At 37.3% G+C, this 72029-nt stretch overlaps 1 long non-coding RNA gene and 1 pseudogene across 2 annotated transcripts in view; both read right to left on the reverse strand.

Annotated features, from left to right (window-relative positions):
* Positions 1–649, reverse strand: part of LOC309609450 (OTU domain-containing protein 1 pseudogene) — a 1456-nt pseudogene extending 807 nt beyond the window's left edge. Inside the window, exon 1 of the transcript in view lies at positions 1–649. This exon is cut by the window's left edge and continues 807 nt beyond it. The product of the transcript in view is annotated as an OTU domain-containing protein 1 pseudogene (transcript).
* Positions 650–11140: 10491 nt separating this feature from the next.
* On the reverse strand, positions 11141–38149 carry LOC309616028. The gene is made up of 2 exons (XR_014237214.1): positions 15149–38149; positions 11141–14825 (listed from the first exon to the last, which is right to left on the reverse strand). It is a non-coding gene; the product is annotated as an uncharacterized lncRNA (long non-coding RNA).
* Positions 38150–72029: the final 33880 nt, after the last annotated feature.

Below are 72029 nucleotides of genomic sequence, written 5' to 3' on the forward strand. Positions count from 1 at the left end.
CCGCTCGGTAGAGGCAGTTGCCGTCGGGAGTGATGTGAAATTGGTACTTGTTCCTCTGCCGCAGGTACTTGTCCTGCCTCTCCACCTCGGCCAGGTACAGGGCCAGCTTCTCGTCCTTGGGATCCGACCTGGAGACGATCGCCGCCTCGGCCGCGCCGCCCGGAACCGCCTCGCCGCTCCGCGCCGGAGGCCCCTCGGCCTCCGGGTCGGGCTGCCGCGGCTCGTCGGCGCTGGGAGGAGGGTCGCTGCGGTCACCGGCCCTGTCCCAGCCCCGGAGGCTCCTCTCCGCCGGGCGCTCCTCAGCCCACGGGCCAGGGCCGGCTTCCGGGCTCCCCAGGGGCGGCGCGGGGCCGCAGTGCTTGGCGGCGGCCAGGGCCTGGCGGTGTTCGCTTAGTCGGAAGTTTCTGTCGGGCCCCTCGCGGGCCGCGTCCAGGCCGGCGGGCTCGGGGCCGTCGGGCCTCAGCAGCTCCTCCAGGAGCCAGGCCGAGGAGCCCCGCCGCGGCGGGACCGGCGCGCCGGGCGGCGGGGCCAGCAGGAGGCAGCGGCCGCGGCCGCGTGGGGCGGCGGGTGCCGCGGCGCCGGGCTCCGGGCCGCCCCGTTTTTCTTTCTCAAGATTGTGTTGGCTATTTGGGGTCTTTTGTGTTTCCATACAAATTGTGAAATTTTTGTTCTAGTTCTGTGAAAAATGCCAGTGGTAGTTTGATAGGGATAGCATTGAACCTGTACATTGCTTTGGGTAGTAGAGTCATTTTCACAATGTTGATTCTTCCAATCCAAGAACATGGTGTATCTCTCCATCTATTTGTATCATCTTTAATTTCTTTCATCAGTGTCTTATAATTTTCTGCATACAGGTCTTTTGTCTCCTTAGGTAGGTTTATTCCTAGATATTTTATTCTTTTTGTTGCAATGGTAAATGGGAGTGTTTTCTTAATTTCACTTTTAGATTTTTCATCATTAGTGTATAGGAATGCAAGAGATTTCTGTGCATTAATTTTGTATCCTGCTACTTTACCAAATTCATTGGTTAGCTCTAGTAGTTTTCTGGTAGCATCTTTAGGATTCTCTATGTATAGTATCATGTCATCTGCAAACAGTGACCGCTTTACTTCTTTTCCGATTTGGATATCTTTTATTTCTTTTTCTTCTCTGATTGCTGTGGCTAAAACTTCCAAAACTATGTAGAAAAATCGTGGTGCGAGTGGGCAACCTTGTCTTGTTCCTGATCTTAGTGGAAATAGTTTCAGTTTTTCACCATTGAGGAAGAACTGTTTGCTGTGGGTTAGTCATATATGGCCTTTATTATGTTGAGGTAAGTTCCTTCTATGCCTACTTTCTGGAGGATTTTAATTATAAATCGGTGTTGGATTTTGTCGAAAGCTTTCTCTGCATCTATTGAGATGATCATATGGTTTTTCTCCTTCAGTTTGTTAATATGGTGTATCATAATGATTGATTTGCGTATATTGAAGAATGCTTGCATTCCTGAGATAAACCCCACCTGAGCATGGTCTATTATCCTTTTAATATGCTGTTGGATTCTGTTTGCTAGTATTTTGTTGAGGATTTTTGCATCTATATTCATCAGTGACATTGGCCTGTAGTTTTCTTTCTTTGTGACATCTTTGTCTGCTTTTGGTATCAGGGTGATGGTGGCCTCGTAGAATGAGTTTGAGAGTGTTCCTCCCTCTGCTATATTTTGGAAGAGTTTGAGAGGGATAAGTGTTAGCTCTTCTCTAAATGTTTGATAGAATTCGCCTGTGAAGCCACCTCGTCCTGGGCTTTTGTTTGTTGGAAGATTTTTAATCACAGTTTCAATTTCAGTGCTTGTGATTGGTCTGTTCATATTTTCTATTTCTTCCTGGTTCAGTCTCGGTAGGTTGTGCATTTCTAAGAATCTGTCCATTTCTTCCAAGTTGTCCATTTTAGTGGCATATAGTTGCTTGTAGTAATCTCTCATGATCCTTTGTATATCTGCAGTGTCAGTTGTTATTTCTCCTTTTACATTTTTAATTCTATTGATTTGAGTCTTCTGGCTTTTTTTCTTGATGAGTCTGGCTAATGCTTTATCAATTTTGTTTATCTTCTCAAAGAACCAACTTTTAGTTTTATTAATCTTTGCTATTGTTTCCTTCATTTCTTTTTCATTTATTTCTGATCTAATTGTTATGATTTCTTTCCTTTTGCTAACTTTGGGGGTTTTTTTGTTCTTCTTTCTCTAATTGCTTTGGGTGTAAGGTTAGGTTGTTTATTTGAGATGTTTCTTGTTTCTTAAGGTAGGATTGTATTGCTATAAACTTCCCTCTTAGAACTGCTTTTGCTGCATCCCATAGGTTTTGGGTTGTCTTGTTTTCATTGTCATTTGTTTGTATATATTTTTTTGATTTCCTCTTTGATTTCTTCAGTCATCTCTTGGTTACTTAGTAGTGTATTGTTTAGCCTCCATGTGTTTGTATTTTTTACAGATTTTTTCCTTTATTTGATATCTAGTCTCATAACGTTGTGGTTGGAAAAGATACTTGATATGATTTCAATTTTCTTAAATTTACCAAGGCTTGATTTGTGTCCCAAGATATGATCAATCCTGGAGAAATTCCATGAGCACTTGAGAAGAATGTGTATTCTTTTGTTTATGGATGGGATGTCCTATAAATATCAATTAAGTCCATCTTGTTTAATGTATCATTTAAAGCTTGTGTTTCCTTATTTATTTTCATTTTGGATGATCTGTCCATTGGTGAATGTTGGGTGTTAAAGTCCCCTACGATGATTGTGTTACTGTTGATTTCTCCTTTTATGGCTGTTAGTATTTGCCTTATGTATGGAGGTGCTCCTATGTTAGGTGCATAAATATTTACAATTTTTATCTCTTCTTCTTGGATTGATTCCTTGATCATTATGTAGTGTCCTCCTTCATCTCTTGTAATAGTCTTTGTTTTAAAGTCTATTTTGTCTGACATGAGAATTGCTGCTCCAGCTTTCTTTTGATTTCCATTTGCATGGAATATCTTTTTCCATCCCCTCACTTTCAGCCTGTATGTGTCCCTAGGTCTGAAGTGGGTCTCTTGTAGACAGCATATATGTGGGTCTTGTTTTTGTATCCATTCAAGCAGTCTATGTCTTTTGGTTGGAGCCTTTAATCCATTTACATTTAAGGTAATTATCGATATGTATGTTCCTATTACCATTTTCTTAATTGTTTTCCATTTGTTATTGTAGGTCTTTTCCCTCTCTTGTGTTTCCTGTTAAAGAAGTTTCTTTAGCATTTGTTGTAGAGCTGATTTGGTGGTGCTGAATTCTCTTAGCTTTTGCTTGTCTGTAAAGGTTTTAATTTCTCCGTAAAATCTGAATGAGATCCTTGCTGGGTAGAGTAATCTTGTTTGTAGGTTTTTTTTCTTTATCACTTTAAATATATCCTGCCACTCTCTTCTGGCTTGCAGAGTTTCTGCTGAAAGATCAGCTGTTAACCTTATGGGGATTCCCTTGTGTGTCATTCGTTGTTTTTCCCTTGCTGCTTTTAATATTTTTTCTTTGTATTTAATTTTTGATCATTTGATTAGTATGTGTCTTGGCGTGTTTCTCCTTAGATTTATATTGTATGGGACTCTCTGTGCTTCCTGGATTTGATTAACTATTTCCTTTCCCATATTAGTGAAGTTTTCATGTATAATCTCTTCAAATATTTCCTCAGTCCCTTTCTTTTTCTCTTCTTCTTCTGGGACCCCTATAATTCGAATCTTGGTGCATTTAATATTGTCCCAGAGGTCTCTGAGACTGTCCTCAATTCTTTTCATTCTTTTTTCTTTATTCTGCTCTGCAGTAGTTATTTCCACTATTTTATCTTCCAGGTCACTTATCCGTTCTTCTGCCTCAGTTCTTCTGCTATTGATCCCTTCTAGAGAAGTTTTAATTTCATTTATTGTGTTGTTCATCACATTTTTTTGCTCTTTAGTTCTTCTAGGTCCTTTTTTAACGTTTCTTATATTTTCTCCATTCTATTTCCAAGATTTTGGATCATCTTTACTATCATTATTCTGAATTCTTTTTCAGGTAGACTGCCTATTTCCTCTTCATGTGTTAGGTCTGGTGGGTTTTTGCCTTGCTCCTTCATCTGCTCTGTGTTTCTCTGTCTTCTCATTTTGCTTAACTTACTGTGGGGTCTCCTTTTTGCAGGCTGCAGGTTCATAGTTCCCGTTGTTTTTGGTGTCTGTCCCCAGTGGCTAAGGTTGCTTCAGTGGGTTGTGTAGGCTTCCTGGTGGAGGGGACTAGTGCCTGTGTTCTGGTGGATGAGGCTGGATCTTGTCTTTCTGGTGGGCAGGTCCACGTCTGGTGGTGCGTTTTGGGGTGTCTGTGGCATTATTATGATTTTAGGTAGCCTCTCTGCTAATGGATGGGATTGTGTTCCTGTCTTGCTAGTTGTTTGGCATAGGGTGTCCAGCATTGTAGATTGCTGGTCGTTGAGTGGAGCTGGGACTTGGTGTTGAGATGGGGATCTCTGTGAGATTTTCGCCATTTGATATTATGTGGAGCTGGGAGGTCTCTTGTGGACCAGTGTCCTGAACTTGGCTTTCCCACCTTAGAGGCACAGCCCTGATGCCTGGCTGGAGCACCAAGAGCCTGTCATCCCCACAGCTCAGAATAAAAGGGAGGAAAAAAAAGAAAGAAAGAAGAAGATAAAATAAAATAATATAAATAAAATAAAATATGTTTTAAATAAAAAATAATTATTAAAAGAAATTATTTTAAGTAATAAAAAAAAAGAAAAAAAAAAGAGGAGAGCAACCAAACCAAAAAACAAATCCACCAATGGTAACAAGTACTAAGAACTATACTTAAAAAAAAAAAGAAAAACGGACAGACAGAACCCTAGGACAAATGGTAAAAGCAAATCTATACAGACAAAATCACCAACAGAAGCATACACATACACACTCACAAAAAGAGAAAAAGTGAAAAAATATATATATTTCGTTGCTCCCCAAGTCAACCTCCTCAATTTGGGATGATTCATTGTATATTCAGGTATTCCACAGATACAGGGTACATCAAATTGATTGTGGAGATTTAATTCACTGCTCCTGAGGGTGCTGGGAGAAATTTCCCTTTCTCTTCTTTGTTCTCATGGCTCCTGGTGTTCAGCTTTGTATTTGGACCCACTTCTGCCTGTAGGTCGCCTAAGGGCGTCTGTTCTTCACTCAGACAGGACGGGGTTAAAGGAGCAGCTGATTCGGGGGCTCTGGCTCACTCAGGCTGGAGGGAAAGAGGGGTACGGGGTGCAGGGTGAGCCTGTGGCAGCAGAGGCCAGCATGACGTTGCACCAGCCTGAGGTGCGCCGCGTGTTCTCCCAGGGAAGTTGTCCCTGGATGACGGGACCCTGGCAGTGACGGGCTGCACAGGCTCCCAGGAGGGGAGGTGTGGATAGTGACCTGTGCTTGCACACGGGATTCTTGGTGGCTGCAGCAGCAGGCTTAGCGTCTCATGCCTGTCTCTGGGGTCCGTGCTGATAGCCTCGGCTCGCACCCATCTCTGGAGCTCCTTGAAGTGGCGCTCTTAATCCCCTCTCCTTGCGCACCAGGAAACAAAGAGACAAGAAAAAGTCTCTTGCCTCTTCAGCAGCTCTAGACTTTTTCCCGGACTCCCTCCTGGCTAACTGTGGCACACTAGCCCCTTCAGGCTGTGTTCATGCAGCCAACCCCAGTCCTCTCCCTGCGATCCGACTGAAACCCGAGCCTCAGCTCCCAACCCCCACCCATCCCGGCGGGTGAGCAGAGAAGCCTCTCGGACTGGTGAGTGCTGGTCGGCACCGATCCTCTGTGCGGGAATCTCTCCAATTTGCCCTCTGCACCCCTGTTGCTGCTGCTCTCCTCCATGCCTCTTAAGCTTCCCCCCTCTGCCACAGTCTTCGCCCACGAAGGGGCTTCCTAGTGTGTGGAAACCTTTCCTCCTTCACAGCTCCCTCCCACTGGTGCAGGTCCTGTCCCTATTCTTCTGTCTCTGTTTTTTCTTTTGCCCTACCCAGGTACGTGGGGAGTTTCTTGCCCTTTGAGAGGTCTGAGGTCTTCTTCCAGCATTCAGTAGGTGTTCTGTAGGAGTTGTTGCACATGTAGATGTATTTCTGATGTATTTGTGGGGAGGAAGGTGATCTCCACGTCTTATTCTTCCACCATCTTGAAGCTCCTCCTCACCATGAGGTCTTTTTCAGGGACAGTTTCTGTTTGTTTATTTTTTTCCTTTGAATGGGCCATATTTTCCTGCTTCTTTGTATGACTTGTGATTTTTTTGTCGAAAAGCACACATTTGAATCTAATAATATGGTAACTCTAGAAATCAAATTTTCCCCTTTCCCCATGGTTTTTTGGCTTTTGTTTTGCTTTGTTTTTGTTTTTATTGTTGTATTCTGTCTCTGTGCTGAGGATCAGACTGAGTTGCAAAGTTAAGGTCTTTTCTGAGCCTGTGCCTTCCCTTGGACATGCGTGGTGAATTTCTAATTTCGTCCATATATGTGCTTGATTTTAAATGTCCTAGTTTTCAATGTCTTGCTCCAAAATGGGGGGGGGGGGCGGGGGAAGAAAGGGATAGGAATGTGCCAACCTTTAATTCCCCTTTAGTTCAATTCAGCCAGAGGAGGAGGGATTTGCAACAATGGGGGGAGTTGCAACAACAATGACTACCAACTTTTTCTTCACACTTCTGTGATCAGAAACAGCAATCTGTGATCAGAGCACAGACCCCCAGTGTTTAGAGGACAGGGTTCTTTTTGCTCACCTTGGCTCCTGCAAGCTTTGTGCAAGTTCCTCCAGGAACACTTTCACAGCTGTCTGTCACAGGCTGCTAGTTGAATGATGGGTAACTTCGACTGTGTTAAAGATGAAATTAACCATCCATGCAATTTACCATCCAAGACTTCTCTTGGAAATTGAGTCTTCAGTAGACTTCAGAGTACCAAAATAGTTAAATCGGACAGATTCTGCCAAGCGATTGTTGTCTAGGTGGAGACACAGATATATGGTTCTTTCTACTCTGCCATCTTCCTGGAAGCCTCTGAATTTCCTTCATGTCGAAGGATAATTTTTCTGGATACAGTATTCCAGGTCGATGGGGTTTTCCTCTCATACTTTAAATATTTTACTCCAATCTCTTCTTGCTTGTAAGGTTTCTGAGGAAAAGTAGATTGTAGTTTTTTTCTGTGGTTTCTTTAGAGATTTTTTTTCTTTATCCTTTTTTCTGCAGTTTGAACATGATATGCCTAGGTGTAGGGGTTTTTGGTTTTATTTTGGCATCAATTCTGTTTTGTATTTTCTAATCTTACTGGACCTATGATATGCTGTCTAGCATTAATTTAGGGAAATTCTCAGTCATTACTCCTTCAAATATTTCTTCTGTTCCCTTCTCTCTTTCTTTTCCTTTTGGTAATCTTATTATGTGTACCTTTCAGTTTTTGTGGTTTCCCCAATGTTCTTGGACATTCTGTTATTTTTCCCAATCTTTTCTTTTGCTTTTTTTAGTTTTTGGAAGTTTCTGTTGATATATTCTAAATATCAGATAGTCTTACTTCAGCCATGTCTCATCTACTAATGAACCTATCAAAGGCATTTTTAATTTCTGTTACAGTGGTCTTGATTTCAAGCATTTCTTATTGGTCATTTCTTTGTATGTTGATCTGTATGCTTACATTACCCATTTGTTCTTGCATATTGTATATTTTTCTACTAGAGTCCCTAGCATCATTGTTTCTTTAAATTATTGGTCTGATTATTCCAATATCTCTGCCATAGCTAAGTCTGCTTTGATGCTCTGTTGCTCCACCTGTATTTTCTTTCTTTAAGTATGCTTTGTAATTTTTTGTCAAAAAACAGACATAATGTACTAGGTAAAAGAAACCCAAAACAGGCCTTTAGTAATGTGGTGGTAAGATGTGGTGAGAGGGGAAGCGTTCTGTAGTACTATGATTTGGTCTCAGTACTTTAGTGAGCCTGTGCCAACTTTAAAAGTGCCTTTGTAAAGCTGTTAACTTTACAAATGCCTCTTAGTTCTTCCCCCACTTAAGTGGAACAGGACGGTTATAGCAGGCTGGAGTTGGGTATTTCTCTTCCGCCATACTGGTTTGTGTATTAACCAGGGTTCTTCAGATAAACAGAACCAATAGGAGATACACACACACATATATATATAGTGAATTATTTTCAGGAATTGGCTCATATGATATGATTATGGAGGCTGAGAAGTCCCACAATCTTCCAGCTGCATGCTGTATATTCGGGATCCAGTAGTGTGTTTCTGGTCCTAGTTCAAAGACCTGAGAACTAAGAACACTAATGGTGTAAGTGCTAGTCCTAAGGCAGGAAGAATCTGATATCCCAGCTCTTTCAGTCAGGCTGAGATAGAGCAAATTCTTCCTTCCTCCATATTTTTTTTTCCTTTTCACCCCTCAAAGAATTGGGTGAAGCCCACTTACATTAGGGATGGAAATCTGCTTTACTCTGTCTACTGATTCAAATGCTATTCTCAACCAGAAACACCCTCACAGAAAATTCCAGAAAAAAAATATTTATGGAAATTTCTGGGCATCCTGGGATGTAGTCAAGTTTACACATAAAAGTAACCATTACAGTTAGGCTCTGAAAAAAACCTGGTAGGTTAGGTTCTGGTAGGATTGTTTCTCTTGAGGACAGACCTTGTTAAGAAGAACAGAATTCTCTAACATATTTCAAAATGTTACTTTTCCCCAACTCATCCTGGAAACACAAGGGGATTCTTTCTCTACTACTCACCATGTGAACCTCAGAGAGCTCCTGGAGGTAAGACTGTCAAAAGTGTGGGAGACAACCTTATGACTGCCCCGACCCAGCCCAGGATTTTTAGCTCTCAGACTTGTCCACACTAAGTATCTAGCAATTTGTCAAAGTTTAGGTTTTTCTATTCCTGTGCTGGTTCCCACAGAGATTCCTACTCATGGGTTTCTGCTCTAGTAAGTTGTGATGCTCTGTATCTGTGTGTCTATCTCTCCAATTTTGGAGGTGGTGGTTTGCCCTGTGAACCCACTTCTCTGATCGATCTAAGAAGAGTTGTTTAATTTTTAGTTTCAGCTTTTTACTTATCAAAATGTAGTAAAGCCTTCCAATCACCTTACATACCAAACTGAAATTTAACTGACTTTTAAATTCTAGCTATCCTTCTGAATGTGAAGTGGTATCTCATTATTTTTTTCATTGTAGTTTAGATTTGCATTTCCCTTGTGACTAATAGTGTCGGGTATTGCTTCATGTGCTTATTGGCCATAAGTATATCTTTCTTTCTTTTTTACAAATTTATTTATTTATTTATTTATTTTTGGCTGCGTTGGGTCTTCATTGCTGTGTGCGGGCTTTCTCTAGTTACAGCCCACGGGGGCTGCTCTTCTTTGTGGTGCGTGGGCTTCTCATTGTGGTGGCTTCTCTTGTTGCAGAGCACGGGCTCTAGGTGCTCAGGCTTCAGTAGTTGTGACACGTGGGCTCAGTAGTTATAGCTCATGGGCTTAGTTGCTCCATAGCATGTGGGATCTTCCCAGACCAGGGATCAAACCCATGTGCCCTGCATTGGCAGGCAGATTCTTAACCACTGAGCCAGCAGGGAAGTCCCAAGTATATCTTTCTTATGAGAGTTGTCTATTCAAATTATTTTTCCATTAAAAAAACTAGGTTGTCATTCTATTACTGAGTTGGAAGAGTACTTTATATGCTCTAAATATAAATTTATCCTGAGATAAATGATATGTAAATATTTTCTCCATTTTATAAGTTGTCTTTTTTACATCCTTGATGGTATTCTTTTATGTACAAAGTTTTTAATTTTAATGAAGCCCAGTTTATCTACTTTTTTATTGTTGCTTGTGCTTTTGGTGTCGTATATAAGAATCCTTTGCCAAATCCAAGGTAACAAAGGTTTTCTCCTATGTTTTCCTCTAAGAATTTTATAGCTTTTACTCGTACACTTAGGTCTTTACCCATTTTGAGTTAATTTTTGTGTATGATATGAGGAAATAATCCAACTTTATTCCTTTGCATGTGACTGTCCTGTTGCCCAGTACAACTTATTTTAAAAGCATTATTTCCCCCATAAATGGTCTTGGTACCCTCATTAAAAATCTGTTGACTATAGATGTATGGGGTTATTTCAGGACTCTCACTTCTATTGCATTTTAATCTAGGTATATCCTTGTGCTACTGCTACACTTTTGATTACTATTGCTTTGTAGTAAGTTCTGAAATTAGCAAGGGTAAATTCTCCTATTTTATTCTTCTTTTTCAGGATTGTTTCAACTATTCTTGGTCTCCTGAAATTCCTTATGAATTTTACAATTGGCTTATCAGTTAGCAAAAAAAGTCAGCTGGAATTCTATAGGAATTATGTTAAATCTGCCCATCTGTTTGAGGGCTATTTCCATCTTCACAATATCAAGTTTTTCAGTCCATGAATTTGGGAATGTTTTTTCATTGATTTAGATTGTCTTTAATTTCTTTCTACAATGTTTTGAAGTTTTCAGAGTCTAAGTTTTATAATTCTTTTGTTAAATGTCTTCCTACATATTTATTCATCTTGATGCTATTATGAATTGAAATGTTTTCTTAATTTCATTTTCAGATTGATAATTACAAGTGTATAAAAATCCAATTGAAGAGAAGTCAAAACCAAGATGACAGAGTAGAAGGACCTTGGACTCAACCTCCTCTCATGAGCACACCACAAACACAACTAAATGCTGAACAACCATCGATAAAAAAGACTAGACCCTGCCTGAAAAGATATTCTACATCCAAGAACATAAAGAAGAAGCCACAACAAGAGGGTAAGAGGGGCACATTCATGATGTAATCAAATCCCATAACCCGTGGTTGGGCAATCCACAAACTGGAGAATAATTATATTGCAGAAGTTCTCCCACAGGAGTGAGAGTTTTAAGCCCCACATCAGGCTCCTCAGCCCAGGGATCTGGCATCAGAAGAAGAAGCCCCCAAGCATTTGGCTTTGAAGGCCAACAAGGCTCCTCCTATTCAGCAGCTCCATAGGACTGGGGGGAAATGAAAACTTCACTCTTGGAGGGAACACACAAGGTCTCATGCATACTGGGACACAGAGCAAAGTGACTGACTTCTTAGGAACCTGGGCCAAACCTACCTGCTGGTCTCAGAGATTCTCCTGGGGAAGCATGGTATGACTGTCGCTCTCCCTGGGGACGTGGACACTGATGGTGGAGATTTCAGGGAGTGTTCAGCTAGTTGAACTCTCGAGAAGGCAAACAACTTGCTTGGATCATCAACACCAAGACCTGGTCCTACCCAACAGCCTGTAGGCTCCAGTATTGGGATGCCTCATGCCAAAAAACCAACAGAGCAGGAACACAACCCCACCCATCAGGAGACAGGCTTCTTGAAGACTTCCTGAGCTCACAGCCACCTCTAGACACACCTCTTGACAAGGCCTTGCCCACCAGAGGGCCAAGACCGAGCTCCACCAACCAGCAAGCAGGCACCAGCTCTTCCCAACAGGAGACCTGCACAAGCCTCTAGACCAGCATTATTCACAAGGTGGCAGGCACCCGAAGCAGAAAAACTACAATCTGGCAGCCTGCAGAACCAAGTCCACAAACACAGAAATTAGACAAACTGAGATGGCAGAGGAATATGTTCCAGATGAAGGAACAAAATAAAAACCCCAGAAGAACAACTAAGTGAAGTGGAGATAGGCAATCTACCAGAGAATGAGTTCAGAGTAATGATCGTAAAGATGATCCAAGATCTCAGAGAAAGGATGGATTCACAGTGCAAGAAGTTACGAGAAATTTTAACAAAGAATTGGAAAATATAAAGAATAACCAGAGTTGAAGAATACAATGAAAAAATTACACTAGAAGGAATCGATAGCAGAATAAATGTGGCTGAAAAACGGATAAGTGACCTGGAAGCCAGAATGGGGGAAATTACTGCCATGGAACAGAAGAAAGACAAAAGAATGAAAAGAAATGAGGACAGTTTAAGAGACCTCTGGAACAACATTAAACATACCAACATTCCCATTATAGAGGTCCCAGAAGGAGAAGAGAGAGAGAAAGGGCCTGAGAAAATTTTGAAGAGATAAGAGCTGAAAACTTCCCTAACATGGGAAACGAAGCAGTCACCCAAGTACAGGAAGAACAGAGAGTCTCAAGCAGGATTAAGCCAAGGAGGAACATGTAGAGACACATATTAATCAAATTGACAAAAATTAAAGACAGAGAAAATATTAAAAGCAACAAGAGAAAAGCAACAAATAACATAAAAGGGAATCCCTGTAAGATTATCAGCTGATTTTTTCAGCAGAAACTATGCAGGCCAGAAGGGAATAGCATGATATATTTAAAGTGATGAAAGGAAAACACCTAAAACCAAGAATACTCTACCCAGCAAGGCTCTCATTCATATTTGACAGAGAAATCAAAAGTTTTACAGACAAGCAAAACCTAAAAGAGTTCAGCACCACCAAACCAGTTTTACAACAAATGGTAAAGGAACTTCTCTAGGTGGAAAAGAAAAGGCCACAACTAGAAACAAGAAAATTATGAAATGGCAAAGCTCCCTGGTAAAGGGAAACATACAGTAAAGGGAGGAAATCATCCACACACAAATATGATATCAAAACCAGTAAGTGTGAGAGGTGGAGAGTAGAAATGCAGGATATTTGAAATAAATTTGAAATTAAGAGATCATCAGGACTTCCCTGATGGTCCAGTGGTTAAGAATCTGCCTTCCAATGCAAGGGATGTGGGTTTGATCTCTGATTGGGGAACTAAGATCCCACATGCTGCAGGGCAACTAAGGCCATGCACTCTATAGCCTGTATGCCACAACTAGAGAGCCCGCATGCTGCAACTACTACTGAGCCCGGGTGCCACAAATAAAGAGAAGCCCACGTGCCACAATGAAAGATCCCACAGTGAAGACCTGATGCAGCCAAATAAATAAATAAATATTAAAAAAAAAGAAACTAAGAGACTGTCACCTTAAAACAATCTTGTATTTGTATAGACTGCTATGTCAAAACCTTATGGTAACTGCAAACCCAAAATCCATAATAGATATACACACAAAAAAGAAAAAGGAATCCAAACACAACACTGAAAATAGTTATCAAATCACAAGAGAAGAGAAGAAAAGAGGAAAGGAAGAAAAAAAGACCTACAAAAACAAATCCAAAACAATTAACAAAATGGCGATAAGGACATACATATTGATAATTTCTTAAATGTAAATGGATTAAATGTTCCAACCAAAAGACATAGACTACTGAATAGATACAAAAACAAGACCTGTATATTAGCTGTTTGCAAGAGACCCACTTCAGATCTAGAGGCACATATAGACTGAAAGTGAGGAGGTGGAAAAAGGTATCCTACGCAAATGAAAATCAAAAGAAAACTGAAGTAGAAATACTCATATCAGACAAAATAGACTTTAAAATAAAAACTGTTACAAGAAAGGGACTTCCCTGGTGGTGCAGTGGTTCAGACTCCATGCTCCCAATGCTGGGGGCCTGGGTTCAATCCCTGGTCAAGGAACTAGATCCCACATGCATGCTGCAACTAAGAGTTCGCATGCCACAACTAAGGAGCCCTCCTGCCACAACTAAGACCTGGCACAACTTAATTAATTAATTAATTAATTAAAAAGACTGTTACAAGAGAGAAAGAACACTAAATAACACTAAATAATGATCCAGGGATCAATCCAAGAAGAAGATATAACAATTGTAAATATATATGCACCCAACACAGGAGCATATAAGGCAAATGCTAACAAATATAAAAGGAGGAATTGACAGTAACACAATATTAGTGTGGGACTTTAACACCCTATTTACATCAATGGACAGATCATCCAGAGAGAAAATCAATAAGGAAACACAAGTCTTAAATATCACATTAGACCAGATGAACTTAATTGATCTCTATAGAGAGTTTAATCTGAAAGCCACAGAATACACATTCTTCTCAAGTGCAAATGGAACATTCTTCAGAAAAAATCACATGCTGGGCCACAATGTGAGCCTTGGTAAATTTAAGAAAATTGAAGTCATATCAAGCATCTTTTCTGACCACAATGCTATGAGATTAGAAGTCAACTACAAGAAAAAAGAAAAACCTGCAAAAAACACAAATACGTGGAGGCTAAAAAATATGCTACTATACAACCAATGGATCACTGAAGAAATCAAAGAGGAAATCAAAAAATACCTAGAGACAAATGAAAACAAAAACATGACAATTCAAAACCCATGGGATGCAACAAAAGCAATTTTTAGGAGGGAAGTTTATAGTGATACAAGATTACCTCCAGAAACAAGAAGAATCTCAAATAAACAACCTAACCTTACACCTAACGCACCTAAAGAAAGAAGAATAAGTAAAACCCAAAGTTAGTAAAAGAAATCATAAAAATCAGAGCAGAAATAAATGAAATAGAGATGAAGAAAACAATAGAAAAGATCAATTAAACTAAAGGCTGGCTCTTTGAAAAGATAAACAAAGTTGATAAACCTTTAGCCAGACTCATCAAGCAAAAGAGGGAGGGGGCTCAAATCAATAAAATTAGAAATGAAAAAAGAGAAGTTACAACTGACACCACAGAAATACAACGGGTTATAAGAGACTACCACAGCAACTATATGCCAATGAAATGGACAACCTAGAAGACATGGACAAATTCTTAGAAAGGTACAATCTCCCAAGACTGAACCAGGAAGAAACAGAAAATATGAGCAGACCAATTACAAGTACTGACATTGAAACTGTGATTAAAAATCTTCCAACAGGGCTTCCCTGGTGGCACAGTGGTTGAGGGTCTGCCTGCCAATGCAGGGGACACGGGTTCGGGCCCTGGTCTGGGAAGATCCCACATGCCGCGGAGCAAATGGGCCCGTGAGCCACAATTACTGAGCCTGCACGTCTGGAGCCTGTGCTCCGCAGCGGGAGAGGCCGCTACAGTGAGAGGCCCGTGCACCGTGATGAAGAGTGGCCCCCGCTTGCCACAGCTAGAGAAAGCCCTCGCACAGAAACGAAGACCCAACACAGCCATAAATGAATGAATAAATAAATAAATGAATAAATAAAAATTTAAAAAAAAATCTTCCAACAAACAAAAGTCCAGGACCAGATGGCTTCACAGGTGAATTCTATCAAACATTTAGAGAAAAGTCAACACTGATCCTTCTGAAACTCTTCCAAAAAATTGCAGAGGACAGAACACTCCCAAACTCACTCTATGAAGCTACCATCACCTTGATACCAAAACCAGACAAAGATACCACACAAAAAAAGAAAATTATAAGCCAATATCACTGATGAACATAGAGGCAAAAATCCTCAACAAAATAACTAGCAAACTGATTCCAACAAACATTAAAAGGATCGTACACCATGATCAAGTGAGATTTATTCCAGGGATGCAAGGATTTTTCAACATCCACAAATCAATCAATGTGATACATCACATTAGCAAATTGAGTAATAAAAGCCATATGATCATCTCAATAGATGAAAAAGCTTTTGATAAAATTCAATATCCATGTATGATAAAAACTCTCCAGAAAATGGGCACAGAGGGGACATACTTAAATATCATAAAGGCCATATATGACAAACCCACAGCTAACATCATACTTAACAGTGAAAAGCTGAAAGCATTCCCTCTAAGATAAGGAACAAGACAAGGATGCCCACTCTCAACACTTTTATTCAACATAGTTTTGGAAGTCCTAGCCACAGCAAACAGAGAAGAAAAATAAATTAAAGGCATTCAAATTGGAAAAGAAGAAGAAGAACTGTCACTGTTTGCAGATGATATAATACTATACATAGAAAATCCTAGAGATGCCACCAGAAAACTACTAGAGCTCTTCAATGAATTTGGTAAAGTTACAGGATACAAAACTAATATACAGAAACCTGTTGCATTTCTAAATACTAACAAAGAAAAATCAGAAAGGAAAATTAAGGAAACAATATGATTTACCATCTCATCAGAAAGATTAAAATACCTAGGAATAAACCTACCTTAGGAGACAAAAGACCTGTACTCTGAAAACTAATGAAAGAAATCAAAAATGACACAAACAGATGGAAAGAAATACCATGTTCTTGGATTGAAAGAATCAATATTGTTAAAATGACTATAATACCCACAGCAATCTACTGATTGCAATCTACTGTTTGTAGATTTTTTGATGATGGCCACTCTGACTGGTGTGAGGTGATATATCATTGTAGTTTTGATTTGCATTTCTCTAATACTTAGCAATGTTGAGCATCTTTTCATGTGCTTCTTGGCTATCTGTATGTCTTCTTTGGAGAAATGTAAATTTACGTCTCCTGCCCATTTTTTGATTGGGTTGTTTGTTTTTTTGATATTGAGCCACATAAGCTGTTCGTAAATTTTGGAAACTAATCCCTTGTCAGTTTCATTGTTTGCAAATATTTTCTCTCATTCTGTGGGTTGTGTTTTTGTTCTGTTTATGCTTTCCTTTGCTGTGAAAAAGCTTTTGAGTTAAATTAGGTCCCATTTTTAAATTTTTGTTTTTATCTCCATTACTCTAGAAGACAGATTGAAAAACATGTTGCTGTGATTTATGTCAAAGACTATTCTGCCTGTGTTTTCCTCTAAGAGTTTTATAGTATCCAGTCCTACATTTAGGTCTTTAATCCACTTTGACTGTATTTTTTTGTATCATGCCAGGGAGTGTCCTAATTTTATTCTTTTACATGTAGCTGTCCAGTTTTCTCAGGACAACTTATTGAAGAGACTGTCTTTTCTCCATTGTATATTTTTGCCTCCTTTGTCATACATTAGGTGACCATAGGTGTGTGGGTTTATCTCTGGGCTTTTTATCCTCTTCCGTTGATGCATATTTCTGTTTTTGTTCCAGTACCATACTGTCTTGATTACTGTAGCTTTGTGGTATAGTCTACAGTCAGGGAATCTGATTCCTCCAGCTCCATTTTTCTTTCTCAAGATTGCTTTAGCTATTCGGGATCTTTTTGTCTCCATACAAATTTTAAGATTTTTTGTTCTAGTTCTGTGAAAAATACCATTGGGTATTGGATAGGGATTGCATTGAATCTGTAGATTACCTTGAGTAGTATAGTCATTTTGACAAAATTGAATCTTTCAATCTAAGAACATGCACTCTATAGCCTGTATGCCACAGTTATGGTTATTTCCTTCCATTTGTATCATCTTTGATTTCTTTCATCAGTATCTTATACTTTTTGCCATACAGGTCTTTTGTCTCCATAGGTAGGTTTATTCCTAGGTATTTTATTCTTTTTGATGTGATGGTTAATGGATTGTTTCTTTAATTTCTCTTTCTGATCTTTCACTGTTAGTGTATAGAAGTGCAACAGACTTTTTTTTTAACATTTTTATTGGAGTATAACTGCTTTACAATGGTGTGTTAGTTTCTTCTTTATAACAAAGTGAATCAGTTATACATATACATATATCCCCATATCTCTTCCCTCTTGCATCTGCCTCCCTCCCATCCTCCCTGTCCCACCCTTCTATCTGGTCACAAAGCACCAAGCTGATCTCCCTGTGCTATGTGACTGCTTCCCACTAGCTATCTATTTTACATTTGGTAGTTTATATATGTCCATATATACACTACCACTCTCTCACTTTGTCCCAGCTTACCCTTCCCCCTCCCCATGTCCTCAAGTCCATTCTCTACTAGGTCTGCGTCTTTATTTCCTGTCTTGCCCCTAAGTTCTTCATGACCTTTTTTTTTTTTTTTTTAGATTCCATATATATGTGTTAGCATACGGTATTTGTTTTTCTCTTTCTGACTTACTTCACTCTGTATGACAGACTCTAGGTCCATCCATCTCACTACAAATAACTCAATTATGTTTCTTTTTATGGCTGAGTAATATTCCATTGTATGTATGTGCCACATCTTCTTTATCCATTCATCTGTTGATGGACACTTAGGTTGCTTCCATGACCTGGCTATTGTAAATAGAGCTTCAGTGAACATTGTGGTACATGACTCTTTTTGAATTATGGTTTTCTCAGGGTATATGCCCAGTAGTGGGATTGCTTCATCCTATACTACCCAAAGCAATCTACAGGTTCAATGCAATCCCTATCAAACTACCACTGGCACTTTTCACAGAACTAGAACAAAAAATTTCACAATTTGTATGGAAACACAAAAGACCCCGAATAGCCAAATCAATCTTGAGAAACAAAAACGGAGGTGCGGGAGTCAGGCTCCCAGACTATACTACAAAGCTACAGTAATCAAGACAGTATGGTACTGCCACAAAAACAGAAATATGGATCAATGGAACAGGATAGAAAGCCCAGAGATAAACCCACGCACATATGGTCACCTTATCTTTGATAAAGGAGGCAAGAATATACAGTGGAGAAAAGACAGCCTCTTCAATCAGTGGTGCTGGGAAAACTGGACAGCTACATGTAAAAGAATGAAATTAGAACAGTCCCTAACACCATACACCAAAATAAACTCAAAATGGATTAAAGACCTAAATGTAAGGCCAGACACTATCAAACTCTTAGAGGAAAACATAGGCAGAACACTCTATGACATAAATCACAGCAAGATCCTTTTTGACCCAGCTCCTAGAGAAATGGAAATAAAAACAAAAACAAACAAATGGGACCTAATGAAACTTAAAAGCTTTTGCACAGCAAAGGAAACCATAAACAAGATGAAAAGACAACTCTTAGAATGGGAGAAAATATTTGCTAATGAAGCAACTGACAAAGGATTAATCTTCAAAATTTACAAGCAGCTCATGCAGCTCAATATCCAAAAAACAAACAGCCCAATCCAAAAATAGGCAGACCTAAATAGACATTTCTCCAAAGAAGATATACAGATTGCCAACAAACACATGAAAGAATACTCAACATCATTAATCATTAGAGAAATGCAAAACAAAACTACAATGTGTTATCATCTCACACCAGTCAGAATGGCCATCGTCAAAAAATCTACAAACAATAAATGCTGGAGAGGGTGTGGAGAAAAGGGAACCCTCATACACTGTTGGTGGGAATGTAAATTGATACAGCCACTATGGAGAACAGTATGGAGGTTCCTTAAAAAACTAAAAATAGAACTACCATGCAACAGATTTCTGTGTATTAATTTTGTATCCGGTAACTTTACCAAATTCATTGTTGAGCTTTAGTAGTTTTCTGGTTGCATTGTTAGGATCTTCTATGTATATTTTCATGTCATCTGCAAGCAGTAAGTGAATTAAGTCAGACAGAGAAAGACAAATATCATATGATATCACTTATATGTGGAATCAAAAAAATGATACAAGTGAACTTATTTACAAAAGAGAAACAGACTCACAGACTTAGAGAATGAACTTATGGTTACCGGGGGGGAAGGGTGGGGAGGAGGGATAGATTGGGAGTTTTGGATTGACATGTACACACTGCTATCTTCAAAATAGGTAACCACCAAGGACCTACTGTATAGCATGGGGAACTCTGCTCAATATTCTATAATAACCTAAATGGGAAAAGAATTTGAAAAAGAATAGATACATGCATATATATATCTGAATCACTTTTCTGTACACCTGAAACTAACACAACATTGTTAATCAACCATACTCCAATATAAAATATTTTTTAAAAGAATGAAATAATGCCATTTGCAGCAACATGGATAGACCAAGAGATGATCATACTAAGTAGATTAAATTAGACAAGGGAAATGTCATATGATATCATTTATATGTGGAATCTAAAAAAAATGATACAAATGAACTTGTTTACAAAACAGAAACAGACTCACAGTTATGGTGAATGATCTTATGGTTACCAAAGGGGAAAGGAGGGGTGAATTATGAATTTGGGAGTAACATATACACACTACTATATATAAAATAAGTAAACAACAAGGACCTACTTTATAGCACAGGAATCTACACTCAATATTTTGTAATAACCTATATGGGAAAAGAGTCTGAAAAGGAATCTATCTATCTATCTATCTATCTGAAGCTCTTTGCTGTACACCTGAAACTTACACAACATTTTAAATCAACTATACTTCAATAAAAAATAAATGTAACAAAAAATATCTTTCTAACAACAACAGCAAAAATAAATCCAATTCATTTTTGTAATTGATCTTGTATAATGTAACCTTGCTGAATTAATTGACTAGCTCTAATAGTTATTTTAAGCAAATTCCTTTCACTTTTCCATCTGGATTCCGTATATTTCTTTATCCTGTCTAATTTCCTAGCTATTACCTCAATTATAATATAGAAAAAAAGGAGCAAGAGCCATTTATGTAAGTTATCTAATTTGTTGGCATACAATTGTTCATTGTGTTTTTCATAATTCTATTTATTTATGTAAGATCAATAGTAACATCCCCTCTTTCACTTGTGATTCTAATAATTTGAGTGTTCTCTTTTACAGTTTGCCAAACTACATGTTTGTCAATTTTTTTGTTCTTTTAAAAGAACTACCTTTAGATTTTATTAATTTTTCTCTAATGCACTTCTATTCTATCATTAATTGCCACTCTAATCTTATTATTACCTTCCTTTTCCTTGCTTTAGGCTTAGTTTTGCTATTCTTTTTCCAGTGTCTCAAGGTAGAAAGTTAGTCGTTGATTTGGGATATTGCTTCTTTCATAATGTAGGTATTTACATCTCTAAATTTCTCTCAAAGCACTGCTTTATCTGCATGCCATAACATTTTCTAAGGTTTGTCTTGATTTTCATTAAGCTCAGTATTTTCTGATGTACCCTTTGATTTTTATTTTGAACGATTGATTATTTAGGCGTGTAGTTTAATTTCCAGATATGTGTGAGTTTTCTGAATTTTCCCATTATTGATTTCTAATTTTATTCTACTGTGGTTGGAGAATATATTTTATGTTATTTCTAGTCTCTTAAATTTATTGATGTTTACTTCATGGCCTAGCATATGGTCTATATTGGAGAATGTATATTCTATTGTTTCTGGGTGGAATATTCTGTAGAAGTCTGTTACGTCTAGCCTGTTTGTAGTTTTGTTTCAGTCTTTTATTACTTTGTTGATATGCTTTCTAGTTCTATTCATATTTTTAAAAAGAAGTGTAGCTGATGTACAATATTATATGTTACAGGTTTACAATGTAGTGATCCATGGTTTTTAAAGGTGATACTCTACTTATAGTTATTATAAAATATTGGCTATATTTGTCATGTTGTACAATGTATCCCTGTAGGTTATTTTATACATAGTAGTTTGTAGCTTTTAATTTCCTACCCATATTGCCCCTCCCCCTTCCCTCTCCCCCCTGATAACCACTAGTTTGTTCTCTATATCTGTGAGTCTGCTTCTTTTTTGTTATATTTACTAGTCCCTTGTATATTTCAGATCCCACATATAAATGATACCATACTGTGTTTGCCTTACTCTTTCTGATTTATTCCACTTAGTATAATGCCCTCTACGTCCACCCATGTTGCTGCAAATGGCAAAATTTCATTCTTTTTTATGGCTGACCAGTATTCCATTGTAAATATATACCACATCTTCTTTATCCATTCATCTGTTGCTGGACACTAAGGTTGCTTTCATATCTTGACAATTGTAAATAATGCTGCTATGAACATTGGGGTGCATGTGTGTTTTTGGTTTTTTTGGATATGTACCCAGGAGTGAAATTGCTAGGTCCTATGGTACTTCTAAATTTAGTTTTTTGAGAAACCTCCATACTGTTTTCCAAAGTGGCTGCACCAATTTGCTTTCCCACCAACAGTGTACAAAGGTTTCCTTTTCTCCATATTTTAAGCAACATTTGTTATTTGTGTTCTTTTTGAAGATAGCTATTCTGACATGTGTGAGGTGATATCTCATTGTGGATTTGATTTGCACTGATGATTAGCAATGTTGATCATCTTTTCATGTACCTGTTGGCCATCTGCATGTCTTTTTGGAAAAATCTCTATTCATGTCTTCTGCCTAATTTTGAAATGAGTTTTTTTTTAAATATTGAGTTATATGAGCTGTCTATATATTTTGGATATCCACCCCTTAATTGTCATATCATTTGCAAATATTTTCCATTCAGTAGGTTGTCCTTTTGTTTTGTTGATGGTTTCCTTTGCTATGCAAAACTTTTAAGTTTAATTAGGTCCCATTTGTTTATTTTTGCTTTTGTTTACTTTGCTTTAGGAGACAGATTCCAAAAAATGGTGCTACAATTAAGGTCAAAGGTTCTTCTGCCTAGGTTTTATTCTAGGAGCTTTGTGGTTTCTGGTCTTACGTCATGTCTTTACTCCATTTTGAATTTTCTTTTGTACATGGTATTAGAGAATGTTCTAATTTCATTCTTTTACATGTAGCTGTCCAGTTTTCTCAGAGAGTGTCTTTTCTCCATTGTGTATTGAAGAAAGGGTCTTTTCTCCATTGTGTATTCTTGCTTCCTCTGTTGTAGATTAATTGCCCTTAGGTGCATGGGTTTATTTCTGGGCTTTCCATTCTGCTCCATTGATGTATATTTCTGTTTTTGTGCCAGTAACATAGTGTTTTGATTACTGTAGCTTTGTAATATAGTCTGAAGTCAGGGAGCATGATACATCCAGCATGTTTTTTTTCTTTCTCAATATTGTTTTGGCTATTCAGGATCTTTTGTCTTTCCATATAAATTTTTTAATTATTTGTTCTTGTACTGTGAAAAATGCCATTGGTATTTTGATAGGGATTGCATTGAATCTGTTGATTGCCTTGGGTGGTAAGGTTATTTATTTTTTATTTTTTGGCCACACCAAACTGCTTGCAGATCTCAGTTCCCAGACCAGGGATTGAACATGGGCCACGGTAGTGAAAGCACCAAATTCTAACCACTAGACCACCAGGAAACTCCCTTGTATGGTTATTTTAACAATATTAATTCTTCCAATCCATGAACATGATATACCTTTCCATCAGTTTGTGTCATCTTCAATTTCTTTTATCAGTGTCTTATATTTTTCCAAGTAAAGATCTTTTACCTCCTTATGTAGGTTTATTCGTAGATATTTAATTTTTTTTGATGTTAGTGTAAATAAAATTGTTTCCTTAATTTCTCTTTCTGATGGTTTGCTGTTAGTGTATAGAAATGAAACAAATTTCTGTATATTAATTGAGTATCCTTCAACTTAAACAAATTCATTGATGAGGTCTAGTCGTTTTTTTGGTGGAATCTTTAGTCTTTTCTATGTATAATATCATGTTATCTATAAACAAAAACAGTTTACTTCTTCCTTTTCAGTTTGGATTTCTTTTATTACTTTTTTTTTTGTTTGATTGCTATGGCTATGACTTCGAACACTATGTTGAATAAACGTGGCAATAGTGGGCATCCTTGTCTTGTTTCTGATCTTAGAGGTAATGCTTTCAGCTTTGCACCGTTGAGGATGATTCTAGCTGTGAGTTTGTCATAAATGGCCTTCATATGTTGAGTTATATTCCCTCTATGTCAACTTTGATGAGAGTTTTTTAATCATGAATGAATGTTGAATTGTGTCAAGTGCTTTTTCTGCATCTATTTAGATGATCATGTGATCTTTTTTATCCTTTCTTCTGTTTATATGGTGTATCATATTCATTGATTTGCAAATGGTGAACCATCTTGTGTCCCTGGGTTAAATCCAACTTGATCATGGTATATAGTCCTTTTTATATATTATTGGATTCAGTTTGCTAGTATTTTGTTGAGGATTTTTGCATCTATATTCTTCAAAAATATTGACCTGTAATTTTATTTTTTGGTAGTGTCTTTGTCTGGTTCTGGTATTAGGGTAATGGTGGCCTTGTAGAATAATTTGGGAGTGTTCCATACTCTTCAAATTTTTGAAATAGTTTGAGAAGGATAAATATTAGTTGTTCTTTATATGTTTGTGTTGTTGATTCTGGCTAAAGTTTTATCCATTTTGTTTATCTTTTCAGAGAAGCACCTCTTAGTTTTATCTGTCTTTTCTATACTTTTTTTAGTCTCTATTTCATTTATTTATGCTCTGGTTTTTATTATTATTTTTTTAGTTCTACTAACTTTGCATTTTATTTGTTTTTCTTTGTCTAGTTCTTTTAGGTGAAAGGTTAGGTTGTTTATTTGAGATTTTTCCTATTTCCTGAATATGCTTTTATTGCTGTAAATGTCCCTGTTAGAATTCCTTTTGCTGTGTCCCATAGATTTTGGGCTATTGTGTTTTCATTTTCCTTTGTCTCCAGGTATTTTAAAATTTCTTCTTTGATTTCATCAGTGATTCATTGTTTGTATAGTAGCATATATTTAGCCTCCATGTGTTTGTGTTTTTTTCCACTTTTTTTTTTTTTTTTGTAGCTGATACCTGGTCTCGTAGCACTGTGGTTGGAAAAGATGTTTGATATGATTTCGATTTTCTTAAATTTACTGAAGTTTGTTTTGTGGCCTATCATGTGATCTATCCTGGAGAATGTTGCATGTGCACTTGAAAAGAAAGTGTATTCTGCTGCCTTGGGGTGGAATGTTCTATATATGCATAAGTCTATCTGTTCTAATGTATAGTTTAAGGCCTGTGTTTCCTAATTGATTTTCTATCTGGATGACATGTCCATTGGTGTAAGTGGGGTGTTAAAGTCCCCCACTGTTATTGTGTTACTGTCTATTTCTCCCTTATGTATTTTAGAATTTGCTTTGTATATTTAGGTGTTCCTGTGTTGGGTGCATGTATGTTAATGAGTGTAATATCCTTTTCTTGAAGTGTTCCCTTTATCATTATATAGTGCCCTTCTCTGTCTTTTGTTATAGCCTTTGTTTTAAAGTCTATTTTTTCTGATATGAATATTGCTACCCCACTCTCTTGTCATTTCCTTTTGCATGAAATATCTTGTCCCATCCCTTTATTGTCAGTCTGTGTGTGTTTTTAGATCTGAAGTGAGTTTCTTGTAGGTACCATATTAAGTGTTTTTTTAAAAAATCCAATCAGACATGTATGTCTTTTGATTGGAGCATTTAGTCCATTGATATTTAAAGTAATTATTTTTGTAATTAATTAATTTTTATTTTTGGCTGCATTGAGTCTTCATTGCTATGCATGGGCTTTCTCTAGTTGCAGCAAGTGGGGGCTACTCTTCGTTGTGGTGCATGGGCTTCTCATTGTGGTGGCTTCTCTTCTTGAGGAGCATGGGCTCTAGGTACATGGGTCCCAGTAGTTGTGGCTCATGGGCTGTAGAGTGCAGGCTCAGTGGTTGTGGCTTATGGGCTTAGTTGCTCCACAGCATGTGGGATCTTCTCACACCAGGGCTCAAACCTGTGTCCCCTGCATTGGCAGATGGATTCTTAACCACTGCACCAAAAGGGAAGTCCAGTAAAGTAATTATTGATAGTTATGTACTTATTGCCATATTATTACTTGGTTTCCAGTTGTTTTTGTAGTTCTGTCTTCATTTCTTCTTTTTATTTCTTTCCTTGTGGTTTGATGATTTTCTTTAGTAGTATTTTGTGTTCATTTCTTTTTGGTTTTTGCATATCTATTTTAGGCTCTAGATTTGTGGTTACCATGGGGATTATATATGTTGACCAATAATTATCTCTACTTGTTTTAATCTTGTAGTCATTTAAGTTCAAACACATTCAAAAGAGCTATATTTTTTACTCTTCTCCCCACATTTTGTATTTTTCATGTTCTATTTTATATCTTCATGCTTATCTCTTAACTGTTCATTGTAGTTATATTCACTTTTACAATTTTTTTGCTTTAATCTACATAATGACTTATTTAAGCCATCTTCAATCCTTACTATATATTTTCCTTTTCTAATGGGATTTTCCTTTGCCTATAGATTCTTATTTCTTTACATTTCTAACATTTCTTTTATGGTAGATTTAGTATTGATAAACTCTTTTTGTTTCTGCTTGTCTGAAAAGTTCTTTATCACTCTTAGTATTCTAAATTATAATCTTGCTGAGTAGAGTATCCTATGTTGCAGGGTTTTCCCTTTCAGCACTTTGAATATATCACGCCATTCCCTTCTGGTTTGCAAAGTTTCTGCAGAGGAATCAGCTGATATTCTTATGGGGATTCCCTCTTATGTGACTCTGTTTTTCTCTTGCTTCATTTAGAATTCAATCTTTATCTTTCACTTTTGCCATTTTAATTGTGATATGTCTTGGTGTAGGTCTTCAGATTTGGGAACTTTTTTAGCCCTAATTTCTCCAAATAACTTTTTAAATCCCTTCTCTCTCTCTTCTCCTTCTGGAGCCCTATAATGCAAATGTTGGAATGCTTAATGTTATCCCCAAGATCTCTTATATTGTTTTCATTTTAAAAAATTGTTTTTCTTTCTGCTGTTCTAATTGGGGGATTTCATTATTCTATCTCCACATCATTTTTGTGTTCTGTATTATTTAATCTACTCTTCATTCCTTCTAGTGTGTTTTTCATTTCAGCTATTGAATCATTCACTTCTGATTGGATCTTTTTTTGTATTTTCTTGTTTCTTGTTAAAATGTTCAAGTTTTAGATCAATTATTTCCCCTAATTCAGTTAATATTTTTAGTACCAGTGTTTTGAATTATTTATCTGATAAATTGTTTATTTCTATTTAATTTGTTATTTATTCAGGTGTTTCCTCTTGCTTTGTCAAGTGAGAGTAGTTTCTCTGCCTTTGCATTTTACTTAACTTTCTCTGCCTCTATGAATTTAGATGAAACAGTTACCTATTGTGGTCTTGAAATGGTGTTCTTATGTAGGAGCCTCCTGTGCAGACTGAGTGTGCCCATTGCCTCTGGTGGGGGGGCTGGATTTGATGTGGACACCAGTCAAGTCTTTCATCACAGTGCGCTGGTAGCTATCACCTTGGTAGTGAGTGGGGCTGGAGATGGAGTGGCTAGAGCCAATGCTGAGTTGGGACTTCCTTTCTGCTCAGTGGCCATTAGTACCCTGTCAGGAGCAAGGTCTGTTCCCATTACTGGAGCAGAAGCCTTAAGGGTCAGGCTGAAAGTGGCTCTGTCTCATTTAAGTGTTTGTTTTTCCCTCTTCCTGCACTGGGAGGGTAGTGCTAATGCAAGTAGGACCTGTGTGCATACAGAGGTCTGATGCTCTGCCTCTGTAGGCATATGCAAATCTGCTCAGATTCAGCCCATGTTTCTGTATTTTCTCTGGACATGGCCACCCCAGATCTAGTGCCACACTGTGGTGTGCACTGAGTCAGGCCAAATTATTCAGTTGGCTCGGGCTGGGGCACACAATGAGGTGGTTGCGGGAAACTCGGCATCCTCTAAGGCAGACCTCTCTCCATCCTTCTTTGGGTTCAGTACCCCTTTGTCTCTAACCACTGATCACTGTCCCCAGCCTCTTCCATTCCTGCCCTGGTGTGGAACTGCTCTGCAGGGCAGGTGGGCCCATGTGGTTTCTCTGCATGTATCAGGGTGTGGCCTGTGGTGGAGTGGCTGCCATCAGATTTCTAGTCTTCTTCTGGGTGCTGCTTGAGTAAGTACCAACAATGGCCACCATTGCCCCAGCCAGGCTACACCCCAGGAATGCGTCACCTCTTCATCCCAAGGTCAATTCTTTTCCCTGGTTCTGGCCACCCCAGATCCAGTTACACACTGTGGGTTGGAATGAGTGGTGCCAGAGCATTCACTTGGTTTGGGCTGGGGAGCATGTTGAGGCAGTGGCTGGAAACCTGGAAACTGCTAGCATGGACCTCTCTAAGCCCTCCCTTGGGGGCTATCGAGCATATGCATTCTCCTCATGCAAAGAGTCAAGGTTTCTCTTGTCTTTGTATCTGTCCCAGCATCATCCAGCGAGCCAAAGTGGTTGTATCTTCTTTGTAGGACCACAGGATTAGGACGTCCATTATGTGTCTTGACCTGCTTACTCCCCAGGGTGGGTGTCTGCCCCTGAAATCTCCATTTTCCTCTGAGTCCACTCCCAGGGGCATAGGTCCTGACCCAATTGCTTTTCCCCCCTTCCTACACAATTATATGTGTATCTTTCTTACAGCCTTGGTTGTACAGGAGTCCTGCCAGTTTCCAGTTACTTTTCAGTGACAATTTTTCCACAAGTAGATGTATTTTTTATGTGTTTATGGGAACAGGAGAGCTCCACGTTGTCTTACTCCATCATTTTGATCCTCCCCAAGATGAGCTTATTTTGTAGCTTTCTTCTTGGATCAAAAAGATAAGACCTAATTATATTATGTTTAAAAGAAACATTAAGTGTAAGAACTAAGTTGAAAAAAGGATAGAAAAAGATACAACATGAAAATACTAATTATAGAAGAATCCAATGGGACAATATTATTATAGGGGAAAGTAGATTTCAAGACAAGGAATATTACCAAAGATAAAGACTACATTTTGAAGTGCTAAGAGACATTTATGAAAACATAAAAACACTAAATTTATATGCATTTAATAACATGATTTCAAAATATATGAAGCAAAAATTGACAGAACTAAAAAGACAAAAAGACAAATCCACAATCATAATGTAAGATTTAACACACCTTTGGTAATTAATAGAACAATCATATTAAGAATTAGTAAGAATTTAGAAAATTACAATTACATTATTATCCAACTGAACCATAATCAATATTTATGGAAGACTATGCCCAACCACTTCAGAATATACATTCTTATCAAGTGTACAAGGGAACTGTCCATATATTAGGCCTTTAAGCAAGTCTGAATACATTTCAAAGGGCTGAACTCACAGAGTACTCACTTTGCCAAAAGTGAAATTAAGCTAGAAATCAATGAAAAAAAAGGGCAACTTTTAAAAAAGTCTAAATATTTGGAAATTAAGCAACATACTTCAAATAACCAACAGTTCAAAGGAGAATTCACAGTGGAAAATAGAAAATATTTTAAGTTGAAGAATAATAAAAAATATTTCAAAACTTATGGGACACATCTAACGCAGGGCTTAGAGGGAAATGTAAAGCTTTAGACACATCAGTTATAGGAGAAGAAAAGTTTAAAAATCTATCCTTCCACCTTAAGAGTAGAAAGAAAGAAAATTAAACCTAAGGAAAAATAGAAGAAAGGAAACAAGACAGGAGCAGAAATAAGTGAACAGAAAACAGACACACAATGGAGAAAATAAGAAAAGTTAAAAGTTTGTTTTGAAAAGTTTAATAAAATTACTAACCAGCTAGCAAGACTAATCAGGAGGAAAAAGTGAGAGAAACCATAAGTTTTCAATATCTGGAATTTTATTTTATTTTTTTTTAAGATTTTTTTTTAATGTAGACCATTTTTATAGTCTTTATTGAATTTGAATTTGTTACAATATTGCTTCTGTTTTCTGTTTTGGTTTTTTGGCTGTGAGGCTGTGGGATCTTAGCTCCCCAACCAGGGATCGAACCCTCACCCCCTGCATTGGAAGGCAGAGTCTTAACCACTGGACTGCCAGGGAAGTCCCAATATCTGGAATTTTAAAAGATGACATCTCTAATAGATATTTGCTCTTGAGGGATATGAATTTTTTAAATCAGTCTTATTTTTTCATATCTGATCTGATAATTGGGGAGCCAGGGAAACTAGCTCCTACCTGGCTGTGTAGACTGCTGTAAGGACAAATGCAAGCTTTACTTCCACAAAAGAGGTATGCTTACAGCTGTCCCACTAGCAGCTGTGGTTCCTATCCTATATCATATTGAATAGACCTCTGTCAAGGAATGGTAGCATCTGCTGTGTCTTGGAAAGACACACTGATAACAACTTAATAAGGCCAAGGGACATTGGAAAAAAGGTTTTACCAAAATTCCCACTATGTGTGGGAGCACGTAAATCACAGCCAGGCAGCAAAAATCATTCCAACCAAGTCAGCCAGTGCATTTTTATATAGTATGAACCTCTACTGGAGTTTAAATAATGTCCTTTGTTGTCACCTAGTGAAAACTGATGGGAATGCAAAAATTTCTTAAATGATTTCAAGTGACAAACTTTTTAGAAAAATTAAGCCAAGAGACTATGGACAAAAACTTATTTTTGAGTTACTGAGATAAGACTGTTCCAGATTGGATAAACCACTAATTTACTGATGGTATATGAAAGAAACATTTTACTGAAAAGAGAAAAATGACACTGTACTACGTTTGGTTTATTAAATGTTCTGATGTGTTGATATTTGATGTAAACTTACATTTCATCCCTAGGATACAAAGACCTGTGGCATTCTAAAAACTAATTGGCTAAAGAAAAGTCCAATTTGTTAAGGGACAGAAGGAATGTTGAATAAGTCCCACTGAATAATAAAAAATTTGGTGATTATACAATGTATTAATTTGTCTTTTCCTATGTTAAAGGAAATGCTAATGTCATGGGAGATAAGAGTATGAATAAAGGGTTAAATTTTTTTCTTTTCTGCATGAAAATTTTATCTTCAGTTTGTTTTCTAGCTCTGGAAATAAATATGGATTTTACGTATCAACTATGTTACTAAGCAACATTTGCTTCAGTTAAAATGAACCTGATTGGTAAATTGAATCTGGACTTGGAGAGCTATAAATACCTCATGAGAAGCCATATTTGGAGGCATTTCCTTACTGTGAGACTCATAACTGGACAATATCCTTGAGGGAACCCTGAAAGTTACGTCTGTGGGTTGTGGTAAGCTTCTGAGGAGCATGGGGCTTTTAAGACAGAGAAACTTCCACATTTCACTCAATGTTAATCTCACTTCTTTGAAACTGAGCTCTTCTTTGTGGGGTCAGGGAAAGTATATCCGAAGTGGCTATGCGAACTATTACAAAGACTGCTGCAAGGTTTACTTCCAAGAAGAAGAATGCATAGCATGCTGTGCTGCCTGTCTCATAGCCTCTGAGTAGATTAAGGGTGGCCTATAATAGTTTTGTAAGACTGAGTGCTTAGTTAAACCTGAAAAAAAAAAAATCTCAATTTGAGAGGTGACATCAGCAAGATGATGGAAGTGGGGATTTCAATGCTTGTCTCCACCCAAAAAACAACAAATAAACAACTACAAACCAACAAAAACAGCTCTGTAAAAGCTGTGGACTGCAATGAAGGATCAGCAGAAATCCCATGGAGCACAAAAACTTAGGATGGCTGCATAGAAAAGCATAGGTAGTATTTTACCAGTATCATCCCATCTTCCAGTCCAAAGCATCTCAGCACCAAGAGGAATTCCTTGGAGGGATTTTAGGCATGGCGAAGAGGAGAACAGGAGGAGTCCAGCAATCTTTGTCACTGCTGGAACATCTGTAACCTTTGCTACTAAGAACACCCACAGTCTTTATCAACTCTGAATGCAGTTGATATAGCTGCCCAGAGCCCCTGTCACTACATCTCCCCCACTCCCCCAGGGCTGTTGCTGTTTCTGTGCTGAGACCTGCTCACTAGGACATGAGTCACTGCTGCATACCAATTTCCAAGATTTGGATGCCACAGTCTCTTACCATATATGGGACCAGAGCTGCTGCTGTGCTGTGCCCCATCCCCTGGGTCCTGAGTCAGGGCTTTGACCCACCATCAATAGTGCTGCACTGCCACTGCTCTGGGCTCCAACCCTAGGGCCCAAGCTGTGGCTGTGACTTTATTTTTGCTGCTCTGCACTCAGATACCTGAGGCCTGAGTTATAGTTATGACCTGACATCACCAGAGCTGCACTCCTGGTGCACCCTGTCCCCTAGGTCCAGGCTACCACTGCACCCTGTTATCCCAGGGCCCATGTCACTACTTCATCACCCCGACTCCACTCCCCTGGGGCCCAAGTCACCACAGCCAGCTCTAACTTCACTTCTTTGGATAGCCTCACATGACTTTACCACAGACACTCATGCCACCACAGCAGCAAATGTGTCTGTGCCCCCAGCTCCAGGCACTATGGTAGTTCTGCATGCTCCTGGGCACAAGACACCATCTTTGCTGCTAATCTGAGTGTCATTGTTCTAGACATGGTGCCAGAAAGGATCTTATTGGCTAGAATTTCCTCTCACAGACAAAAAGAACAGAAGGACCCCAGCAGACTTTGTCACCAAGAACCCCAACATCCCTAGTTACCACTGCCACCAAAGATACCTGCAGCCTTGATCACTAAAGATTCCCACAGTCTTTGCTGACACTGACTACAGGTGACAGAACTTCATGGAGACTATATCACTGTGCCCTTCCCAGAACTGGAGACTGCACCTCATCAATCACTGCCCTTGCAACCACCTGCAGGTTAAAGTCTTTCCTCACTGAAGCCAATCCAAAAGGGCTTGAAGAGGTGATTGCACTCTCAAATGTACAGACATCAGCACAAAGCCACTAGAAACAGAAAAACATAAGGAAACCTGACACCACCAAAGGAACAAAATAATTATCCAGTAACTGACCCAAAAGAAATGGAGATCTACCAGTTACCTGAAAAAACAAAAAACTCAAAAGAATTAACTTAAGGAAGCTCAGGGATTTTCAAGTGAACACAAATAGCTCAATGAACTCAGGAAAACAATACATGAACAAAATGACAAGTTTAACAAAAAGATAGATATCATGAAAACAGAACCAATCAAAAATGCTGGAGCTGAAGAATACAATGAATGCAATGAAAAATGCAAAAAAGAGTTTCAACCACAGACTTGATTAAACAGAAGAAAGAATCTGTGAACTCGAAGATATATCTCTAAATTATCCAGTCGGAGAAGAAAATAGAAATAGAAGTGAAAAAGAATGAAGAAAGCCTACAGGATTATGGGACACCATTATGAGAGCAAATATATTCATTAAGGGAGCCCCAGAAGAAGAAGAAAGGAGCAGAAAGCTTATTTAAAGAAGTAATGGCTGAAAACTTTCCAAATCTGGGGAAAGACTTGGACATTCAGGTACATGAATCTCAAAGGTCCCCAAACAGACTCACCTCAAAGGGTCTTCATCAAGACACACTATGAAAAACTCTCAAAAATCAAAGATAAAGTGAGAATTTTCAAAAGCAGTGAGAGAAAAACGTCTTCATTTACAAAGGATACTCAGTAAAGCTATCAGAAGATTTCCCAGTAGAAACCTTGCAGGCCGGGAGACAGTGGGATGATATATTCAAAGTGTTGAAAGTAAAATAAATGCTAACCAAGAATACCTTGCCTGACTAAGTTGTCCTTCAGAAATAAAAGAAAGAAAAGACCTTCTTTAGACAAACAAAAGCTGAGGGAGTTCATCACCACCAGAAAAACTAACCCCAAAGATAGCAGAAGGAAGGCTACAACAAAGATTAGAGCTGAAATAAATTAAATAGAATACAAGGAAAATAGAAAGGATCAATAAAACAAAGGGTTGGCTTAAGAGGTACAAACTACTATGTATAAAATAAATAAAATACATGGATATATTGTACAGCACAGGGAATACAGCCAATATTTTATAATAACTTTAAATGGAGTATAACCTATAAAAATATTGAATCACTGTTGTACACCAGAAGCAAATATATTATTGTAAATCAACTATACTCCAAGGGGTAAAAAAGGTTTTGGTTTTTTTTTAAAGATAAAATTGACAAGCATTTACCTAAGCTAAATTAAAAAATAAAAAGACTACATTAAAATTATAAACAAAAGAAGAGACATTACAACTGATACCACAGAAATACAAAGGATCATAAGAGATTACTATGAGCAATTGTATGTTAACAAATTAGGTAAAATAGAAGAAATGATAAATTCCTAGAAACATACAACTTTCCAAGACTGAATTAGGGGAAAAAACAGAAAAAGTGAAAAACACTAATAATGAGTAAGGAGATCAAATCAGTGACCAAAAACCTCCCAATAAGGAAAAGTTCAGGATAACTTCACAGGTGAATTTTACAAGTATTTATAAAATAATTAATATCAGTACTTCTCAAACTCTTTCCAAAAGTTGAAGAGGAAGAAACACTCCTAAGCTCATTTTACAAGGCTAGCATTACCCTGATACCAAAGCCAGAAAAGGACACAAGAAAAGAAAGTTACAGCCCAATACTCCTAATAAACATTGGTGCAAAAATCCTCAACACAATGCTAGCAAACCAAACTTAACAGTATGTTAAAAGGATCCTACATCATGGTAAAGTGAGATTTATCCTTGGGTTGCAAAATGGTTTGATATATGCAAATCAATCAATGTGATATGCCACATTAACAGAATGAAGGATACAAATATCGGATCATTTCAGTCCATGAAGAAAAGCATTTGACAAAATTCAACAGCCTTTCTGGATGAAAGCTGTCAACATATTAGGGATAGAAGGAACATACCTCAACATAATAAAAGCTGTATATGACAAGCCCACAGCTAACATCAAACTCAACTTGAAAAGATAAAAACTTTTCCTGTAAGCTCAGGAACAAGAGAAAAATGCCTACTCTTGCTAATTTTATTCATCATAATATTAGAAGTCCTAGCCACAGCAATTAGGCAAGAAAAAGAAATAAAAGACATCGAAATCAGAAAGGGAAAAGTAAAACTATCTCTATTTGCAAATTATATAATCTTATACATGGAAAACCCTAAAGACTCCAAAAATACTTTTATAACTAATCAATAAATTCAGGAAAGTTACAGGATACAAAATCAACATATAAAAATCAGTTGAATTTTTATACATGAACAATGAACTATCTCAAAGAGAAATTAAGAAAGCAATACCATTTAAAGTAACATCGAAAACAACAAAACAATAGGAGTGAATTCAACCAAGGATGTGAAATACCTGTACACTGAAAACTATAAGACATTGATGAAAGAAATTGAAGAAGACATAAATAAAAGGAAAGATAGCCTGTGTTCTTGGATTGGAAGTATTTATATTGTTAAAATGTCCATATTACTCAAAGCAATCTACAGATTCAATAGGATTCTTATCAAAATTCCAATGGCACCGCTTTCCTGGTGGTGCAGTGGTTAAGAATCCACCTGCCAATGCAGGGGACATGGGTTCGAGCCCTGGTCAAGGAAGATCCCACATGCCATGGAGCAACTAAGCCCGTGCACCACAACTACTGAGCCTGCACTCTAGAGCCCATAAGCCACAACTACTGAGCCCAAGTGCCACAACTACTGAAGCCCACGCACCTAGAGCCCATGCTTTGCAACAAGAGAAGCCACCCAATGAGAAGCCCGTGCACCACAACAAAGAGTAGCCCCTGGCTTGCTGCAACTAGAGAAAAGCCCACGCACAACAACAAAGACCAATGCAGCAAAAATATAAATAAATAAATAAATAAATAAATAAATAAATAAAATTTATTTTAAAAATTCCAATGTCATTTTTCACAGAAGTAAAAAATTCAATCCTAAAATTTGTATGGAACCACTAAGGACTCTGAATAGCCAAAGCAATCTTGAGCAATGGATCCAAAGGAACCCACACTGAGACACATTATTATCAAAATGTTCAAAGACAAAGGCAAAGAGAGAATATTAAAAGCAGCAAGAGTGAAACAACTCATATCTACAAGAGATTCTCAATAAGACTATCAGTCTATTTCCCAGTAGAACCCTTGGAGATCAGAGTGTAATGGGATGCTATATTCAAAGTGCTGAAAGAAAAAATACTGTCAACTGAGAAGTCTATATCTGGCAAAACTGTCCTTCAAAAATAAGGGAGAAATTGACATTCCCAGATAAACAAAAGCTGAGTCAGTTTGTTACCACTAGACCTACCCTGCAAGAAATGCTAAAAGTAATCCTTAAGTTTAAAGTGAAAGGAAACTGGACAATAACTCAAAGCTGAAGAAAAAAAATGTTTGGTAAATACAAATATATGGGAACTTGTAAAATTCACTATTATTGTAATTATGGTGTATAACTTCACTTTTTATTTTCCATAGGATTTAAAAGATGTATATATAAGTAATTATTAAACTATGTTATTTGTCACTTAATGTATAAAGATGTAATTTGTGACATCAATAACAGAAAGTGGTGGACAGAAGTATGTAGGAGCAGAGTTTTTGTATGCTTTTGAAGTTAAATTGGCATAATTTCAAATTGGATTGTTTTAAGTGTAAGATGTTATAAACCATCTTTATAGTAACCAAAAAGAAGATATGTATAGAAAATACATTAAAAGATTGGGAAAGGAATCAAAATATTTCACTACAAAGAACAGCTAAACACAAGAGGCAGTAATAGAGAAAATGAGGGATAAAAAAGCTATGTTACATAGAAAACAAATAGCAAACTGGCAGAAGTTAAGTCCTTCCTTATAAGTAACTACTTTAAATGTAAATGGATTAAACTCTATAATCGAAAGACAGATATTGGCACGACAGATTTTTTTTAAATGATGCAACTATTTGCTGTTTACAAGAGATTCACTTTAGATCCAATGACACAAATAGGTTGAAAGTAAAAGTATATAAAAATGTATTCCATGCAAATAGTAACCAAAAGTGTGTTGGATGGCTATAATATCAGACAAAATAGATTTTAAACTCAAAAAAAGATTACAAGAGGTAAAGAAAGACATGGTATATTGATAAAGGCTCAATACAGCAAGAACATATAACAATTATAAACATTTATGCACCTAATAACAGACCTTTAAAATATTTGAAGAAAAAATTGACATAATTGAAAGGGAAAATAGATAGTTCTACAGTAATAGTTGAAAACTTCAATACCCCACTTTCAATAATGAATAGATCAACCATACAGAAATAAGTAGGAAAACAACAGATTTGAAAACATCATAAATGGACTAGACTTAACATATATAAGAGCACTCTACCCAAGAACAGCAGAATATATATCCTTCTCAAGTTCACATAGGACATGCTCCAAGATATACTGTATGCCAGGCCATGAAACAATTCTCAATAGATTAAAAAAAATAGATGCCATACAAATTATTTTCTCCAACCAAACTGGAGCAATGTTAGAAATCAGTAACAGGAGGAATACTGGAAAACCCCAAAATACACAGAAATTAAACAACACAATCTTAAACAATGAATTGGCCAAAAAAGAAATCTTGAGGGAAATTAGAAAATATTTAGAGGAAGATGAAATGGAAACACAACATACAAAAAGTTATGGGATGCAGCAAAAGCAGTGCTCAGAGGGAAATTTATAGTGGTAAATGTATATAATTACTAGGAAGAAGGATGTTAAATTGATAACCTAACTTTACATCATAAGAAACAAAAAGATCAAACTAAACCCAAAGCTACCTGAAGAAAGGACATAATAAATATTAGAGTGGGAATGAACAAAACAAAGAATAGAAAACCAACAGAGAAAATCAATGGAAACATAAGTTGTTTCTTTGAAAATATTAACAAAATTTACAAACTCTAGCAGGAATGACAAAGAATAAAATAGAGAAGACACAGTTATTAAAATTAGAAACATAAGTGGGGACTTTACCAGTGACCTTACAAAGACAAGAAGTTATAAGAGAATACAAGATTAGATACCTAGAAGAAATGAAAAATATTCCTTGAAATATACAAATGATCTAAACTGATTCAGGAAGAAATAGAAAATCTGAAAAGACATATAACTAGTAAGGAGATTGAATCCATAATCAAAAGCTTCTAAAGAAAGAAAAATTATAGACTTGAGGGCTTTATCAGTCAATTCTACTATATATTTAAAGAATTAACACGAATAACTCTCTAACTCTTGCAAAAAGTGGAAGAGGAAAAACTTCTAATTCATTCTATGGACCAGAATTACTCTGAGAGGAGAATGAGATGATATCACACAAAAAAGAAAATTTAGTGTACCTTATGAATATAGATTTCAAAATCCTAAAAAATATTAGCAAACTGAAGTATCACCTCACACCAGTCAGAATGGCCATCATAAAAAAGTCTACAAATAATAAATGTTGGAGAGGGTGTAGAGAAAAGGGAATCCTTGTACACTATTGGTGGGAATGTGAATTGATGCAGCCACTATGGAAAACATTATGGAGGTTCCTTAAAAAACTAAAAATAGAGTTATCATATTATCTAGCAATTCCACTCCTGGGCATATATCCAGAAAAGATGAAAACTCTAATTTGAAAAAATACATGCACCCCAATGTTCATAGCAGTACTATTTACAATAGCCAAGAAATGGAAGCAACCTAAGTGTCCATCAACAGATGAATGGATAAAGAAGATGTGTTGTGTGTGCGTGTATATATAAATATATAATATATATATATATATATATATATATATATATATATATATATATATATTACTCAGCCATAAAAAAGAATGAAATATTGCTATTTGCAGCAACATGAATGGACCTAGAGATTATCATACTGAGTGATGTAAGTCAGACAAAGACAAATATTACATGATATCACTTATATGTGGAATCTAAAAAATAACACAAATGAACTCATTTACAAAGCAGAAACAGACTCACAGACATAGAAAACAAACTTATGGTTACCAAAGGGGAAAAGGGAGGAATGATAAATTGGGGGTATAGGATTAACAGATACACACAACTATATATAAAATAGCTAAACAACAAGGATTTACTGTATAGCACAGGGAACTATATTCAGTATCTTGTAATAACCTATAATGTAAAAGAATCTGAAAATGAATATATATTCATATATATATTCTGAAAATGAATATATATATATATATATGTATACACACACACAGAGAATCACTTTGCTGTACACCTGAAACTAATACAATATCATAAATCAACTATACTTTTAAAAAGTTAGCAAATAGAATCCAACAGCATATTAAGAGGATTATTCACCATGAGCAAGTGGGGTTTAGTTCAAGAATGCAAGTAGGTTTCAACATAAGAAAATCAGTCAATGTAATATATCACATTAATAGAATAAAAGGGAAAAATACATTTGACCATCTCAATTGATGCAGAAAAGACATTTGACAATATCCAACACCCTTTCATGGCAAAAACTCTCAGTAAACTAGGAATAGAGGAAAACTTCCTCAACATGATAAAGGATATTTATGAGAAACTCAATGTCATATCATACTCAGTGGTGAAAGACTGAAAGCTTTCCCTCTAAGATCATGGACTTCTCTGGTGGTCCAGTGGTTAAGACTCCATGCTTCCACTTCAGGGGCATGGTTTCGATCCCTGGTCGGGGAAGTTCCACATGCCACGTGGTGTGGCCAAAAAAAAAAAAAAAAAAAGATCAGGAAGACAACTATGCCCACATTCAGCATCATTATGGAAGTTCTAGCCAGAGCTATATGACAAGAAAAATAAAGGGAATCCAAATTGGAAAGGAAGAGGTAAAACTATATTTATTGGCAGATGACACAATACTGAAAATCTTGGAGAATCTCCAAGAAAGCTACTTAAGCTAAAAATTCACAGAGTACAAGATCAACACACATAAAGCAGTTGTATTTCTATACACTAGCAATGAACGATCCAAAAAAGAATTTAAGAAAGCAATCCCATTTACAATACAGTAAGTCCCCTACATACGAATGAGTTCCGTTCTGAGAGTGCTTTCATAAGTCCAATTTGTACATAAGTCCAACAAAATTAGCCTAGGTACCCAACTAACACAATCAGCTATATAGTACTGTACTATATTAGGTTTATAATACTTTTCACACAAATAATACATAAAAAATAAACACAAAAAATAAAGAAAACATTTTTAATCTTACAGTACAGTACCTTGAAAAGTACAGTAGTACAGTACAACAGCTGGCATACAGGGGCTGGCATCAAGTGAACAGGCAAGAAGAGTTACTGACTGGAGGAGGGAAAGGAGGTGGGAGATGGTAGAACTGGATTGTCAGCAATAGGAGATGGAGGGCAAGCTGCAATTTCACTCATGCCTGATGTTGATGGCACAGGTTCTGGTTCCTTGCTGGAGTCAACTCTATCTACTCTCTTGAAAAAGCGATCTAGTGATGTCTGGGTAGCAGCTTTTTTTTTTTTTTTTTTTCTCATCATAGATGACACGGTAGCCCTGGATTGCATTCTGAAAGGCTGCTGAAAACTTTGTGTACTATTCTACGTTTGGGTTCTGTGCCTCCAAAACTAACAGTGTCTCTTCAAATAAAGAAAATCCCCTTGCCATTTCCTGCATCATGAATCTCTTTGGTTCTTAAGTTACTTCTTCTTCCTCTTGTCTCTCTCTCTTCATCCTTTCTCTGGGCCTGCAATTCCATCTTTTCACCTTGCTCCACTTTCTCAATTATTTTCACTTTTGTTTCCATCATTATCACTGGGCGCTTCTTAGCAATACCAGTTACATCACCGCTGCTTTTACGCTTGCTTCCAGACATCCTGAGCTTGAAATAAAAATACTGTACTCTATACAGTACTGTACAGTAAAGTACACAAAAGCACAACCACTTATAGAGGACACACACACGTGATAATGTATGCCAGACACGTGAACTAACTTACGTGACTGGACATGCGAACTCAATTCTCATCTTTGAAAAATTGCAACTTGAAGGTTCATATGTAGGGGACTTGCTGTAGCATCTAAAAGAATTAAATGTTTAAGAATAAATCTAACCAAAGAGGTGAAGATTTGCATGCTAAAAACTACAAAACATTGCTGAAAGAAATTAAAGATCTGAAAAAATGGAAAGATTTCCCATATTCATGAATAGGAAGACTCAACATTGTTAAGATAGCAATACTACCCAAAGTAATCTACAGATACAACACAATCCCTGTCAAATTCTGAATAGCTATTTTTACAGAACAGAAAATCCAATATTCAAATTCATATGGAATTATAAGGGTTGCCAAATAATCAAAACAATCTTAAAAAATGATTAAAGTTGGAGGTCTCATAATTCCTGTCTGAAACTTACTGAAAAGATACAGTAATTAAAATAATACAGTACTGGCATAAGGACAGACATTACACCAATGGAATAGAATGGAGATCCCAGAAATAAACATTCACATATTGAGCAGCTGACTTTCAACAACAGTGTCAAGATTATTCAATAGAGAATAGAGAGTTTCTTCAACAAATGGTGCTTGGAAAGCTGGATAGCTACATGCAGAAGAATGGAGTTGAACTCATACCTTACACCATATACAAAAATTAACTGAAAATGGATCAAGATCTAAACTTAAGAGCTAAAACTATACAACTGTTATAATAAAATATTGGGAAATATCTCATGACATTTGACATGACACCAAAAGCATAAGCAATGAAAGAATAAATAAATAAATTGGACTTCATCAAAATTCTGTGCATTGGAGGATCCTACCAAGAAAGTGTACTGTAAATTTTAAAACCATATTTTCCTGCTGCTCAACATCCCAACAAATAGCCTATGAACACCTTACCCAGATGACCAGATGCACCAGTGTGATAAGGTTTGCCCCTGTCACAAGTTCCCCTTCTTGCCCTCCTCTGACTGTGACCTAGTGACATCCAAACACACCAATAAAATCCCTGGCACCTTTTGCTTGTATACTCACCTTGAACTTGATCTCCAATAAAGGCAGTTGCTCACAGGTTCTCTCTCTCCCTCCCTCTCTCTCTCTCTCTCTGTCTCTCTCAGCTCCCCACTTGCTTGCTGAGTCTGCTCCTTAGGTGCTCCTTCCATGTGACTTTTCATCATGTGGTGACTTTGTCTCTCTAGGACCTGTGAGTATAATAAATGCTGTTTTCCTGAGCCTCTCTTGTGCCCCCTCTGTGGCCACACCTGACTGACCATCACCTAAAAGAACACAGAATAAGTGGCATCATAAAGAGGATGGCTGGGCTTCTCTGTTGGCACAGTGGTTAAGAATCCGCCTGCCAATGCAGGGGACACGGGTTCGAGCCCTGGTCCGGGAAGATCCCACATGCCGCGGAGCAGCTAATCCCATGCATCACAACTACTGAGCCTGCGCTCTAGAGCCCGAGCTCTGAAACAAGAGAAGCCACTGCAATGAGAAGCCTGCAAACTGCAACGAAGAGTAGCCCCCATTCACTGCAACTAGAGAAAGCCTGCACACAACAACGAAGACCCAACACAGTCAAAACTAAAAAAATAAAATAAATACATTTATTTTAAAAAAATAATAAAATAAATAAATAAGTAAATAAATAAATAAACAAACAGGATGGCCTAGTCACCGGCAGTGAGAAGAGATTTAAGATGCCGCTTGACTGCTCTTAGCTTACTAATCAGCTGACCCAGTTGGGCTTTACCATCTGGGAAGGCTTGATGTAGTGTTGGTGTCCCTGTGTTCCTCTTTGCACTACAAATTTGCATTGCCTTTTTTGGGTACTGTCGAGTCTCCCCACCCTATATTGTGGATCTCCTTCTCCTAGAACACCCTGAGATTTCACTTCTAGCCAGCTCTGACTTGTTAATAGAGGGAGAAAGTGTCTCTTAGTGCTTTAATAGACAAACTAGCACAATCAGCTAAAAATATTAGGAAGGTTCCATCAGGATAGAGGGTGAGAATGGAAGGGTGACTTCCCTATTCCCAGTAAAGTCTCACTGGATATCAGATGCAGACTATTAGCTGATTCATGGGCAGACAAAGATGGCATCAAGTCGGGGGAGCTTCCTCATGTTTAAGTTCCTTCCTCGTGTTCATGTTTCTCAAGTTCCTCCCCAATCCTAAGCAGTGAAGGAACATCCCCTTCAAGTCAATTCTATCATGGTGCTTGCTAAGGGTTGATGCTGGGGCCACCCCTTCTCTGCTGCATACCTTGCTGCTGTTGCTTTTAATCTCTCTATCCCATGAGGTATGGAAGGCCCTATCCCTGGAGATCAGTAGCTCAGGATCAGATGGCTAGGATGGGGACAGGGGCATTTGATTCTGGCACCTCCCAACATGCTAGAGGAGGTTACCAAATACTCAAGAAACGTAAAACTTCTTTGCATCTCTATTAGTGCTGCTGCATATCAGCATGCCAAGATCCTTCTGCTCCACTCCCAAGGTCTAATAGCTCTCCCCAGGGAAGCCTTGGCTATCATATCTCCCCTAGATGCAGACCCAACCCAGCTGGGACACCCTAGAGCGGGAGGCTGCTGCCTGTGAGGGGGATCATGGGAAGGGAGCATTTAAGGTCTTTCTTGTCACAACCCAGCAGGTCAAGAGCATGGGAAATTGTGAGAAATTAGAAACTGAAATTTGTAATTTGATGAGACTAGAAATTCAAATTATTCTCAAAGATTTTTTTTTCAGAGAGATGAAGAGAAGGGAGAAAACTGGTCACTGAGAGTGTTTAATATGGGCTTGGAGCACCTGCCTTGGGCTGCAGAGATTAACCACCATCATTACTAAAGATTCTAAAATGCATAATTTTCTTAGAGATTCTTTGTCTCTTGGAGCTCAATTCTTACAAGATATTTAGGTCTGAAGGTACCCAGGGAGTATAGAGGGCATTCTCAAATCCAGGGAAAGTATGATAAACAGGCCAAAGCTTTTGAGGAGGTTATAGAAGCTTCAGACCCTTCGGTATTCCAAAGTCTTTCCACTGCTGACTTGGATTTTCATGTCTTGGCGGCAAGCTCACCCCTCCTTTGCAATCATTGCTGCTAAGGCAAATGCCCAATGGAAAACTATGGTGGAGGTCTGCATGCTCTTTGCAAAACTGGTATGGTTCAGTGGGTCTATCATTTCTTTGAACATTCAGACAAGGAAGATCCTCAGCACATTTCTAAATCAGAGGCAGCCCCCTTTGACACAGAGTCTGTGGAATAGTTTCTTGCAGGGCACCCCTCCCAGCTACCAGGTGGAGTTGTTTAATCTCATTGGCATTTCCCACACCATATGGGAAACCATGAATGGAATTTATCTTCTGGCTCTCCAGGAGGGCTCAACCCACCCTGACTCACAAATTCTGATCTGTTAAACTCCACCTCCTGGAGCAACAGGAACCCTGCCCCTCACCACCACCCCCCACCTAAACCAATTTGCCTGCTATTTGTTTTCTGACTCACTGACTCCCCCTACAGCCTCTGAGCAATCAAATTCTCTCTATTTATTGGCAATTGAATAGGGTGAGCCTCATGAAGTAAGTACTAGACAGGTCACCTCCAAATCACAACTAAAGGAGATTGCGTTAAAAGGATCTCATCATTTGCCCACATATCTGGTGGCCAAGGGAACCTAAGATGTGTCCAGCCAATACCCAGACCTCTGAAACTGGCAATTGCTGCAAACTCTTCAATAGGGATTTGGCCATTCCCAGGCCACGTCCCACCACCTTGGGGTAATTGCCCATATATGACTCTGGTGGTTAATCAGAACTCTAAAAATAAAGAATATTTTCTAGCTTTACCAGATATAGAAACTCAAGTTACCATCGTTCCAGGCAACTCACCCAAATTTAAAGGAGGTACCTCTTTTAATCTGCAGGGTAATGTGGGTAAAACCATTCATGGCAAGAACAGATTCCTCTAGATGTCACTATTGGAACAATTCTTTCTTAAACAGCTTTCTTAAACATCTTGGTGGCTCTCTTGGCTTTGAATTTTCCTATTGTAAGCATAAATGTTACTGCATGCCAGGTGCAACACTGGAACAAACCAAAGTCCCTGACCCTACTAGTCAGATTTGCAGTGAGACCCTGTGGGGCTGCCCCTGACAGTAAAGGTAGTGAACATGACACAAAATCCCATGACAAGACACTGTTGGCCTTCTACCTATTTGTCAAGATTTACTAAAAGAAGGGAGCGATTATTTCCACTATTTCTCCTTTCAATAGTTCTCTTTGGCCAGTCTTAAAGGCTTCCACCAACTGGTTGTGCTTAACTATTAATTATCGAAATTTCAGTGTTCAGGTTCCACTCATTAAGGCTCCAATACCTAACATAATCAAATTAATTAAAGATATGCAAAGGTCATCTGGCTACTATTTCACTATGGCGTACCTGACCAATATGTTTTATTCAGTGCCTATTGCCAATCAGTCAGTCTCAGTTTGCCTTTGCCATTTATTTATTTATTTATTTGTAAATTTATTTACTTATTTATTTATTTTTGGCTGCATTGGGTCTTTGTTGCTGTGCACGGGCTTTCTCTAGTTGTGTTGAGCGGGGGCTACTCTTCACTGCGGTGTGTGGGCTTCTCATTGTGGTGGCTTCTCTTGTTGTGGAGCACGGGCTCTAGGTGCACAGTCTTCAGTAGTTGTGGCACGCGGGTTCAGTAGTTGTGGCTTGCAGGCTCTAGAGCGCAGGCTCAGTAGTTGTGGTGCACAGGCTTAGTTGCTCCATGGCATGTGGGATCTTCCCAGACCAAGGATGAAACCTGTGTCCCCTGCACTGGCAGGTGGATTCTTAACCACTGCACCACAGGGAAGTCCCTGCCTTTGTCTTTGAAGGAACCCATTATACGTTTACCCTGCTGTTCATGGGTTATTTAAACCTAACCATTACCCATGATTTGTGCCTTCAGGACCTGGACATGATTCCCTTCAAGACTTCTCTTTGCTGGCTCTACATAGATAATATCCTGATACAGGGTCCCCTTTAAGGAGAATTTACATGCACTTACATATCATTTCCAAAAACAGGGTTGGGCAATAGCTCCACACAAAATCCAAGGCCTGGTGACCTCAGTTTAATTCTTGGACATAATCTGGTCTTCTGATGGTCACCAAATCCCTACTATAGTAAACATCAGCTTTTAGAGCTCAGCCTGCCCCAGATGCCTTGCTAAGTCTGTTAGACCTCTTCATGTCTGGAAACATCACATTCTATGCCTTTCAATTTTAATTCTGCCTATTTACCAGTTCCCTCAGAAGTTGACCATCTTCCATTGTGGGGAGCACCAGCAAGGGACATGGGAATTAACTCAGCAGACCATACCACAAGCCAGGCCACTGGTTCCCCCAAACTGATTTTGTACTTGAGCCATTGATCACCCCTGACTGTGCTTTCTGGAGACTCTGTGAACTAAGCATGGTCCAAAGTGCTCTTAATGGGCTTTTGAAGCTGAAGGCTGCCATCATCCACTGCCTGATACAAACCTTTAGAGAGCCAAATATTAGCTGTCTACTGGGCACTGATAGATACTGAGGCTCTCACTGTCCCAACCCAGATTTCTATCCTGTCATGAGTGAGAGATTCTTCCCAGGAGTGGCTTGGCATGACCATGGAAACTACTTTGCTTAAGAGGAAAAGGAACCTTCAGTAATTGGTTAAACCTTACAAACAGGGTCTTTCTAAGTTACAGGAGTATGTGGCTTCCCCCAAGCTCAGCACCTTGCCCATGGACCTGGAGACAGCGATGGTGTCCCCATTGCCTCATCCTCTGGCAAAATGGGGAGCCCCTTGTGACCAAATGTCTGACACGGAAAGGAAGTTGGTGTTCACTGATGGCAGCACCACCAATGTATGCAATGCTGTCCACTGGAGTGCTACAACCTATCATCCGGCCTCAAGTGACTAGGGATGATATCCTTGGGCCTGCCCAGCTTACACTACAGGATGCCCTTTGCTAGGTAGATTCCCTATGTCTGGATTTTTATTGCTTCATGAGTGGTTGCAAACGGCCTTGTGGTCTGATCAGGCCAATAGCAGAAAGATGATCTCCCAGCACTCCTGAGGCTGGCACCCCAAAGCCTACATACATACATACCACATGTGCATACCTACATGCACACATACCACTCCCATTAACACCTCTGCTCCCTGTCTCCACTCACTTATATCAACTACCACACCACCCTGGATGCAAATCAAAACCTCTAACTCATATGTACAGGCCACTGAAGTTTCAGTCATGACACAAGCCCTTTAAAATTGTTGGGCCTGCCACTAAGTCCCTCTAGAGATGGGACCCCACCTTAATGTCCTCCTCAGCAACACCATGCTAGACTAAGTTCTATCATGACTTCCAAGGAAAGCCCATAGTCACTTAAACACACCTGCCTTCATTCCTAACTCTACTCACCTGGGACAGCTGCACATGATAGTCAAGTCATCCCCACAGTCTTACCAATTTTACTGAGGAGTCAACTGCACTTGGCCACTTCCCCATGCTGAGGCTTTTACCCTTCTTATGATAACATCCTCAAGGATACATTGTGCTCTAAATAATGGCACCTTCCAGTTATATTGTGGTCCAAACTCACAGGCATAGCACCTTATGTATTTTTTCTTTGCCAACTTCCCCACAGGTTTTCCCTAATGAAACCATACCCTAGTGTGCAATGATTACATAGGGGATTCCTCTATTTCCTTGTCCACTGGGTACCTCCTTGTTTCTATCAACCCAAGGACACCAGGCAAAATGGGTTATATTTATCCCTATCTTAATAGTACTTGCCATAGCTATAGGATCTGCCAGAATTGGCATCAGAACAGCAGTCTTTGTCGAAAAAAATCAAATTATAACTGCAAACTAGGACCTTTCAGTTGACTTTTCAGTAATATTAAAAGGCTGGTCAAAACATTGTCCCTTTTACAACTAGTCCATTAGTCTCTAGCCCAGGTGGTAATGGATAACAGACTGGCTCTTGTCTTTTTACTAGCCAGTGAAGGAGGGGTTTGTGCCATTCAGGATACCTCCTGTTGTATGAATAAGTCTGGACAGGTACAGACCAAGTTATGAGGAATGGCCAAGAGGTAAAGATTTTTTATAATATAACCAACATCTTCCAACAGATTTCCTTAATCCAGAGGTGCCTGGATTTCGCCCACAAAGTATGGTGCCTGGATGTGAACTGGGTACCAAACCTTCATAATATGCCTAATAGAACTCTTCTTAGTTGTCACCTTTATCAAAATTTGCCTTCAGTGGCTAAGTCAAGCTGCTCCATTCACCTTTAACATCTCCAGAAGCCAGGGGGCAAGCATTATCCATTCTGATTCCCAATTAGAATTGTCAGTGACGTTGAGCCCCACAGGGTCAACTGTATTGTAAATTTTATTTTTTTAATTAATTAATTTTATTTATTTATTTTTGGCTGCGCTGGGTCTTCATTGCTGCACTCGGGCTTTCTCTAGTTGCGGTGAGCAGGGGCTACTCTTGGCTGCAGCGCGCGGGCTTCTCATCGCGGTGGCTTCTCGTGTTGCGGAGCATGAGCTTTAGGCGTCTGGGCTTCAGTAGGTGTGGCACGTGGGCTCAGTAGTTGTGGCTCGCGGGGTCTAGAGCACAGGCTCAGTAGCTGTGGTGCACGGGTTTAGTTGCTCCGTGGCATGTGGGATCTTTCCAGACCAGGGCTTGAACCAGTGTCCCCTGCACTGGCAGGCGGATTCTTAACCACTGTACCACCAGGGAAGCCCCAACTGTATTGTAAATTTTAAAACTTCATTTTTTCCTGCTGCCTCAACATCTCCACAATTAGGCTCTGAGCACCCTGCCCAGGTGAGCAAATATGATAGGGTTGGACCTTGCCACAAGTTCCCCTTCTTCTATCTGTCACCTACTGACATTGAAACACACCAATGAAATCCCCTGGCACTTTTTGCTTGTGTACTCCACCCTAACCCCCGATAAAAGCACTTGCTCACAGGTTCTCTCTCTCTCTATTTCCTCCCTATCTTCTTGTTGAGTCCTCTCCCTCAGCACTTCTCCCTGTGACCTCTTAGCATGTTGTGCCTCTGCCTCTTTAGGACCTATGAGTATAGCAAACTTTGTTTCCCTGAGTCTCTCCTGTGTTCCCTCTTGTTGCTGCACCTGACTCACCATCACCTAAAAGAATATGGAACAGGAAACTGGTTTAAGATTTTGGTAGAGGAAGCCCTGAATTCACCTATTCCCACAGACATAAGAAATTTAGAGCTACATGTGGAATAATTATCCTCTGAAAAGGACCTGAGAACTAGATGAACAGCATATCCACAGCAAAAGATAAAAGAGATGCATCAAAATGGGTAGGAGAGGCAGAGACTTGGTCTTGCCCAGGACCCAACCCCTGGCATAGTATTACGATTGGGGAAGAATTCCCAAAATACAAAATATTCTGGAGAGAAGTGAAGGGACTGTGCCCTACCATAGACATGAACCCCAACTCGTGGATCTGGCACCAGAAAGACAACCCCCCCAAATATCTGTCTTTGAAAATTAACAGGATTTAATTAAGTCTAGGAACTACTAAATGGTTCACGTGCAGACCCACTCATCCTGAGATCTAGTGCAAAAACAACAGTCTAAATATCACCTAGATCATAAGTGAGGGAGACCTACTCGCTAATCCTAAAGCAGCTGCCAGAGAGACAGGAACTTGCCATGACACAGAAGCACAACTGCAAACCATTTTTGTGCCCTCTCTGTAGCCTACTACCACCTGTGGGCATGCTCTGCACCCCACCGACCCCACACAACAGCTACCCCTCAAGGAGGACAGGCAAGCACATGGTGCCCTACCATATCTGAGCAGCAGCTGCATGCAACCAGGCTGGGCAAGTGTCCTGAGCCCCATCACCCTACACAGCAGCCACACCACAGCCAGGCGAAGGCCCCAAGCCCTGCCCTTCCCATGCACCAGCCATGCCACAACTGGGCCAAGGGAATGCCTTGAGCCCTGTTCACCCTATGCTGTATCTATGCCACAGCTGTACCAGGTGAACACATCACACCCCACCCTCCCTGTGCAGTAGCTGCAGCCCTGCCATAGTTGGCAGGGGAATACAGCCGTGTAAGAAATGCCTCTTGAGCATCTGGCTCTGGAGGCCAGAGGAGATTGTGCTTCTGGGCTCCATTGATCATCTCCTATACAAAACCACTCCTTCAAGACTGGGAGAGGTAGCTGTTTTGCCTAATATATATAGACAAACACAGTCAGGAAAAATAAGAAGACAAAGGGGTATGTTCCAAACCAAAGAATAAGACAGATCCCCAGCAAAGGACCTTAATAAAAGAAGATAGGTGGGGGGGGTGATAAATTGGGAGATTGAGATTGACATATACACACTGCTATATATAAAATAGGTAACTAATAAGGACCTACTGTATAGCACAGTAGTGACCTATATGGGAAAATAATCTTAAAAAAGAGTGGATATATGTATATCTATAACTGATTCACTTTGTTGTACAGCAGAAAGCAACACAACATTATAAATCAACTATACTACAATAAAATTTTTTAAAAATAATGAAAATAAAAACTAAACTTTTAAAAAAGAGATAAGCAACCTATCTGATAAAGAGTTCAAAGTAATGGTCATAAAGATGCTCACTGATCTCAGGACAAAAAGGGATGAAAAAAGTTAGAACTTAAACAAAGAAATTAAAACAATAAGAAAGTACCAAACAAAGCTTATAATGATTAAAAAATACACTGGGGGTTTCGACAGCAGAATGGATGAAGTAGGAGCACAAATCAGCTAACTGGATGACAAAGCAATAGATCTCACCCAGACAGAGCAGCAATATTAAAGAATTTTTTAAAGTGAGGACAACTTAGGGGATCCCTGGGACAACATCAAACAGAATAACATTTGTATCATAGGGGTCCCAGGAGGATAAGAGTGAGAGAGAGAAAGGAGCAGAAAAATTATTTGAAGAAATTATGGATGAAAAGTTCCCTAATCTGGGAAAAGAGAGAGACATCCATATTCAAGAAGCCCAGAGAGTTCCAAATAAGATGAACCAAAGAGAATCACACCAAGGCACATTATAATTAAGATGGTAAAAGTTAAGGATAAAGACAGAATTTTAAAAGCAGCTAGAGAAAAAAAACAATGTATTACAAGGGAAACCCCATGAGGCTATCAGCAGATTTTTCAGTAGAAATTCTGCAGGCCAGAGAGGAGTGCTGCATTCCTCTCTGGATATATTCAGAGTGCTGAAAGAAAAAAAAAATCCAGCCCATAATTCTCTACCCAGTAAGGTTATCATTCAGAATTGAAGGAGAGATTAAGAGTTTTCCAGACAGACAAAAGCTAAAAGAAATCATCACCACTCAACCAGCCTTACAAGAAATGTTAAAAAGACTTCTCTAAGTTGAAAAGAAGATACACTAATTAACAATAAGAAAACATACAAAAGTAATACTCTCACTGGAAAAAGTCAATAAAAAGTAAAAGTAGTGGATCAATCACTTATAAAGCAAGTATGAAGGTCAAAAGATAAAAGCAGTAAAATTAAAATTGTAATAATTAGTTTAAGGTATGCATAAAATAAAAATATGTAAAATATGTCATCAAAATATAAAATCTGGGTGGAAGAGTAAAAATGTAAAGCTTTTGGAATGTGTTCAAATATAAAATGCTATCAAAATTTTTTAAATATTGTATGCATAGGATGTTATTTATGAAACACTTGGTAACCACAAAGAAAAAACTTACAGTAAATACACAAAAGAAAATGAGAAAGGAATCTAAACATAACACCAAAGAAAGTGATCAAACCACAAGGAAGAGAGAAAGAGAAGAAAGGAACAGAGAGGAACTACATAAACAGCTGGAAAATAATGAACAGAATGGCAATAAGTACATGCCTATCAATAATTACTTTAAATGCAAATGAACTAAATTTGCTAATCAAAAGACATAAAGTGGCTGAATGGATTATAAAAATAAGACCCATCTATATTCTGCCTACAAGAGACTCACCACAGAAGTCAGGACACACACGGACTGTGAAAGGCAGGAAAAAGATATTCCATGCAAACGGAAATGTAAAGAAACCTGGAATAGTTACATCAGACAAAATAGGCTTTAAAACAAAGACCATAATAAAAGACAAAGAAGGGCACTAAGTAATGGTAAAGAGGCCAATAAAGCAAAATATATATAATATTTATAAATATATATGTACCCAATGTAGGATCACCAAAAGATATAAAGTAAATATTAATGGACCAAAAAACAATAAAATAGTAGTAGGGGACTTTAAACACCCCACTAACAGTAATGGATAGATCATCCAGACAAAAAAATCCATAAGGAAATATCAGCCTTAAGTGACACATTAGACCAAATGAAGTTAATAGACCTATACATAATTCCATCCAAAGCCATCAGAATACATATTCTTCTCAAGAACACACAGAACATTCTTCAGAATAGATCATATGTTGGGCCACAAAACAAGTCTCCATAAATTCAAGAAAACTGAAATCCTACTAAGTATCTTCTCTGACCACAATGGTATAAAAATAGAAGTCAGTTACAATGAGAAATATGGAAAAACCACAAAAATATGGAGATTAAATGACATGCTACTGAACAACCAATATCAAAAAAATCAATGAAGAAAATTTAAAATAACTTAAGACAAATGAAAACAGAAATACTACATACTACAACGAAAGAGGTTGTAGAAGAAAGGAAATAATAAAGATGAGAGCAGAAATAGATGAAATAGAGACTAAAAAGACAATGGAAAACATTAAAGAAACTAAGAGCTGGTTCTTTGAAAAGATAAACAAAATAACAAACCTTTGGCTAGACAAAGCAAGAAAAAAAGAGAAGGGTCAAATAAATAAAATCAGAAATGAAAGGAGAAATTACAACTGATACCACAGGAATAAAAAGTATCATAAGAAATTACAACAAACAATTATACACCAAGAAATTGCACAACCTGAATAAATGGACAAGTTCCTAGAAACAAAATCTTCCAAGACTGAATCATAAAGAAATAGAGAACCTGATAGACTGGTTACTAGTAAGGAGATCAAATCAGTAATTAAAAATACCCCCCAAAACAAAAGTCCAGGACCAGATGGCTTCACTGGTGAATTCTTCCAAATACTCAAAACATCCTTCTCAAACTCTTCCAAACAATTGATGAGAAGGGATAAATTCCAAACATATATTATGAGGCCAGTGTTAGCCTGATACCAAAACCAAACAAGGATACTATAAAAAAAAGAAACTTACAAGCCAAAATCCTTGATGAACATACATGCAGAAATCCTCCACAAAATATTAGGAAACTGAATTAAACAATATATTAAAAGGACCATAAGTCATGATCAAGTGGGATTTATTCCTAGGACACAAAGATGCCTTAACATCCACAAATAAATCAACATGATACACCATATTAACAAAATGGAGAATAAAAATCAAATGATCATCTCAATAGATGCAGAAAAATCATTCTATAAAATTCAACATCATTTATGATAAAAACTCTCAACTAAATGCATATACCTCAACATAATAAAGCTATATATGACAAACCCACAGCTAACATCATACTCAATGGTAAAAAGCTGAAAGCATTTCCTCTAAGATCAGGAACAAAACAAGGATGCTCACACTGGCTACTTTTATTCAACATAGTATTAGAAGTCCTAATCACAGCAATTAGTCAAGGAAAAGAAATGAAAGACATCTAAATCAGAAAGAAACAAGTAAAACTGTCTCTGTTTGTAGACATGATACTATATATAGAAAACCCTAAAGATTCCACAAAAAACACGGTTAAAACTAGTAAATTCAGTAAATTTGCAGGTTACAAAATCAATATACATAAATCTGTGATGTTTCTATACATTATCAACAAACTATCAGAAAGAGAAATTAATAAAACAATCCCATTTACAATTGCACCAAAAAAGAATGAAATACCTAGAAATAAATTTAACCAAGGAAGTGAAGACCCATAGACTGAAAACTATAAGATACTGATGAAAGAAACTGAAGAAGACATGAAAAATGGAAAGATATTCTGTGCCCATGGATTGGAAGAATTAATACTGTGAAAATATCCATACTACCCAAAGAGATCTACAGATACAATGAAATCCCTATCTAAATTCCAATGGTATATTTCATAGAACTAGAACAAATTATTCTAAAATTCATATGAAAACACAAAAGACCCTGAATAGCCAAAACAATCTTGAGGCAAAAAAACCCAAAAAAACACACAGCTGATGGTACCACACTGCCTGATTTCAAAGTATACTACAAATCTATAGTAATCAAAAGAGTATGGTACTGGCACAAAAACAGACACATAGATCAACAGAACAGAAGTAAACCCACACATATATAGACAATTAATCTATGATAAAGGAGCAAAGAACATACAATAGGGAAAGGACAATTTTTTCAATAAATGGTGTTGGGAAAACTCCACAGCTGCATACAAGAGAATGGAACTAGACCACTAGCTTACACCATACACAACAATTAACTTGAAGTGGATTGATGACTTGAATGTAAGCCTAGAAACCATATAATTCCGAGAAGAAAAGATAGGTGGTAAACTCGCTGGCATCAGTCTTAGCAATGTTTTTGTGGATCTGACCTCAAAGGCAAGGGAAACAAAAACAGAAATAAACAAATGGGATTACATCAAATTAAAAAACTTTTACAAAGTGAAGGAAACCATCAACAATACAAAAAGGTCACCTACTGAATGGAAGAAGATATTTGCAAACAATATATCTGATAAGAGGTTAATATTCAAAATATAAAAAGGACTCATACAGCTCAACATCAAAACAAACAAACAACCCAATTATAAAATGGGCAGAGGACCTGAATAGGCATTTTTCCAAAGAAGACACACAGATGGCCCACAGGCACATGAAAAGATGCTCAACATCACTAATCATCAGGGAAACACAAAGCAAAACCACAATGAGATTTCACCTCACACTCATTAGAATGGCTATTATCAAAAAGACTACAAATAAGTATTGGAGAGGTTGTGGAGAAAAGGTAACTCTCATATGCTGTTGGTGGGAATATAAAATGGTACAGCCACTTTGGAAAATGGTGTGGAGATTCCTCAAAAAAATGAGAAATAGAACTACCATATAATCCAGCAGTTCCACTTCTGGGTATTTATCCAAAGAATATGAAAACACTAATTTAAAAAGATATATGCACCCTTATGTTTATCACAGTATTATTTACAATAGCCAAGACATGGAAACCACCTAAGTGTTCATCAGTGAATGAATGGATAAAGAAGATGGGGTGTATATATATATAATGGAATACTACTCAGCCATCAAAAAGAGTGAAATCCCACCATTTGTGACAACATGAATGGACCTTAAGGGTGTTATGCTAAGTAAAGTAAGTCAGAGGGAGAAAGGCAGATACCATATGATCACTCACACTTGGAATCTGAAAAACAAAACATAAAAACAAAATAAACAAAAATAATAAACTCAAATTCACAGATACAGAGCACAAATTAGTGTTTATCAGAGAGGAAGAGCATTTGGGCAAAATGGGTGAAGGGAGTCAAGAGTATGGTGATGGATGGTAACTAGACTTGTGGTGATGATCACTGTTACGTATGCAGATGTTAAACTATCATGCTGTACACCTGGAAGTTATATAATAAAAAATGGTCAAAATGGTAAGTTTTATGACATGTGTATATAGCCACAATAATAACACTTACAAATAAAAATAAAATGATACAGAACAAAAATTTAAAAGGCAACTTACTCAATGGAAGAAAATATTGGTAAGTCATCTATCTATTAAGGGACTGATATCCAGAATATATAAAAAAAACTCCTAGAACTCAATTTTTAAAAATCCAATTCAAAAATGGGCAAAGGACTTGAATAGACATTTGTCCAAAGAAGTTATACAAATGATTGATAAACACATGAAAAGATGTTCAGCATCCTTAATCATTAGGGAAATGAAAATAATAACCACAATGAGATACAATTTAACACACGTGAAGGTGACTATAATTTTAAAAAATTGGAATGTAACAAGTGTTGGCCAGGATGTGCAGTAATTGTAACCCACATACATTTCTGGTGATAGTGTAAAATCGTGTATCTGCTGTTAAAAACAAGTTAGATATTCCTCAAAAAGTTAAATTTAAAATTACCAGAGAATTGAAAACAGGGGTTCAAACAAAAAGTTATACATAAATGTTCATAGCAGCATTATTCGCAATAGCCAAAAAGTGAAAACAACCCAGATGTCCATCAACAGAAGAGGGCATAAACAAAATGTGGTATATCCATTCAATAGAACATTATTCAGCCATAAAAAGAAATGAAGTACTGATACATGCTACAATGGATATGAACTTAGAAAACATTATGCTATGTAAAAGAAGCCAGACACAAAAGGTAATATATTATGATTGCATTCATATGAAATATCCAAAATAGGTAAATCCGTAGAGGCACGCATTAGTGATTGTCAGGAGCTCAGGTGACGGGGAATGAAAAGTGACTGCTAATGAGCATGGGTTTCTTTTGGGATCATAAAAATGTTTTGGAACTAGATAGAGGTAATGTTGCACAACATTGTGAATGTACTAAATGACACTGAATTGTACACTTTAAATGGTTAATTTATGTTACATAAATTTCACCTCAATTAAAAAATAGCCAAAAAAGTAACATTCCTAGAAATACACCTAACAAAGATGTGCAAGATCTTTAAGAAGAGAATTGTAAAATTTTATAACAACATATCAAAGACAATATGAGTAAATAAAGATATATAACATTTTTCATGAGTAGAAATACATAACACCATAACAATGCAAATACTCCACAAACTATAGATTCAGTGAAATTCTGATTTAAAACCAAAGTTTTAAAATGAAATTTGTAAAACAAATCTAAAATTCAATTCACACAAGGTATATACTGTGACCAAAATAGAATTGAGAAACCAATAATAGAAAGAAACCTGGAAAAATCTCCAAATAATTGAAAACTAAATAGTACAATTCTAAATTACCCATTGGTGAAAGAAGAAATCAAAAGGGAAATTGGAAGGTATTCAAAAATTTTTTTAATTGAAGTACAGTTGATTTACAATGTTGTATTAGCTTCAGGTGTACAGTAAAGTGACTCAGTTCTGTGTTATATATATTCTTTTCCAAATTTTTTTCCATTGTAGGTTAATACAAGATATTGAATATAGTTTCCTGTGCTATACAGTAGGTCCTTGGAGTCTATCTATTTTATAGATAGAAGTGTGTATCTGTTGATCCCAAACTCCTAATTTATCCCTCACCACCCTTTCCTCCTTGGTAACCATAAGTTTATTTTCTGTCTGTGAGTCTATTTCTGTTCTGTAAATAAGTTCATGTGTATCATTTTTTCAATTCCACATATGAGTAATATCCTATGGTATTCGTTTCTCTTTCTGACTGACTTCATTTAGTATGATCATCTCTAGGCCCATCCATGTTGCTGTAAATGGCATTATTTCATTCTTTTTTATGGCTGAGTAATGTTCTCTCGATAGATAGATAGATAGATAGATAGATAGATAGATAGATAGATAGATATAGATAGATATAGATATAGATATATGTATTCTTTTTCATATTCTTTTCCTTTATGGTTTATTACAGGGTATTGAATATAGTTCACTGTACTATACAGTAGGACCTTGTTTATCTATTTTATATCTAGTAGTTTGTATCTGCTAATCCCAAACTCTTAATTTATCCCTCCCCCCCTTCCCCTTTGGTAATCATAGGTTTGTTTTCTATGTCTGTGAGTCTGTCTCTGTTTTGTAAAAAAGTACATTTGTATCATATTTTAGATTCCACATATAAGTGACATCATATGATTTTTTTCTTTCTCTTTCTTAATTCATTTAGTATGATAATCTCTAGGTCCATCCATGTTACTGCAAATGGCATTATTTCATACTTTTTTTATGGCAGAGTAGTATTCCATTGTATACATACCACATCTTCTTTATCCATTCATCTGTTGATGGACATTTAGGTAGTTTTCATGTCTTGCCTATTGTAAATAACACTGCAATGAACATTGGGGTGCATGTATCTTTTCAAATTAGAGTTTTCTCTGTTTATGTGCCCAGGAGTGGGATTGCTGGATCATATGGCAAATCTATTTTTAGTTTTTTAAGGAGCTTCCATACTGGTTTACATAGTGGTTGTAGCAATTCACATTCTCACCAACAATATAAGAGGGTTCCCCTTTCTCCACACCCTCTCTGGCATTTATTGTTTGTAGACATTTTTATGATGGCCATCCTGACTGGTGTGAGGTAATATGTCATTGTAGTTCTGATTTGTGTTTCTCTAATAATTAGTGATATTGAGCATCTTTTCACATGCTTGTTGGCCATCTGTCTATCTTTTAGGAGAAATGTCTATTTAGGTCTTCTGCCCATTTTTTGATTGAATTGTTTGGTTTTTTGGATATTAAGTTGTATAAGCTGTTTGTACACTTTGGAAATTAATCCCTTGTTGGTAACATCATTTGTAAATATCTTCTACCAGTTCATAGATTATCTTTTTGTTTTGTTTATGGTTTCCTTTTCTGTGCAAAGCTTTTAAGTTTAATTAGGTCCCATTTGTTTATTTTTGTCTTTATTTCTATTACTCAAGGAAATAGATCCAAAAAATGTATTGTTGTGATTTATGTCAAAGAGTGTTCTGCCTATATTTTCCTCTAGGATTTTTAAGAGTATCCAGTCTTATGTTTAGGTCTTTAATCTATTTTGAGTTTATTTTTATATGTGGTGTTAGAGAATATTCTCATTTCATTCTTTTACATGTAGCCCTCCAGTTTTCCCAGCACCACTTATTGGAGACACTGTCTTTTCTTCATTGCATAGTCTTGCCTCCTTTGTCATAGATTAATTAATCATAAGTGTGTGGGTTTATTTCTGGGATTTCTATCCTGTTGCATTGATCTACATGTCAGTTTTGTGCCAGTACCTTACTGTGTTCCTTTTTTTTTTTTTACATCTTTATTGGAGTATAATTGCTTTACAATGGTGTGTTAGTTTCTGCTTTATAACAAAGTGAATCAGTTATACATATACATATGTTCCCATATCTCTTCCCTCTTGCATCTCCCTCCCTCCCACCCTCCCTATCCCACCCCTCTAGGTGGTCACAAAGCACAAAGCTGATCTCCCTGTGCTATGCGTTTGCTTCCCACTAGCTATCTATTTTACGTTTGGTAGTGTATATATGTCCATGCCACTCTCCCACTTTGTCACAGCTTACCCTTCCCCCTCCCCATATCCTCAAGTCCATTCTCTAGTAGGTTTGTGTCTGTATTCCCGTCTTGCCACTAGGTTCTTCATGACTTTTTGTTTTCCTTAGATTCCATATATATGTGTTAGCATACTGTAATTGTTTTTCTCTTTCTGACTTACTTTACTCTATATGACAGACTAACTCCATCCACCTCACTACAAATAACTCAATTTCCTTTCTTTTTATGGCTGAGTAATATTCCATAGTATATATGTGCCACATCTTCTTTATTCATTCATCCAATGATGGACACTTAGGTTGCTTCCAGGTCCAGAGCTGCAATGAACATTTTTGTACATGACTCTTTTTGAATTATGGTTTTCTCAGGGTATATGCCCAGTAGTGGGATTGCTGGGCCGTACGGTAGTTCTATTTTTAGTTTTTTAAGGAACCTCCATACTGTTCTCCATAGTGGCTGTATCAATTTACATTCCCACCAACAGTGCAAGCATGTTCCCTTTTCTCCACACCCTCTCCAGTATTTATTGTTTCTAGAATTTTTGATGATGGCCATTCTGACTGGTGTGAGATGATATCTCATTGTAGTTTTGATTTGCATTTCCCTAATGAACTACCACTGGCATTTTTCACAGAACTAGAACAAAAAATTTCACAATTTGTATGGAAACACAAAAGACCCCGAATAGCTAAAGCAATCTTGAGAACAAAAAATGGAGCTGGAAGAATCAGGCTCCCTGACTTCAGACTATACTACAAAGCTACAGTAATCAAGACAGTAGGGTACTGTCACAAAAACAGAAACATAGATCAATGGAACAGGATAGAAAGCCCAGAGATAAACCCATGCACATATGGTCATCTTATCTTTGATAAAGGAGGCAAGCATATACAGTGGAGAAAAGACAGCCTCTTCAATAAGTGGTGCTGGGAAAACTGGACAGCTACATGTAAAAGCATGAAATTAGAACACTCGCTAACACCATACACAAAAATAAACTCAAAATGGATGAAAGACCTAAATGTAAGGCCAGACACTATCAAACTCTTAGAGGAGAACATAGGCAGAACACTGTATGACATAAATCACAGCAAGATCCTTTTTGACCCATCTCCTAGAGAAATGGAAATAAAAACAAAAATAAACAAATGAGACCTAATGAAACTTAAAAGCTTTTGCACAACAAAGGAAACCATAAACAAGATGAAAAAACAACCCTCAGAATGGGAGAAAAATATTTGCAAATGAAGAAACTGACAAAGGATTAATCTCCAAAATTTACAAGCAGCTCATGCAGCTCAATGACAAAAAAACAAACAACCCAATCCAAAAATGGGCAGAAGACCTAAATAGACATTTCTCCAAAGAAGATATACAGATTGCCAACAAACACATGAAAGAATGCTCAACATCATTAATCATTAGAGAAATGTGTTCATTTTTTAATTTTTTAAAACTAATTTTTATTGGAGTATAGTTGATTTACAATGTTGTGTTAGTTTCTGCTGTACAGCAACGTGTATCAGTTGTACATATACATATATCCACTCTTTTTTCAACACTGTTTTTTTTTACTGTAGCTTTGTAGTATATTCTGAAGTCAGGAAGCTTGATTCCTCCAGCTCTGTTCTTCTTTCTCAAGATTCTTTTGGCTATTCAGGGTCTTTTGTGTTTCCATACAAATTTTAAAATGTTTTGTTCTAGTTCTGTGCAATATGCCATTGGAAATTTGATAGGGATTGCATTGAAACTGTGGATTGCTTTGGATAGTATGGTAATTTTAAGAATATTGATTCTTCCAATCCAAGAACACGGTATATCTCTCTATCTGTTTGCGTCATCTTCAATTTCTTTCATCAGTGTCTTACAGTTTTCTGAGTAGAGTTCTTTGCCTACTTAGGTAGGTTTATTCCTAGGTATTTTATTCTTTCTGATGCGATGGTAAGTTGAATTGTTTCTTTAATTTCTCTTTCTGATAGTTCATTGTTAGTGTATAGAAATGCAACAGATTTCTGTATACTAATTTTGTATCCAACAAATTTACTCAATTCATTGATGAGCTTTAGTAGTTTTCTGGTAGCATCTGTAGGATTTTCTATGTATAACATCATGTCATCTGCAAACGGTGACAGTTTTACTTCTTCTTTTCCAATTTGGATTCCTTTTATTTATTTTTCTTCTCTGTTTGCTGTGGCTAGGACTTCCAAGACTATGTTGAATAAAAGCGGTGAGAGTGAGCATCCTTGTCTTGTTCCTTATCTTAGAGGGAATGCTTTCAGCTTTCACTGTTAAGTATGATGTTAGCTGTGGGTTTGTCATATATGGCCTTTATTATATTGAAGTATGTCCCCTCTATGCCCACTTTCTGGAAAGTTTTTATCATACATGGATACGGAATTTTATTGAAAGATATTCCTGCATCTGTTGAGGTGATCATATGGTTTTTATTCTTCAGTTTGTTAATGTGGTATATCATATTGTTTGATTTGTGACTATTGAAAAATCCTTGCATCCTAGGGATAAATCCCATTTGATCATAGTGTATCATCCTTCTACTGTGTTTTTGAAGTTGGTTTGCTAGTTATTTTGTTGAGGATTTTTGTATTTATGTTCACCAGTGATATTGGCCAGTTATTCTTTTTTTGTGGTATCTTTGTCTGGTGTTGGTGTCAGGGTGATGGTGGTCTCATAGAATGATTTCAGAAGTGTTCCTTCCTCTGCAATTTTTTGGAATAGTTTCAGAAGGATAGGTGTTAACTCTTCTCTGAATGTTTGGTAGAACTCACCTGTGAAGCCATCTTGTCCTGCACTTTTGTTTGTTGAGAGATTTTAAATTTTGGACTCAATTTCAGTATTTGTAATTGGTTTGTTCATATTCTCTATTTCTTCCTGGTTCAGTCTTGGGAGATTGTACCTTTCTAAGAATGTATCCATATTTTCTAGGTTGTCCATTTTATTGGCATATTGTTGCTCATAGTAGTCTCTTATGATCCTTTGTATTTCTGTGGTGTTGGTTGTAACTTCTCCTTTTTCATTTCTAATTTGATTGATTTGTGACCTCTCCCTTTTTTCTTGATGTGTCTGACTAAAGGTTATCAATTTTTTTAAAAAAACTTTTCAAAGAACCAGCTACGAGTTTCATTTATCTTTTAAATTAAAAAAAATTTTCTTTAGTCTCTATTTCATTTCTTTCTTCTCTGATCTTTATGATTTCTTTCCTTCGACTAAGTTTGGGTTCTGTTTGTTCTTCTTTCTCTAGTTGTTTTAGGTGTAAAGTTAGGTTGTTTATTTGAGATTTTTCTTGTTTCCTGATGTAAGTTTGTATCACTATAAACATTCCTCTTAGAACTGCTTTTGCTGTGTCCCATAGGTTGTGAATTATGTGATTTCGTTTTCATTTGTCTCTAGGTATTTTTTTTACTTTCTCTTTGACTTGTTCAGTGACCCATTGGTTGTTTAGTAGCATATTGTTTAGCCTCCATGTGTTTGCAGTATTTTTTTCTTATATTTGAATTCTAATCTCATAGCCTTGTGGTTGGAAAAGATGCTTGATACGAGTTCAGTTATCTTAAGTTCAGCAAGCCTTGCTTTGTGGCCCCACATGTGAGCTATCCTGGAGAATGTCCATTTGCACTTGAAAAGAATGTTTATTCTGCTGCTTTTGGACAGAATACTCTATAAATATCAATTAAGTCCATCTGGTCTAATATGTCATTTAAGGCTTGTTTTTCCTTACTAATTTTCTGTCTGGATCATCTGTCCATTGATGTAAGTGGGGTGTTAAAGTCCCCCACTATTATTGTGTTAATGTCAGTTTCTCCTTTTGTGCCTGTTAGCATTTGCCTTACGCATTGAGATGCTCCTATGTTGGGTGCATATGTATTTACAATTGTTATATCTTCTTCTTTGATTGATCCCTTGATCATCATGTAGTGTCCTTCTTTGTGTCTTATAATAGTTTTTATTTTAAATGCTATTTTTATCTGATATAAGTATTGCTACTCTTGCTTTCTTTTAGAAAGTATTTTTAACCGAGTGGGTAAAAAATCACAGCATGTCAAAATTAATATGATACTCTTAGAATATATTGTAGGAGAAAATCTAAGTGACCTTGGGTTTGTTGATGACTTCTTAGATACAACACTAAAAGCGTGATTCAGAAAAGAAAAAAAAAAGATATGTTGGACTTCACTAAAATTAAAAACATCTGCTCTACAAAAGACATTGTTAATAGAATGAAAAGACAAGCCACAGACTAGGAGATAATCTTTGCAAAACACACATCAGATGAAGGACAAGGATCCAAAGTATACAAAGAACTCTTAAAATTCAACAAAAAGGGCTTCCCTGGTGGCACAGTGGTTGAGAATCTGCCTGCCAATGCAGGGGACACAGGTTTGAGCCCTGGTCTGGGAAGATTCCACATGCCGTGGAGCAACTAGGTCCATGAGCCACAATTACTGAGCTTGCGTGTCCGGAGCCCGTGCTCTGCAACAAGAGAGGTTGCGATAATGAGAAGCCCGTGCACTGCAATGAAGAGTGGCCCCCACTTGCCGCAACTAGAGAAAGCCCTTGCACAGAAATGAGGACCCAACACAGCCATAAATAAATAAATAAATAAATCTAAAATGCACCTCAAAAAAAAAAAGTTTATGAGAGAAATAGATAACAGAGGTAGAGCCGTGTTCTAGGAAATTAAAAAAAAATTCAGCAAAAAAAATGAACAACCCAATTTAAAAATAGGAAAAAGATCTAAAAAGACATCTCCCCTAAGAAGATATACAGATGGCAAATAAGCATATGAAAAATGCTCAGGATCATATGTCATTAGGGAGTTGCAAATTAAAACAACAGTGAGATAGCATTACACACCTGTTGCAATGCCTAAAATCTAAACAACTGAAAATACCAAATGCTAATGAGGATTTGGAGTAGTGGGAGCTCTCATTCATTGCTGGTTGGAATGCAAAATGGTACAGCCAGTTTGAAAGACAGTTTGGAGGTTTCTTAAAAAGTTAAACATGTTGGGCTTCCCTGGTGGCGCAGTGGTTGAGAATCTGCCTGCCAATGCAGGGGACACGGGTTCGAGCCCTGGTCTGGGAAGATCCCACATGCCGCAGAACAGCTGGGCCTGTGAGCCACAATTACTGAGCCTGCGCGTCTGGAGCCTGTGCTCTGCAACAAGAGAGGCCGCGATAGTGAGAGGCCCGTGCATGGCGATGAAGAGTGGCCCACGCTTGCCACAACTAGAGAAAGCCCTCGCACAGAAACGAAGACCCAACACAGCCATAGATAAATAAATTAATTTAGAAAAAAAAGTTAAACATGCTCTTACCACATGTTTCAGCAATCATGCTTCTGGGTGTTTTACCAAATGAGTTGAAATTTTATGTCAACAAAAAAACCCTGCACGTAAATGTTTATAGCAACTTTATTCATAATTGCTAAAACTTGTAAGCAAGCAGCATGTCCTTCAATAGGTGAATGGAAAAAAATTGTGGTATATCCGTGTAATGGAATAATGTTCATTGATAAAAAAGAAATGAGATATTAAGCCATGAAAAGACATGGAGGAACCTTAAGTACATATTACCAAGTAAAAGAAGCCAATCTGAAAGGGTTACATATTGTATGATTCCAATGATATGATATTCTGGGGAAGGCAAAACTATGGAGATAGTAAAAAGTTCAGTGGTTGCCAGGGGTTTTGGTGAATGAGGACGGGGATGTAAAGAAGGAGGAATGAATGAGTAGAACACAGGAGATTTTGAGCAGAGTAAAATAATTATTCTGTGTGATTCTGTGACAATGGATACATGTCAATATACATTTGTCAAAATCCATGTAATATACCACACAAAGAGTAAAGCCTAATGTAAACTATGGAATTCCCTGGTGGTCCAGCAGTTAGGAATCTGTGCTCCCACTGCAGGGGGCATAGGTTCGATTCCTGGTAGGGGAACTTAGATCCTGCAAGCCATGTGGCACTGCCAAAAAAATATAAAATAAAACAAAATCTTGTGTAACCTAAACTATGGACTTTAGTTAATAATAATGTATCATTGGTACATATATTATAACAAATGTACCACAGTAATGTAAGATGTTACTAAAAGGGGAAATTGTGGGGAGAGTAAAGGGGTATATGGCAACCCTCTGTTCTTTTCAATCAGTTTTTCCTATAAACCTAAAATTGTTCAAAAAATAAAGTCTATTAATTTAAAACAATTTAATGGGATACCTCTAAAATTTTACTTAAAAGGAAATTTATAGCAGTAAATGTCTATATTAGAAAAGAAAAAAAAAGTCTGAAATCAATGACTTCAGCTTGCTCCTTGTATTGGTCAGTGTTCTCCAGAGAACTAAGAGAACTTGTATGTATATATACACACAAAAGTGAATTATTTCAAGTAATTGACTCACACAATATGGAGACTGGCAAGTCCAAAATGTGCAGGGTGGACCAACAAACAAGAGATCCAGGAGAGAGCCAATGTTGTAATTCAAGTTCAAAGGCCATCAGGCTGGAGCATTCCTTCTTGCTCTGAGGAGTCTTCAGTTGATTGGATGAGGCCCAGCCACATTGTGAAGGGCAATCTGTTTTATTCAAAGTTCACCAATTTTTCATCTTCCAGTTTTATCAAGATATAATTGACATACAACACTGTATAAATTCAAGGTGTACAGCATAATGATTTGACTTGCATACATCATGAAATGATTATCACAATTCATTTAGTGAACATCCATCATCTCATACAGATACAAAATTAAAGAAATAGAAAAAAATTTTTCCTTGTGTGAGAACTCTTAGGATTTACTCTCTTAACAACTTTTGTATGTAACATACAGCAGTGTTCATTATATTTATCATGTGTAAGTTACATCCCTAATACTTATTTATCTTGTAACTGAAAGTGTGTACCTTTTGAATACCTTCATCCAATTCCCCCTCCCCCAAACCCCCACCTCTGATAACCACAATTCTGATCTCTTTATCTATGAGTTTGTTTACTTTTGAGGTATAATTGACCTACAACACTATGTTAGATCCTGTTACACAACATAGTGATTTGCTATTTCTATGCATTTCAAATTTATCACCACAATAAACCTGGTAACAATATGTCACCATACAAAGATATTACAGTTATTGACTATATTCCCCATACTGTTCATTTCACATCCTGTGACTTATTTTGTAATGAAAGTTTGTACTTCTTAATCTCTCTCACCTATTTCTTTCTGCCCCCACTCTCCTCCCTCTGGAAACCACCTGTTTGTTCTCTGTATCTATATCTCTGTTTCTGTTTTGTTATGTTTGTTCATTTGCTTAGTTTTTTAGATTCCACATATAAGCGAAATCATAAAGTATTTATATTTCTTAGTTTGATTTATTTCACTTAGCATAATACAATGTAGGGTCATTCATGTTGTTGCAAATGGCAAGATTTCATTATTTTTTATGGTTGAGTAATATTCCACTGCGTGTCTGTGTGTGTGTACCACATTTTTATCCATTCATATGTTGATGGACACTTAGGTTGCTTCCATATCTTGGCTGTTGTAAATAATACTGCAATGAACATATGGGTGCATGTATCTTTTCAAATTAGTGGGCTTTTTTCATCTTTTTTTTTACTGCACCACTCAGCTTGCAGGATCTTAGTTCCTGAACCAGGGACTGAAGCTGGGCCATGGGAGTGAAAGTGCCGAGTCCTAACCACTGGAACGCCAGGGAATTACCCAAGTTAGTGTTTTCACATTCTTTGGATAAATACTCAGGAGTGGAATTGCTGTGTCATATGGTACTTCTATTTTCAGTTTTCTGAGGAATCTCCATACTGTTTTCCAAAGTGGCTGTACCATTTTATATTCCATCCAACAGTATATGAGGGTTACATTTTCTCCACAACCTCTCCAACCCTTGTTATTTGAAGTTTTTTTTGATAATAGCCTTTCTAGTGACTGTGAGGTGAAATCTCATTGTGGTTTTGATTTATGTTTCCCTGATGATTAGTGATGTTGAGCATCTTTTCATGTGCCTGTGGGCCATCTGTATGTCTTCTTTGGAAAAATGCCTATTCAGGTCCTCTGCCCATTTTATAATTGGTTTCTTTGTTTTTTGATATTAAGCTGCATGAGTTCTTCCTATATATTTTTTTAATATTAAGCCCTTATCAGATATATGGTTTGCAAATATCTTCTCTTGTTCAGTAGGTAACCTTTTCATTTTGTTGACTGTTTCCTTTGTTGTGCATAAGCTTTTCAGTTTGATGTAGTCCCATTTGTTTATTTTTGGTTTTGTTTTCCCTGTTTCCCTGAGGAGACATATCATAAAAAGTTACTAAGACTGATGTCAAAGAGATTACTGCTTATGTTTTCTTGTATTAGTTTAATGGTTTCCAGTCTTACTTTTAGGTCTTTAATCCATTTTGAGTTTATCTTTGTATATTCTGCAAGAAAATTTCTTTTTTTTTTTCAATCAGTCATCAATTTTATACACATCAGTGTATACATGTCAATCCCAATCGCCCAATTCAGCATACCACCATCCCCACCCCACCGCGGTTTTCCCCCCATGGTGTCCATACGTTTCTTCTCTACATCTGTGTCTCAACTTCTGAACTGCAAACAGGTTCATCTGTACCATTTTTCTAGGTTCCACATATATGTGTTAATATACGATATTTGTTTTTCTCTTTCTGACTTACTTCACTCTGTATGACAGTCTCTAGATCCATCCACGTCTTGAAAAATGACTCAATTTCGTTGCTTTTTATGGCTGAGTAATATTCCATTGTATATATGTACCACAACTTCTTTATCCATTCATCTGTCGATGGGCATTTAGGTTGCTTCCATGACCTGGCTATTGTAAATAGTGCTGCAATGAACATTGGGGTGCATGTGTCTTTTTGAATTACAGTTTTCTCTGGGTATATGCCCAGTAGTGGGATTGCTGGATCATATGGTAATTCTATTTTTAGCTTTTTAAGGAAACTCCACATTGTTCTCCATAGTGTCTGTATCAATTTACATTCCCACCAACAGTGCAAGAGGGTTTCCTTGTCTCCACACCCTCTCCAGCATTTGTTGTTGGTAGATTTTCTGATGATGCCCATTCTAACTGGTGTGAGGTGATACCTCCTTGTAGTTTGATTTGCATTTCTCTAATAATTAGCGATGTTGAGCATCTTTTCATGTGCTTCTTGGCAATCTGTATGTCTTCTTTGGAGAAATGTCTATTTAGGTCTTCTGCCCATTTTTGGATTGGGTTGTTTGTTTCTTTAATATTGAGCTGAATGAGCTGTTTATATATTTTGGAGATTAACCCTTTGTCCGTTGATTCGTTTGCAAATATTTTCTCCCATTCTGAGGGTTGTCTTTTCATCTTGTTTATGGTTTCCTTTGCTGTGCAAAAGCTTTGAAGTTTCATTAGGTCCCATTTGTTTATTTCTGTTTTTATTTCCATTACTCTAGGAGGTGGATCAAAAAAGATCTTGCTGTGATTTATGTCAAAGAGTGTTCTTCCTATGTTTTCTTCTAAGAGTTATATAGTGTCCAGTCTTACATTTAGGTCTCGAATCCATTTTGAGTTTATTTTTGTGTATGGTGTTAGGGAGTATTCTAATTTCATTCTTTTACATGTAGCTGTCCAGTTTTCCCAGCACCACTTATTGAAGAGACTGTCTTTTTCCATTGTATATCTTTGCCTCCTTTGTCATAGACTAGTTGACCATAGGTGCATGGGTTTATCTCTGGGCTTTCTATCTTGTTCCGTTGATCTATGTTTCTGTTTTTGTGCCAGTACCATATTGTCTTGATTACTGTAGCTTTGTAGTATAGTCTGTAGTCAAGGAGTCTGATTCCTCCAGCTCCGTTTTATTCCCTCAAGACTACTTTGGCTATTTGGGGTCTTTTGTGTCTCCATACAAATTTTAAGATGATTTGTTATAGTTCCGTAAAAAATGCCATTGGTAATTTGATAGGGATTGCATTGAATCTGTAGATTGCTTTGGGTAGTATAGTCATTTTCACAATATTGATTCTTCCAGTCCAATAACATGGTATATCTCTCCATCTGTTGGTATCAACTTTAATTTCTTTCATCAGTATCTTATAGTTTTCTGCATACAGGTCTTTTGTCTCCTTAGGTAGGTTTATTCCTAGGTATTTTATTCTTTTTGTTGCAATGGTAAATGGGAGTGTTTCCATAATTTCTCTTTCAGATTTTTCATCATTAGTGTATAGGAATGCAAGAGATTTCTGGGCACTAATTTTGTATCCTGCAACTTACCAAATTCATTGATTAGCTCTAGTAGTTTTCTGGTGGCAGTTTTAGGATTCTCTATGTATAGTATCATGTTATCTGCAAACAGTGACAGTTTTACTTCTTCTTTTTCAATTTGTATTGCTTTTATTTCTTTTTCTACTCTGATTGCCATGGCTAGGACTTCCAAAACTATGTTGAATAATAGTGGTGAGAGTGGACATGCTTGTCTCATTCCTGATCTTAGAGGAAATGCTTTCAGTTTTTCACCGTTGAGAATGGTGTTTGCTGTGGGTTTGTCATATATGGCCTTTATTATGTTGAGGTAGGTTCCCTCTATGCCCACTTTCTGGAGAGTTTTTATCATAAATGGGTGTTGAATTTTGTCAAAAGCTTTTTCTGCATCTATTGAGATGATCGTATGGTTTTTATTCTTCAATTTGTTAATATGGTGTATCACATTGATTGATTTGCGTATATTGAAGAACACTTGCATCCCTTGGATAAATCCCACTTGATCATGGTGTAGGATCCTTTTAATGTGTTGTTGGATTCTGTTTGCTAGTATTTTTTTGAGGATTTTTACATCTATATACATCAGTGATATTGGTCTGTAATTTTCTCTTTTTGTTGTATCTTTGTCTGGTTTTGGTATCAGGGTGATGGTGGCCTCATAGAATGAGTTTGGGAGTGTTCCTTCCTCTGCAATTTTTTGGAAGAGTTTGAGAAGGATGGGTGTTAGCTCTTCACTAAATGTTTGATAGAATTCACCTGTGAAGCCATCTGGTCCTGGACTTTTGTTTGTTGGAAGATTTCTAATCACATTAAATTTCATTACTTGTGATTGGTCTGTTCATATTTTCTGTTTCTTCCTGGTTCAGTCTTGGAAGGTTATACCTTTCTAAGAATTTGTCCATTTCTTCCAGATTGTCCCTTTTATTGGCATAGAGTTGCTTGTAGTAGTCTCTTAGGATGCTTTGTATTTCTGCAGTGTCTGATGTAACTTCTCCTTTTTCATTTCTAGTTTTATTGATTTGAGTCCTCTCCCTCTTTTTCTTGATGAGTCTGGCTAATGTCTTATCAATTTTGTTTATCTTTTCAAAGAACCAGCTTTTAGTTTTATTGATCTTTGTTATTGTTTTCTTTGTTTCTATTTCATTTATTTCCGCTCTGATCTTTATGATTTCTTTCCTTCTGCTAACTTTGGGTTTTGTTTTTTCTTCTTTCTCTAGTTCCTTTAGGTGTAAGGTTAGATTGTTTACTTGAGATTTTTCCTGTTTCTTTAGGTAGACTTGTATAGCTATAAACTTCCCTCTTAGAACTGCTTTTGCTGCATCCCAAAGGTTTTGGATTGTCGTGTTTTCATTGTCATTTGTCTCTAGGTATTTTTTGATTTCCTCTTTGAATTCTTCAGTGATCTCTTGGTTATTTAGTAATGTATTGTTTAGTCTCCATGTATTTGTGTTTTTTACGTGTTTTTCCCTGTAATTCATTTCTAATCTCATAGCATTGTAGTCAGAAAAGATGCTTTAAATGATTTCAATTTTCTTAAATTTACTGAGGCTTGATTTGTGCCCAAGATGTGATCTATCCTGGAGATGTTCCATGCACACTTGAGAAGAAAGTGTAATCTGTTGTTTTTGGATGGAATGTCCTTTAAATATCATTTAAATCTATCTGGTCTAGTGTGTCATTTAAAGCTTCTGTTTATTTATTTTCATTTTGGATGATCTTTCCATTGGTGTAAGTGAGGTGTTAAAGTCCCCCACTATTATTGTGTTACTGTCAATTTCCTCTTTTATAGCTGTTAGCAGTTGCCTTATGTATTGAGGTGCTCCTATGTTGGATGTATATATATTTATAATTGTTATATCTTCTTCTTTGATTGATCCCTTAATCATTATGTAGTGTCCTTCCTTGTCTCTTGTAAGATTCTTTATTTTAAAGTCTATTTTATCTGATATGAGTATAGCTACTCCAGCATTCTTTTGATTTCCATTTGCATGGAATATCTTTTTCCATCTCCTCACTTTCAGTCCGTATGTGTCCCTAGGTCTGTAGTGGGTCTCTTGTAGACAACATATATATGGGTCTTGTTTTTGTATCCATTCAGCAAGCCTGTGTATTTTGGTTGGAGCATTTAATCCATTCACGTTTAAGGTAATTATCCATATGTATGTTCCTGTGACCATTTTCTTAATTGTTATGGATTTGTTTTTGTAGGTCCTTTTCTTCTCTTGTGTTTCCCACTCCTTTAGCATTTGTTGTATAGCTGGTTTGGTGGTGCTGAATTCTCTTAGCTTTTGCTTGTCTGTAAAGCTTTTGATTTCTCCATCGAATCTAAATGAGATCCTTGCCAGGTAGAGTAATCTTGGTTGTAGGTTCTTCCCTTTCATCACTTTAAATATATCATGCCACTCCCTTCTGGCTTGTAGAGTTTCTGCTGAGAAATCAGCTGTTAACCTTATGGGAGTTCCCTTGTATGTTATTTGTCATTTTTCACTTGCTGCTTTCAATAAGTTTTCTTTGTCTTTAATTTTTGCCCATTTGATTAATATGTGTCTTGGAATGTTTCTCCTTGGGTTTATCTTGTATGGGACTCTCTGCGCTTCCTGGACTTGGGTGGGTATTTCCTTTCCCATGTTAGGGAAGTTTTCGACTATAATCTCTTCAAATATTTTCTCAGGTCCTTTCTCTCTCTCTTCTCCTTCTGGGACCCCTATAATGCGAATGTTGTTGCATTTAATGTTGTCCCAGAGGTCTCTTAGGCTGTCTTCATTTCTTTTCATTCATTATTCTTTAGTCTGTTCAGCAGCAGTGAATTCCACCATTCTGTCTTCCAGGTCACTTATCCATTCTTCTGCCTCAGTTATTCTGCTATTGATTCCTTCTAGTGTCGTTTTCATTTCAGTTATTGTATTGTTTATCTCTGTTTGTTTGTTCTTTAATTCTTCTAGGTCTT

The sequence above is a fragment of the Balaenoptera borealis genome (genome assembly GCF_965194805.1).
Source record: "Balaenoptera borealis genome assembly, chromosome: 1".
NCBI lineage: Eukaryota > Metazoa > Chordata > Mammalia > Artiodactyla > Balaenopteridae > Balaenoptera > Balaenoptera borealis.